Below are 71,661 nucleotides of genomic sequence, written 5' to 3'. Positions count from 1 at the left end.
GGTGGTGACCCCAATGTGATCCCATGGTGATTTGGGTAGAGAGCTGTAGAGACAGCAGTAAGGAGATCATCCTGTGGTGGTTTGGGAAAAAGGGCTTAAATATTAAGTGATGTGATCCCAAGGTGATTCAGGAAGATGACTGCAAACCTAAGAGAAATAAGATGGTGGAGTCAGGCAAACCAAGAGCCTCAGAGCCTAAAAATCCAGATGAGTTATAGCCAAGCAGACCTGAAAAGGAAGAAGAGAATTATTAAAGCAGCAGTTGGAGCTGAGGACAGAGTAGCTCTATCATTCAGTATGGTGTATTTGTTTGCTTTTTGCAATAGGATGACAACAAGACTCACCTAAGAGTCAGAAGTGGAATGAGAACTGATCAATTTATTCTGTACCTTTGACTGATTTTTAAACAGGTATGGAAAAAATTCTTCATTTTAAAACTGGCAGGAGCCATAACTTCCATCACAAATAAACTTTTCCAGTTAATCCCATCAAAGCCAAATACTGCTTAGCTTGTTTGCCACACAGAGATCTCCTGATTCCAAACCACCATTTCCCTCTCCAATCCATCACCTTCAGGAAGGAAATGCTCTTCTGGAAGGCACATGTATTATTATCCCCACGCAAATTTATTTAAAAGGCATAAAAGTGCCCCCAACCCTGCCCTTGAGTCACATATGGCAGTGACTAAAACCTCTTTTAATGCAACAGCAGCATTAAATATTTGCAATAAGAATCTGACAGTAACCAGCAGAAGCTCCAATCAAGATAAGAGGCTGTGGTGTGATTTATTGGCTGTCAGAAAGCTCTTGGTAGCTGGACTGAGCTGGAAAACCTCTCTGCATCATGTGGAGGAGGCACAAGTTACCAGGCAAAGGTCAGAGGAGCTTTCTTGCCTCCCCCGCAGTCTCATAACTGCTCATACAAAGAGGGAGGGAGGGAGAAAATCCAGTGGAGCTGCTGGGGACAGTTCAGAGCTATTCCAAAAGTTTTATCCTCCCTAGGTCCTTCCTAAAAGCCAGGAGGCAGAGGAGGCAACATTAGGTTTGTAGGATTACGAATGAAATGTTAAATTTGTAGAGTTACAAATGAAAAAAATGGATTAAGGCATATGAGGTCTAAAATATGATGGGAATGGGGCAGTGTAACCTCTCTTGGGGGACTTGTGCCAAAACCAGATGTGGACATTGTGTAGAGGCTTGTCACTGTCACACACACTGTGGGGAGCAAGAATGATGAGAAAATGCGATGGTCATGGTTAGAAAATCACAAAATAAGGAGGAGCTCACAGAATTCATAACTGGAAAATGCCACACCAGAGCTTTGTTTCTTTGGCCTTAGGAGTGTGTTGTACATTTTCTAAGTGACTGGGGAGCCAAAACAAAGGCAGGGATTTCCTGAGACCTCCCAGGTGAGAACCTGCCCAGAGGTCATCACCCAGACCCCTTCCCTCCAAGCAGTTTTCCAGCTTCTCCAAGCAGCCCAAATTCCTGCTTTTGGGAAAAAAAGGTGAATAACAGGAGTTTTTCCTGCTGTGTGCTGTGGCAAAAAGTATAAAAGCTTTGTTAGGGACATAATTATTGTGTCTTTGAGAGTTCTCTCTGTCAGAACAAAACCAGCTCCATCTTTTATTTATCCTGACACAAGAAATTTCAGGATGAGAACAAAACCAGCTCCATCTTTTATTTATCCTGCAAGGTTTTGTGGTGTTAATTACCAACATGAGATCTCATCCTGAAATTTCTTGGAAATCTGCTCCAGACTTTCTGCTGGGCCCCAGCCTGACCAGAAAATAGAAGAGTTTTTGTGGAATGGGCTGAAGTGCTGAGTTTCTGTCTCTCACAACTTCAAATGGGGAAAGGCTGAGGGAATTTGGATTGTTCACCTGGAGAAGGCTCTGGGGTTGTCTCATTGTGGTCTGAAAGAGCCCCAGGAAACCTGGAGAGGGACAACTTCCAGGGGATGCAGGGACAGCACACAGGGAATTGTTTCAAACTACCACAGGGCAGGGCTGGGTGGGATCTTGGCAATGAGGAATTGTTCCCTGGCATGGGCTGGGATGGAATTCCACCCCTGGATCCCTGGCAGTGCCCAAGGCCAGGTTGGACACTGGGGCTGGAGCAGCCTGGGACAGTGGGAGGTGTCCCTGCCATGGAGCAGGAGCTGCTCCATCTGCCCTGCTCCAGCCCTGCAGGAGGAGGAGCTGAATCACCTCCTCCAGGTGTCTGAACCTCCCCACTGGCTGCAGGTGGAGCCTGGGTGAGTAACTCTGACACAGATATCAAGGACACAGCTTTTGGTGGCACTAATCCCTTCCCACTCCTGTCCATCCCACCTGTGTGTGCCCAAGCACCCGTGGGCCTCAGCACAGGAGGTGTGGTGGTGCTTAATTCCTTCTGAGAGCACAAATCCCTCTGGCTGCTTCTGGCCCAGGAGTTCAATCCACAGACCCAGCTGGAAGGGCTTTGGGGGCTCTAAATCATGGAAGTTTAGAAGCACAGAATGGTTGGGGTTGGAAGGGACCTTAAAAATCATCCCATCCCACCCCTGCCATGGCAGGGACACCTCTCACTGTCCCAGGCTGCTCCAAGCCCCAGTGTCCAACCTGGCCTTGGGCACTGCCAGGGATCCAGGGGCAGCCACAGCTGCTCTGGAAATTCTATTCCGGGGGTCTCCCCATCCTCCCAGGGAAGGATTTGTCCCTAATATCCCATCCAACCCTACTTTCTGCCAGTTTGACCACATTGCCCTCTCGTCCTGTCACTAGAGGCTCATGTAAATCAAGGCTTTCATTTGTCTTCACCTCCCAGAAATTATTGCTGTCTGGCCATGCCATGTGACAAGGGACATGTCACCCTCCCAGCCCCAGACCCAGCCAAGCTCTCTCTCATGTGAAACTCACCAAGGCAGAGGAGGAAGAGCAGGAAGCTGCTCCTTCTAGGTGAGGTGTCAAAAGGGACAAGTTCAGTTAAAATAAATTTTAAAAAATAGTAATAAAAAAAAAAACCACAAAAAAGAAAGAAAAAAGAAAAGGAAATGAAAGGAAACTTAAGGAAAGTGAATGGAAAGGAAATGGAATGGAAATGGAATGGGAATGGGAATGGGAAGGGAAGGGAAGGGAAGGGAAGGGAAGGGAAGGGAAGGGAATTTCAAGGAAAGGAGATTTCAAGGAAAGGAAAGGGTCTTGTAGCTTAGAAATTCAAACTTTTCTAAATCATCAGCCTCAGGTTCAGTGGAGCAGAGAAGTACAGGCTTGGTTTTGGACAGAGAACTTCAGGCTTGGTTTGAAGCAGACATTGGCCAAGGAGGGACTTAAAGAGGCAATTTTGCTGACAAAAAAGAGACCTGCACAGAGCATCAGAGCCTCTGCACAGCCTCCAGCTATAAACACCTGCCCCTCCTCAGTCTGCAGCAAAGCTGCCACTTCTTCCACTGCCACCAGAACTTCACCCTGGTCATCATCTCTTTGTTTGTTTATGGGCAAATATTACAGCTTGAAGACAGAAACTTTATTATCCTGTAAACAACTTTGTGATAAGCCATCCCCTTGCCCTTCCCTGTTCTGAGTTGAAAGACTAACTTTCTTTTACTGCCCAAACAACCCCTCCCATATCAGGTTCAGTTTCTTTCCTACCACTTCATCAGAATGTTTGTTCTTCTTTATCACCCGGATCAATATTTATCCTTGTGGGTGGAAACTGCGCTCTCTGCTCTTATCACGTTAAAGTTTAACATCACTAAAGAGGTAATAAATGACAAGTAAGCCTACATAACCAGAAAAGCTTTATTTATTTCATTACAGAATGCATTTTACTGACAAAGCCAACCATATCATTCCCAGACAGGATCCTAAACACATTTTTCACAGGAATGAGCCTCCACTGACTGCCTGTGCTTTGATAATGGAACTCCACCTTCAGAAGTGGCCGGCACAGTCTGATCCCATTCTGGCTTCACTCCCACAGGTAACTCCATAGTTATGCTGTTGGCTTACAAAAGACTGGAATCAGATTTGTCACCTCTATGTTTATCAAATCCTCGTTTTTGGTTGCATTTTTTTTTTAAATGCAGTCTCCCAACAGTTTTTAAAGCAGAGGAGAATTTGTAATACTTTGGTTTTTTCAAAGATTTTCCTTGACTGTCAGCTGAGAGAATTCTCAAACTCCTGTGCCAGCACACTTTAAATGAGGGGTTTGTTTATGTCCTTTTGTGAATTAGTTCATTATTGAGATTACTTTCCAATTTTAACAAGCTTTCTAGTAATTACTGGCCACTGCTAGGCAAACTCTGAAGTGGCTCTGAGTTCGAGCTCAGTTCAGATAAACACACAAAAGTTCAGATGCTTATCCAGCTGCTTCTTCAGTCTGCAGAACACGTCTGGAAGCCTATCAAGCTCCCCATCTCTCTGCTCCCACATGCCAAGTCATGCCAAGAATGCTCCAGTTGCATTTTTTTCATGGTGCTTTTGCCTGCCTGGCTGTGGTGCTGTGCAGAACCAAAGGATCTGAAAGGGGAGATGAGGGTGAGGCTTTGAGGAAGTTCCTCCCTCAGAGCACAAGTTCAAGAACTTGCCACAAGCTGTGGAGTGACCCAGTCCTTGCCAAAGGGCAGCAACAACAAAGCATTTAAACCCACCTAAACCTCATGACCTGGCATCACAAAAAATTTAAACCCACCTAAACCTCATGGGCTGGCATCACAAATAATTTAAACCCACCCAAACCTCATGGGCTGGCATCACAAATAATTTGAACCCACCTAAACTTCATGCATTGGCACCACAAATAATTTAAACTCACCTAAATATCATGGACTGGCACCACAAAAAATTTGAACCCACCTAAATATCATGGACTGGCACCACAAAAAATTTGAACCCACCTAAACCTCATGGGCTGGCACCACAAAGAATTTGAACCCATCTAAATCTCATGGGCTGGCACCACAAAGAATTTAAACCCACCTAAACCTCATGGGCTGGCACCACAACGAATTTGAATCCACCTAAACCTCATGGATTGGCATTACAAAGAATTTGAACCCATCTAAACTTCATGGGCTGGCACCACAAAGAATTTGAACCCATCTAAACTTCATGGGCTGGCACCACAAAGAATTTAAATGCATCTAAACCTTCCTCCACACTGCTACACCTTCCCTCCTTCAGATAGGATTCAGTGCCCCAAATTGACTTATAATTTCTTGGTGCTCCCTGCTCCAAGCCCTGCGTCTATCTTTGCCTTTAGCTCCCTCTTAGACACCAGACATTGAGCTGAAATCCCCTGGATTCAGAAGATCCTCTGGATTCAGGAGGATTCACAAGGATGCTTGCAGCACACCTCAAGCAGGTCCAGGTTCCTCACCAAAGCTACTCAGAAGGATTTAATTTTAAATAATGCCCCAGCACATCCATACCTGCTGAGGAAATGAAAGGGCTGGAAACAGCACCCTGCAGCCTGTGGAGAGTCCAAAAAACCACTGTGATATCCAGAGATTAATAAGGAAAAAATATTCAACCTGCAGTAGTGATGGAGCATTTTCCAAAATGTTCTAATTTAGGCTGTCTTTATGTGTTTTTTTCATAGAATCCAAGAGTTATGGAATGGTTTGTGTTGGAAGGGAGCTTAAAAATCATCTTTTTCCACTCCTTGCCATGAGCAGGGACACTTCCCACTGTCCCAGGCTGCTCCAAGCCCCAATGTCCAACCTGGCCTTGGACATTCCAGGGATCCAGGGGCAGCCACAGCTGCTCTGGGAATTCCGTCCCAGCCCCTGCCCACCCTGCCAGGGAACAATTCCTTCCTAATTTCACATTTAAATCTTCCTTCCTTCATCCTAAAGTCCTGCCTCTCCAGGCCCTTGTAAATATTCCCTCTGCAGGTTCTTGTAGAGTCCCTTCAGGTCCTGGAAGCCTCAATTAGAGCTCTCCTGGTTTCAAGGAAGAGCTTGAAAAGATAAAGCAAATTCACCTCACACATTTTGAAAACAAACAGAAGAACTCTTAGCTTACATAAGCCAAGAAAATATAGAAAAAAAGAAATCACCATTTTAAGGCCACCTGTACTTCTGTGCATCCCTGCAGTGTTTTCTCTCCCTCTAACATAACACATGGCCATTTTGTACTAAGGAATTATCACACTCACCTCTGCAAAATATGTTGAAATATTTCCTGAGAGCTGCTAAGCGAAACCTGTTCTTTTGTTACAGCTCTTTGCTAGCCACAACTCCATATGGAAACTGAAGGTTTGAAAGTTTCGTTTGTTAAAAATTATTTAGGTAAGATGGTCCCTCCTTCACCCATGAGATGGAGAGAACAGACTGTACATGTTTTGCACCAGGGAAGGGTGGACAGCAGCAGGAATTTCCCCATGGAAAGGGTGGTCAGGGCTTGGCAGGGGCTGCCCAGGGAGTTTTAGGGTCCCCATCTCTGGAGGTGGCACTCAGAGCTCTGGGCAGGGTGACAAGGGCACCAGGCACAGCTTGGACTCAATCAAAGTCTTTTCCAATTCTGGGATTCTGTCTGTGAGGAACAAAACAATTAAACCAGGGAAAAAAAAAAAAAAGGAGGTGAGGGAATATGGGAGGATTAATCCCATTGCATTACAACTTTTCTTATTTAGTGAAAAGGAAATACAATTAGGAGGAGTGTATTAAACACACCTACACAGATATCTAAATATCTCCCTGGTGCACTCATACCCTGCCTGTGGAGCAAACAGGCAGGCGCCGCTTCCTTAATCAAATTAGAAAACTAAACTTAAAATTATCCCCCTCCAGAGAGATATTTACACCTCCAAACACATTCAGCAAAGTAGAATATGAAGCTGAAAGGAAATCACTGAATTATTTATTATAGTTTTCTAATGTTCCAGGCTTACAATTTCAGACAGTAAAACGTACAGAGGAAAATGACTGATTGCAGTGTACACCGGAAATTTTGGGGAATTAAAAGAGAGCTGCTTTGCATAATAATTGCACACTTCCATTTCGGGGGGAAAATTAAAAAGCCATTGCTCCTCACTAAAAAAGACTGTAATTGCAAATCGGGGAGTTTGGGGATGGGGGAGGGAAAGAGAAAGGAGATGGGGAGAGAAAGAATGATGACAAAGATTCATGGGGAGGGAAACAGAGAATTAGGTGATGCTGCATTGAAAGAGCTTAGTGGCTTCCAAATTTCAACCAGTAAGGAAATGAGGTTTGCACCTTTTTGTTAGGTGAATGCACTGAACACACAGTCATGGCATTGGTGTGCTGGGATGTCCAATAGCACAGTGGAAAACTTGGAACTGAAGGCTTTTTCTAATGCAAATTTTCCCAGGGAATTGGTAAATTTACAGTCTGGAAATAGTCCCACACAAGGCTCTGAATGAATCCACTGAAATTGTTCTCTCAGCTTCTGCCATAATGATTGTCAAAACTTATGCAGTTGTGACATAAATTTTCACTTGCACAAACCAAGAGCTTTCAGTGTGTTTGTACAAATATCACAGTGCCAGACCTTGGTGGCATTCTGAGGGAGCTCACTGAGGTGCTGCAGACGGCAGCTCATGAGCAAGGAGGAGAAAAAAAATCATTTCAGAAATGGAGAAAAGCTGGGAAATCCTTGCTGGGTGTCCTGTAGGATGCAGCTAACCCTGCCCATCCCACATAATCGCTCTGGCTGACCTGGGATTGCATCTGGACCTGGCCAGAAGCTCAGGAAGAAGCTGGCTGTTCCAGACTGCAAGGCAAGATGTATTCTATTACCATCTATATGGCAGTTGTCTTCTGTCAAGTGGGCAGTTTGCCTTATCTCTCTCTGAGTGATCACAATCACTCCTCCCTCAGGAGGGGACATTGCTGATAACAGCCATTGAATGTCACTGCATGGCTGATAAGAACCACAGCATCCCATTAGGAGATGTGAGCCCAGAGGAAGAAGCCAAGCATTCCTACCTGGATAGAATCTGGAGATTCTGGAACACCAGCACAGCTTCTCCACTGGATTCCCAGAGGAACAGCAGCTGCCTCCTCCACTGGATCTTCAGAGGAAGAGACTGCACCTTTCTACAGGATCCCTGCTCCAGCAGAGCCACCCCTGACACTGCAGGAGGGCTGAGCCACAATTCCAATGGGACTGCTGCCAACACCCTGACCCACAGGGTGTCAGGTTGGGTTCTGACTCTGTCAGTGCTGTTTTAGTTTACTGCATTGTTTATTTTATCCTTTTATTTTCTTCCCCAATAAAGAACTGTTATTTCCTGTTCCCATATTTTTGCCTGAGAGCCCCTTAATTTAAAATTTCTAGCAATTTGGAGGGGTGGGGAGGGTTTACATTCTCCATTTCAGGGGAGGCTCCTGCCTTCCTTAGCAGACTCCTGGCTTTCCAAACCAAGACACTGGCACATCACAAGGTACACAGAAGACCAAGATTATGACTTAGAACATGTATCCAGAAAAGTTCCTCAAGACTGTTAGGCATGAACTAAAAATAAAAATAAATAAATGAATAAATAAATGCCCAGTAGCTGACATCCAGTAAAGCCAAGCAAAGCTCCTCTAGAACAGAGGCAGAGCCAAACTGGGGTGTCAGAGGGAAGGAAGCAGAACAAGTCTGGAGAGCTGGGAAAAGGCATTTGGGGATGACATTCCTCTGGTGAGATCTCACCTGGAACATGGCATAAAGTTCTGGTGTTCCTGGCACTAGAAGGACGTGGAACTGATGGAGAAATTCCAAAGTTGATGAGGGAACTGGAACAGCTGCCCAGTGGAGACAGGATGGAAGAGCTGGAGATGTTCAGCCTGGAAAAGAAAAGGTTTTGTGGAGACTTCCAGGGCGTGAAGGGGCTACAGGGAAGCTGGAGAGGGACAATTCATGAGGAACTGCAGTGACAGGACAAGGGGGAACAGCTTCAAACCGAAAGAGGGGAAATTTTGGTTAGAGATATGAAGGAATTGTTCCCTGGCAGGGTATGGAGGGACTGGGATAGAATTCCCAGAGCAGCTGTGGCTGCCCCTGGATCCCTGGCAGTGCCCAAGGCCAGGTTGGACACTGGGGCTGGGAGCAGCCTGGGACAGTGGGAGGTGTCCCTGCCATGGCAGGGGTGGCACTGGATGACTTTTAAAGTCCCTTCCAACCCAAAAATACCTATTTCCAGAAGTGAAAGCTGTGACACTGATGCATATCCCACAAGAAAACTCATCTGCAAATGCCTGACAGTTACACAAAGACAATCTCAGTGTGAGCAGTCAGTAAAAAACCAAATTACACAGCAGATGTGCAGTAAGTGCCAACCTAATGGCAGGTTTTTGTTTTAGGGTCAGCTGGGAAATTTCAATATTTTTCTCTTTGTTCAACTTCCAGTCACCCAAAAACATGCCAGCTCAGCTTTCTGACCATAGATTATGTAAGTGGCTTCACTCATAACTCAACCAAAGCTCTTTCTTAACTGTGGGAAAGGGATGGAAGAGACTTCTTCCCCTCTGAACAAAACACTTCTCTCCCAGAGCTTTGTCTTGGCTGGAGAGGAGCAAACTCAGCACATAAAAGAGAGACTCCCTTCAAGCCTGCCTTGCATTTGCAGAGCTGTTATTGCGAGGTGGTTCTTAAAAAAGCAGAGAGAATTTACATTATCAGGAGGAAAAAATGGCATAGACCAAAAAAAAAGCACAGCTCAATTGAAAAGCAGCATGACTACTGTGGTAACACAAAACAGACTGTGTTAATGTAAATAATTAACATCAGAAATGTTAATTGATATATTATTGTATTATATATTTTTATATGTGTTATAGATGTTGTGGTCTATTTTATGAATTAATATACATTATAGATTTTTATATATGTTATAGATATTGCAATATATTTTGTGTTTTATTATGTATTATATATTTTATCTATGTTATAGATATTGCGGTATATTTTGTGTATTAATATATTATATATTGTTATATATGTTAAAAATGTTCTCGTATATTTTAGGTATTAATATATATTATATATTTTTATGTATGTTATAGATATTGTGGTATATTTTATGTATAATATATTATGTATGTCAATTAATATTATACATGTTATGTATAATAACATGTATAATATTAATATTATACATGTTTATGTTAATATAAATAATATCAACATAAACACACCCACAACTTTGGTTTTGCAACAGGAGAACTGCAGAAGTTCAGCTTTTATGCAAATAAAAGGGTAAAAATAGCTCTCAGGAGATGGCAAGCCCTTGGTTTGCACAAGACACAGCACAAGGAATTGGAGTGTGACAGTGTGACCTGAGTGATTGGGAAGGGGCAAAACCAGGATGTTTCTCCTTTGTTTCTCACTCTGCAAGATGTGGAGAGAAGAGGAAATAGGTTAAAACACTCACACACACTTTTCACAAAGCACAGAGCCACACTGGGGGATCCTTCACCATCGGATGTCACAGGAGCCAGAAATACAACTGGAAACTCAGCCCAGTTCCTGCAAGAAAAGTCCACAGTGAGCTATAAAATACAGAAACACAAATCCTGCCTCTGGGCCAGGAAGTCCCTGTGCAGGGACTGCCAGGAGTGGGGAGGATGAGCTGCAGGAAACGTGAGGATGTGCCTGTCCCTCCTGGCAGTCTGCCCTGGCTGTCCCTGCCCACTTTTGGGACAGGCAAGTGGCTCCTTCTTGTCCCCTTGTAGTGGGGACAATATTATAATATACATTATTATATAATATATTATTATATTATATATAAATAATATTATAATATTATTATATTATATAATATATAAATTTTATATATTATATATTAGCTGTAATTATATAATATATAATATATATTATATATTACATAATATATATTATATGTTATAATATATATTATATATTATATATAATAATATATTATATATTATATATTGTATATTATATATTATATATTATAATATATATTATAATATTCTCTTCCCCAAGGCACCAAATGCTTTGATTAAAATATTCAGCATTCAGGAATTCAAGTGATAAACATCCTTTGGTCACCTCAGTGAAAAATTTCTGTGAGCTTTCAAGCAATTTCTTTCCAATTCTATAATTTTCAGCACTCAAGAAAATCCTTTGGTCACCTCAGTGAAGAATTTCGTGAGCATTCAGGTAATTTCTTTCCAGTTTTCTAATTTTTACCAAGAATCTTGGGTTTGCTGCATCTGAGGGTAAAGAAATAAGTGGCAAAAACTTCCCAAAGTAAGAACAGTGCCCTGGGGATCATGGTCAGGATGGAAGAGTAGCACCCATCCATCTCCACCCACCCATCCTGTGATCAGGTCTGATCATCTGGCCAGCCCAAAATGCTGAAATATCCACAATCATCCAGAAATACAGGATTTTTGCACAGTCAGGAGTGTTTGGGGGGACTTCAGTAGGATTGCTCCCAAAAGTTACCATACAGATCTGTCTCAGCCCGGAAAAAAAGAGTAATTTTTGTCCTTTCACTTTTCCTCCTAACTCAACACTTTCTGTATCCACCTTTTGCAACTAAACATTTAAAGATACTCATTTTGAACTCTCCAGGAATGCAAATATCTGGGATTACCCAGAAGATTAAACAACTGAAGCCAGCATCTCACCATCCCACACACAACCAATTCCATTCCTGAAGAGGCCATGGGAATTGATTTTGTTAGCAGCTTTTATGGAGTGCTTAAATATCATTTGTTAAGTGGAAGCAGCCATTGCTCAAGAAGGAAAGAGATGTATGCCTGTTATGTAACTCCCTGAATCTCTTTTTCTCTTGTTTTTGCCAAGATCCTCTTGATAATGGTGTGAATTGTTTAGGCAAGCTCATGCAGCCTACAGACATATGTACATACAATCTCTGAAAGAACTTTCTGTTCCTTGTTCCCAGGTACACACCACACCATGCTGCATATTTTAAAAACCTGCTATAGCCTGTTAATAGAGTGTGGAAATAACCCTGGAGGATAAGGCACACAGAGTTTATTACATAACTTTAGAAATTTTGGCCAGGAAAAAAACGTCGATCCTATTAAATACGTTTTAATGAAGTCAAGACTTAGGGATTTTTATGGTAATATTTTCATTCCAGTGGCTGCTCCAGCATGCCAAGTCCTGTGTCCCATTAGCCCCTTACCAAAGGACAAACTGTTATTGGTGGACTTTATTTTTAATTTTTATTTGTAAAAGACAGGATGGGAGGTGGTTTATGTTGGTGTTTTCTCACTACTACTGTTATACTATTATTCCTCTTACATTATACTATTATTCCCCTAAAATCTGATTATAAAGGGAATTTCAGTGAAGCAATTAATAAATGAAACAAAAATGAGTAGTTTGGAAAGAAATACTCAGGGATTGTCATTGCTGCAGAACATGGAGCCTGAGTGGTGCCTTTTGGTGGAGACCCACTGAGATATAAAGAAATAAAGATCTTCATTTGCATTTTGTACCTTTTAAACCAATCTTAGACAAAAGAAACACAGGTTAATACAGTCTCAATTGCTCACAGGACAATTTCTTCTTCCTTTTGGTTGCAACTGGTCATGGAGCTGCTGCAGAGAGCCTAGAGGAGGCTCCAGGATGGGCAGAGGGATGGAGCAGCTCTGCTGGCAGGAAAGGCTGGCACAGCTGGCATTGCTCACCTGCACAGGAGAAGCTTTGGGCTGAGCTCAGGGTGGCCTTGCAGGGCCTGGAGGAGCCCCAGGAAAGCTGGAGAGAGACAATGGCCAGGGGATGCAGGGACAGCACACAGGGAATGGCTGCCAGTGCCAGAGGGCAGGGCTGGGTGGGATCTTGGCAATGAGGAATTGTTCCCTGGCAGGGTGGGCAGGGGCTGGGATGGAATTCCACCCCTGGATCCCTGGCAGTGCCCAAGGCCAGGTTGGACACTGGGGCTGGAGCAGCCGGGACAGTGGGAGGTGTCCCTGCCATAGCAGGGGTGGCACTGGATGATGTTTAACATCCCTTCCAACCCAAACCATTCCATGATTGTATAACTCCATGATTATTGACTTCCCCCAGCTCCCCTGTGTGCTGAGATAATACAACTGTAAAAATTCAGAAAATAAATCAAATTCCTGCAGAGATCCCTGGGATGAGCCCCTCAGCATCCTCAGAACAGCCACCTTTGAGCTCAGGACCAGCCTCCACTGAACTGCCCACATTTCATTTCAAGGAGGAGCTGCTTTATCCAAACTATTTGTCCACATTAACATAACTTGGGAGGGGAAAATATGAAACCAAACAAAACTTTAGTTAATTACAGTTAATTAATCAGCAATGAAGACATATCATTTCTTTGACAGCAAACTGGAAAAGTCCTCAAGCCATGTCATCGGTGGTAGGACAAAAAATTTGCATTTTTATCCTGGAGGGATTTTGTTGCTTCATAGGAGAAGCTCTGGATTATTTTGTGTCGTGGTTTGAGGAAGCAAACTGAGCTGCATGTTCTCTGCTGCAATTGACTTTGAGGAAGTGTTAAAATGGAAATGTTAAATGAATTGCTTTGAAAGCCTTGATTTTCCATTGAAAGTAGTGCACTGCATACCATGGCTGAAAACTCAGTGTATTTATGTGTCATCTAAATGTCTTCATCCTTTTCACAGCATTTGATGAGGTAGTACTTCAGTTGTGATGGTTATGCTCTTTACTGAATGTGCTTAACTGTAAGAAAAATGAAACCATATCTCAAATTCCTGGAGAGAAGTGGAGGAAAATCCTCTTTTACTTTATGTGCACCCACCCTAAGCCATGAGCAAAGTGGATTCTATTTTCCTATAGGAAATCTGCTGCACATTCCACCCACCTCCTCAGCTTTTCCATGGGTGCTGGACTTTCAAGGATTGAGATGGGACCCACAGCAGAGCTCATAAAGAAGCACCAAGACACATCTCCCACTGCTTCCACCCCACACAGTCTCTCATCCAAAGAATTTCCATGGGCCACATTATCCATCATTATCCAGCATAATCCATCAAGGGCTTCTGGAAGTAAGAGGCTGAACTACTGGATGCTTGAAGTTTTTGACTTGTAAATCAGCCATCTGGTACCAGCATCACTAGAAAAGAAGAAATACATAAAAAACCTACTCAGTCTGCTAAGTTCACAAAGACAACACAGCCTGTAGTTCTTCCTTAATATTTCCCCCCATTTTTTAAAAATTTTTTCCCCTAGTCTGTTCTGATCCTCACACTTTGTGAGGATCAAAACAACCCCATAACCCCTAGAAAAATAACTAATAATAAATAATAATAAATAACAACTAATAGAAAAATAAGTAATACAAATAAAGAAAGTACATGGAGGTGGATATTGCATAGATGTCCCGAGATGAACATGTTCCAGTGTTGGAAAAGAACCACAATGAATGTCATAATGAGCATGTTCAAGAATGGATAAGATCAATTACACCCTCAGCAGTAAAACTGATGTCACAGAAGGTTGCAAGAGTTCCAGGTAAATGTTGTGGGGCAGCATGCCAAGAGCTGTGACTTCTCTAGCTGAAGAAATTCTAAGCCACATTAGCATCAAGATTAAAAAAAAAATAAAAAGGGCATTAAAGGAGACAGAGCTACAGCACACAGCAGCCATGACATCACTAATCTGCCTGGAATACACTGAAAAAAACACATTTGCTTGCTGTTGCAAGTTCCACTTCTGATTTTACTTATACTGGGAAACAACTCTGCCAAGGTCACTGAAACCACAGATGTGCAAACACCGATCCCTCCGAGCCCGGCCTTGCGTAAGGCTCGGTTTAATGATAATCTCTCAAGGGTGGCTTTTCAAGCCCAGCCTTCCGCGTGACAGTTGAGACGATTTCACACGTGGTGCTTGCCCCCAGGCCTCAAAGGGTTACGTTTTTAGTGTGAGATTAGCTCTGTTCAGAACGAAACTTCTTTCTGAGCAGGTCAGGATATTGCTGCTGCGGCAGCAACAAAGCCTCCTCCTGGGTTTTAATGCATAAAAAGAAACACTTCCCGAGCAAAAAAACCCAGCAGTTGTGTTCCAGGTCTGATTTTTTGAAGTGTGGGGACATGCAAAAGGCACAACTGCTTTCAGTAAAGGGAACAATGGGTAATGACAGGCTCCAGAATGGGCTCTGACAAGCCCTGGGTGCTGTGGGTTCCTTATCACCCCATTGGGCTGGCTCAGCCTGCTGCTGGAGATGGCCACAGCCTGCAGCTCCAAACAGGCTTCTTTGCCAGAAAAGAGGGGTGATGTGAAGGTTGTGGAACACAGCATGATCCCACAGTTTCCCAGGAAAGAGGGTGACATGAAGGTTGTGGAGCAGAGCATGATCCCACATTGTTTCCCAGGAATGAGGAGTGACATGAAGGTTGTGGAGCAGAGCATGATCCCATGTTGTTTCCCAGGAAAGAGGGGAGATGTGAAGGTTGTGGAGCAGAGCATGATCCCACAGTTTCCCAGGAAAGAGGGTGACATGAAGGTTGTGGAGCAGAGCATGATCCCACATTGTTTCCCAGGAATGAGGAGTGACATGAAGGTTGTGGAGCAGAGCATGATCCCATGTTGTTTCCCAGGAAAGAGGGGAGATGTGAAGGTTGTGGAGCAGAGCATGATCCTATATTGTTTCCAAGGAAAGAGGGGTGATGTGAAGGTTGGGGAGCAGAGCAGGTTCCCACATTGTTTCCCAGGAAAGAGGGGTGATGGGAAAGGTGTGGAGCAGAGCATGATCCCACATTGTTTCCCAGAAAAGAGAGGTGACATGAAGGTTGTGGAGCAGAGCATGATCACACATTTTCTTCTGCTGGCACCATTTTAGGAGCAGGAGCCTCTGTCTGAGGGGTGGGAGAGGCAAGGAGCTCCTAAACCACCACAGCTGTTTTCTCAGGGAGCATGGCTTTATTGCAGCCTTTGTGACTTGTCATTACACTTTGGTTTCACCCTGGTCCTGCTGAAAACCAGCAAAACCCTTGGAGCTGGCTCCAGATGGAGCTGGACTGTGGTCTGTGCTGTGAACCACAGGAGAAAGGACACTAAAACCATGGACTTGGTGCTGTTTTCCCTGCCTGCTTTTCCCACAGCTAAACAGAAGCCCCCTTCATGCTTGCCAGTGATCCTGAAATGAGTAGCAGTGACCAGAGTGAGCTTAGAAAGGCTTTATGGCCAGCTTTGGAATGTCTGGTGAGCACTCACTTCAGCATGAACAGCAGCCAGATGGTTCTGGGCTCCCCTAATCTGGTATTTGCAGCCTTCCCTCGCTGCCAGATGACATTTTAGGCCTTGGATGGTTTCACTCCTTTTGCTGGGTTTGGTTTCAAGTTTACACATAAACAGCCACTACACGAGACGCCAACAAACCTCGACTCAATTCCTCATCAGAAAACAATTTTGTACTCCCACACCAATACCACAAATGCCTCTGACTCTCTAATAAAGCAGCATTTAAAATGTGCTTCCTGACGTGACTTAGGGCTGAGATATGATCAGGGCTGGAGGATCCCTCTGAAAGGAGAGGGTGAAAAAGGACCCTGAACCAAGGGCCTGCTGTTGCTGCTCTCTTCTCTTGGGACATCACCTTTGAGGAGCTTTGTGGGGCAGGTGGAACCTCAGTGTCAGCTCCAGTGCAACACCTGCCATTCCACCTTTTCCAACCCCACAAATTAAGCCTTACACTACAGGACTACTCAGACACCCATGAGCGTTGCTACACGCTTGATTGGTACAAATGTAATTACGGCTGAGGTGGTGGTGATGAGCTAAAAATAAAGTCATGACTTCAAACTGCAGGAGATTTCAGACCAGGAAATAACTGGTCCTGAGCATTGGGGACCAGTTCAGGGATTTGAGCATTTTCAGACTTGGGGTAGCAATGATGGAGGGCTTCTGTGGGGTACTGGAAGGAGGTCCAGGCTTGTTGCTCACCCTCTTAGCCTCAGTTTTTCATGTAGACACAACACAAGCCATGACCTTTCTCTGGCTTGATTATTTACAGCTCTGCTGGGCAGGGTCTATTTGTCCCCATGTGTTTATGTGGTACACAGGACACGGGGACAAAAATTTCCACTGGGACTGTCTGGGTGACAATACCCCACAAAAACAACGTGTGCCCAAACTGGCCCAGCAGGATGGCCCTGTAGGGAGGCATTGGGAGGTGAGGATGTGAATCCACCCAGCACAGCCAGCAAGGGGGTGGCCACAGCACCCATCATGGAATCATGGAATATCCTGAACTGGGAAGGACACACAGGGATCATCCACTGCTGGCCCTGCCCAGACCTCCCAAAATCCCACCCTGGGCATCCCTGGCAGCGTTGTCCAAAGGCTCCAGGCTCTCCTCCTCTGGGGGAGAACCTTTTCCTGATCTCCAGCCTAAACCTCCCCAGAAACGGCTTCAATCTGCCTTTCAGAGCTCATCTGCAAGGAAAGTTACGGCATAAAAGCGTCAGGTCACCAAACTTGATGTGAAACTTGTTGAAGCTCTTGGAGGGCAAGGTAGACCTTCCTTGAGGACCTCATGACTCCACTTAGCAAAGACCTCCTGTGTGTTGTGCAAGCTGACCTGCTCATTTTGACTAAAACTGGTTTTAGCCCTCCGATCCCCACCCCTGGCCAAGGAACAGGTCCTCCAGGAGATGCAGGGAGGGATAATTTTGGATGGGGAAAGCATTATGAGCTCCTCTTGGCAGAGCTGCAGCTGGGACAAGGAGTGCATCCACAGCCCAGGCTTCAGCCAGGGGTTTCGGATTCCTATTTTCCCCACAGAAATGAAAACCCCTCACATCACCCCGAACCAATCTCATTCGGATGAGTTTGTTTTGCTCAGGCTTTGTCTGAGCAGCTCCAGCTCCAGCAAACCAGGCTCTCCTCCCACCCCTTTCAATTTTCCTGCTGCAAAGAACCAGCCCAGGCAAAACCAGCAGCTGAACTGGGAAAGGAGGAGTGGGGACTGGAACTGGCCCCTCCCAAGATCCACAGAAACCACCAGAATGATTTTTGTGGCCTGGCTGCTCTACCCAGGGGGAGGTGTAACACTGGTATTTCCAAAACCCAATGCTCATTCCAGCAGCACAGATTGCTGGTTGGGAAGTGATTCCCAGAAATACCAGGAATATCTTGCAAGCCCTTTCCCTCCTCCAGCTCCCAATTCCCTGTTAGCTCAGAGCAATGTCCTGGATGCTCTCTCTGCTCCTGGAGGGGCAAGCACTGACACAGAACCTGTGGGGCAGGAGATCAGCTCCTCAATCTCCTCTGCTCCTCCAGGATGAGCAGGGGGATGGAGGCATGCAGGGAATGCCACCAACAACAAACACCGGGAGCTTTCCAGGCTGCCTTTACACATTTGGAAAACAAACAAACAAGAAAGGCATTCAGACATCCCCTCTGTGTTTGACAGAGCACTTTAACGCCAACACTAATAACTCCCAGGGGCTGTCAGAGGACAGAAAAAGCACGAGTTCTGTCTGTGATCCAAACATCAAACTGCAGCTCACACTACATCTGTGCACCTCAAGAGCTGAAGCCTTTCCAGCTCAGGAAGCTGAAGAGCTGACCCCGTCCAGATGTTTCCACAGGACATTATCAGTTGTTCACAGAGAGAGCCCTTTGAGAAGCTGAACAAACACCTGATAAAGCTGAGAGGCAGCAGAGCTGCACTCACCCTGTGCCAGGCAGCATTCCCAGAGCTGGCCTGGGAAGCAATCATCCCAAACAGTTTAACACCTTGGCTTAGGGAACAAAGGAGAGTAGCAGTCTAAATTGAAATGGAAGGAAACTAGGCAGAAAACAATTATCAAAATTGGAATTTGGCCAGGATGGAGAGTCTGACATAAAACCCACCACAGGATAGTGATGGAGGCTGAGCAGAGAAAATCCCAGTTTTCCAAAAGGCTGCAGAGTCCCACCACGGTTTGGATGGGACAGAGTTTCATGAATGGTTGAGAGCAAGAGCAATGTCAACTCCTTAATCACCAAACTGCTTCCGGCAGCACCCACGGGCTCCTGATGAAACCTCACCAATTATTGATTGGACTCAGCCCTCCTGAGCATGCAAGATCAGATAAGGTCACAGCCTGAAGTGATTCATGGCTAACCTGGAAAAAAAGGCTTCATTACAAATACAACACTCATTTGCCACACTGCTTAATGGAAAATATGCATTTTAAAGGGGAATAAAAGCCATTGCCAGGATTACTGTTCCTAATCCAGTTACACATAGCTAAATCTGAGTGTTTACACGTGGCTTTAAAATTGTTTCCATTTTGGAAAAAGAAAAAAAAAAGAAAAAAAAAACCAAGAAAAACCAAACCAAACCAAAAAAAAAAACCCAAAAAACAAAACCCAACCAACCATACCAAAATCTGTACCTGGAAGATCTAAAATATGTATTCCTCTACAACTTTGGCACTGAAAAAGTTGTTCCAAAGATTTCTTAGGCCTTTAATTAGCATTTTAAAAATTCATTTATCATGAATACATGTAGAAAATTTCATCAGATCACTCAGGTGTTTATATAAGGAGTTTTTCTTTCAGAGCATCAGACACCACTTACACTGACTCACCCATCTGCATTGTCTTCATCCAGATTGCAAACAACAAAGAACAGTGAGTTTGATTGGAAAATTTCCACTTCAAACTTTTATTTTTCCCCCAACACAATATTCACCAGCCATCACAGCAACAAAAAATTGCCTCGCTGAAGGTTCTCGGGTGACAATCAAAACAAGTGAAATGCAGAAAAAAGTGTGATGGATGCATCAGGCAGCAGGAACAGAACAGCATTTGAGTGAAGTGCAGCTTGGATGGATCCCAAAGAAGAGATGTGCTGACATTGTTTACAAACACAGAGATGTGAGAGCTCAGGCTGGAGTTGGTTGGAATCAGGAGGAATTCTCCAGGGGTTACAGCTTCCCTTCACTGCATCACTGGGAAAAGCTGCAAGAAATGTGGAAGTTTCTCCCAAAACAGGCAACCTCCTCCCAACCTTTATTCCCAGTCTCTGTTTCCCTGTCATCCCAGGGATTCACTGTTGATCATGAAGGAGAACTGAGGCAGCCACGTTGCTCTGCTGAGATGCTTCTCCTAGTTTTGGGATGATTCCTTAATTTAAGTCAGAGTCCATCTTCTGCCACTGCTGCAGCCCCTTTGCACTTCTTGAAGAACACATAGAGTCCAAAAAAGTGACTACTCCAGTCCTTGGAAATTCTTCTGCCACACTTGGGATCTTTGTAGGGTGGCATCTCTGCCCCATTGGGTTTGTAAGCCCAGAACATCTCTGTTTCTCCAGGATGGATGTGTGGATAAGGGAAGCTGCATCCAGGTAAATTCTCTGAGCCATCCTGCGGGCCACCATTCCTCAGCTTTCTTCCAGCAGCTGAATTCCCTCTCTGAGCCAGCTGCTTACACTCACATAAGGAATATAATCCTTTTATCCTTTCTGCTGAGGCTCCACAGAGCTCTGGAAGTGAATATCCCTGACTGAGCATTTCACATGGAGTCAGAACCTCAGAGCATCCCTTCTGGGGTCAACAAGAGGGGAAAACAAACTTCTGGATTTATCCAAGCTCTTTCAGACACTGGAAAACCTCACATTCTAAAGGGAATCTGCTGAGTATCATAATCCCTCCATGGTGACCTTGAAGCTGCCATACTGAGCAGGGAAAATTATATTTTGCTGGTTTTCTCAGCTCGTTTAATTTATGAAGAAGCAAAAGTTTCAGCTGAAAGAATTTTAATTATTTCTTTTCTTTGTAAATGATGTCAAAAAAATCTGAGCTAGCACTGACCTTTTTCTGAAGGGCTGAGTGAGTCTTGTCCTGGGCCATCAGGACTATTAAAATGAAATTAAAAACTGAAAAAGAGCAATAAATATAGGCTTCATTCACAGGGCCAGAACTTACACTGGTGTGGACTGGCAAAATTCAGTGAAGACAGCAATTCAGAATAGGCAGACTCAGCTGGTTTGAGTATTCAATGTAGAAGATGATGAAATCTTGCTTTAATTTTACACCTGTGCCTTCCTATAGATTTCAGCAGCCCAACACCCCAAGATCCTATTCCCATTTGCACTGATTTATTTCCGCAAAATTGGACTTCTGTTTTGCCTTGAGAAAGGTGTTCCTTTAGGAGCAGGGGGTTTAGGAGCAGGTCCCTCCCCAGCTCAGCATACAAGTATTTATGTGTCAATACCATAAATGGGAATATTTCAGTCCCAGAAAGATAAAATTTCAGTGGATTCCATGAGGAGAACACAGGTTTCCAGTCTTTCCTTGGATGCCTTCAGGGGTGGGCACTCCAAAACTCCCTGGGCAGCCCCTTTTTAGGCTTGACCACCTTTTCCATGAAGAAATTCCTTCTGTTATCCAACCTGAGCCTCCCCTGGCACAGCCTGAGGCCCTTTCCCTGGCAGACAGCACTGCCAGGGCAGCTGTGTGGCCCAAAACAGCATCCCCAAGGCTGGCCACAGCTGTAAATGGTAACTCAGGAGCAAAAGCTGTGCCTCTGAGCCATAAAATGACCACATTAAATAGGAAGGAAGTGAAACAATTATTCCCGTTGCTTAAGGTATGGGCTGACAACATCAAAAGGGCTGATAATTAAAAATACAGTAATGTTTTCCCAAAGTCTCTCCACTCTTATTTCCTCTTTTGAGCTGCCTGGTTGGTGTTTTATGAAGTGTCATTTTATCAAGTTCTAAAAATACCTCCAGACTTGTTTGGGGCTGTCCCTGTCACCTACAGGACATTGAATCACTCTCTTTGCTTTAAAGGCACAAACCCTGCCTGGGCAAAGCCCTGGGGCAGGGAGATGGTTTGATGCATGTGCCCAGTGTTAACCATGCAAAAATTCCCCACAAGCCACAGTCTTGGAGTGCCTCATTCAAATGGGATTTGAGAAAAAAACAAAAACAAACAAACAAACAAAACCCCAGACACTGGAAAAACTTAGAGGGCAATTATCCAAGTTCTGTAAAATGCATGTGTTTTCCTGAGAGGAAAATTTGGCAATCTTCTCTTAACTTTCTTGGGGTATAAACACCAAAGCTAAAAAAAAATTTTAAAAGCTATAAATTAATTAACAGAGCTTTCAATGAAACGGTTGAAACAACTTGTCTCATAGCACAAGCTGAACAGGTCCTTAAAGAGACAACAAAAAGTGTGTAAAATTCAGATTGTTCGACAGCGAGCTCACCTCTGGGATGTCACACACACCCAGACACAAATCCACTAATCCAAGTCATGCCTTGGGCACAGAGAGAGGAGAAATTGGAAGCACTAAAAGCAGCAGGACAAAAAAAAAAAACAAAAAAAACCCCAAAAAACAAAATAGGAGGAGGGCTTGGTGTCCCCAAAGCCCTCCCAAGTGCCCAGCCCTTTTATCAAGGCACCTGCCCTGGGTTGACCATATGATGCTTTTATCCCCAGTTGTCTGTTCTGTTTATGCTGAATAATAACTTTTGCACCTTTAGGACTTGTTCCAGAGAGTGAAGGGGGGAGAGAAGAAGCCACAGTTTGTTTTCAGACACTGCACTCACTCCTCCACATTCCTGCTCCTGACTGTGTTGTCTGTGGATGGACAGACGGCAGGACAGAGCTCTCCTTTGCTTTTAGTTAGTTCAGCTAGCTGAGGCAAAGAAGTTCCCTGGACTGTGGGTTTTTTTCCTTATCTTTGGATCTGTTTAAACCTGCCCTGGCCTGAACACCCAGCAGAACACCGGCAGCTGCATCTGTGGCCACTGGGCCGGGCCTGGGCCATGACATTTCTATCACTGATAAGAGACTGAGTGAGCTGAGCTACAGCCCATGGAGGGACTTTCTGAGTTTGTCATCTCTTTTAGAGCAGCAAGGGGTTTTATTGTTTAATATTGTTTAGGTTTTATTGTTTAATAAACAGGTTTTTTCCACTTTTCTCCAAGGAGGTATTTTCTCCCAGACCGGTTGTGAGGAGGGGCCAATTGAATCTGCTTTCCTAGAGGAGCCCCTTTGGGGATTCTCTCCCAAATTTACCCTGAACCAAGACAGCACCCCACTGATACTGATGGGTACCATGACACATTTTCTCAGCTCCTGGATTGGGAAAGACGCTGATAGCATCATCCATGATGGCATCATGATGGCACTGAGGGCGCCGGGCCAGCTCCGCTCTGCCAGGCCGCCTTGGCCACCTTCCCACCCAGCAGCCGTGCCCTGAGTCAGCCGCCCGCCTTTCCCCAGCTGCAGGCACATCTGATGGCAGCCAGCCCTCTCCAGGCCATCTCCCTGCCCGTGGAATGCCACCAGGCAGGACTGGGGAGGCTGGCTCTGGTTTCTCCATGCTCAGGGTGATTTCTCCCACACGTGGCATGCCTGCTCTGGCGGTGACGGAGGGCTGAGCTTGCCCAGCGTGGGCGTCCCATCCCCTCACTCCTTGAGGGGTGAGTGATGTCCCATCCCCTCACTCCTTCCTGGAGTAAATAATGAACAGGGAGTGGCTCAGGGAAGCCTGGAGCTGAGACAAAGCCTGGAGATCCATAGGGACAAGCACCGGTGGCACAGCAGGGTGAGGAAGCAGGACTGTTACTCTCCCAAATTAAGGATTATAAATAAAAATTATGAAAGCCAAGAGAAGCAAATTTTTTAATAGCTTGAGGATTCATGTGGACACCCTGATTTTACTGTGCCCTGAAATAATCTGTTGGGTTGTGTGTCCCCAGTGTGGGTGTCCCATCCCCTCACTCTTTGAGAGGTGAGTGATGTCCCATCCCCTCACTCCTTCCTGGGGTAAATAATCAATAGGGAGTAACTCAGGGAAGCCTGGAGATCCAACAAATCCATAGGGACAAGCACCGGTGGCACAGCGGGGTGAGGAAGCAGAACTGTTACTCTCCCAACCACATAAATTAGGGATTATAAATAAAAATGATGAAAGCAAAGAGAAGGGAATTTTTTAATAGCTTGAGGATTCATCTGGATGCCCTGAATTTACCCTGCCCTGAAATAATCCACTGGGTTGTGTGTCACTCACCCAGTTTATGACCTCTGGAAATTTGGGCAAAAAAAGAAGGAATTCCATACTTGCACCACCTCACCTAATTTGTATTTACAGAATTAAATACCAGGCTGGTGTTCTGTCCATCTCTGCCTAGAAGATTAGCAATTATTCCACATTTTCAAGAAGCCATATTGCAAACAGTCAGTTCTGCTAATTGCCTTAATTATTCACCCCCTGATTTAAATGCAAGTTTTTCAGCATACTGCTGGCGACTTAATTAATTATAATTAGGCACAGGTCACGTTTCAGATATATAATCTTTATAAATGATAGACAGATGAGTAAGGATAGGAATCCAGATCGCCAAACACAAGTTCAGCCCCCAATTAAAGAACCGTGCGCATCCCGAATTTAAATGCTGCATAATAATTATTTCTATAAATAATAGTATCTAGAGAAGGAGCTGATGACAGAGCTGTATGCCAATAATTAGGAGTGACTCCAACTTTGTTTACTATTCCCTAGAGATGCATGCCTCTTGGTTTTGTTTTTAAATGACCAGCTCATCCAAACACCTCTGTGTGGGATATATATTCCCAAATATTCACACTGTCAAATATTCAAATATTCAAATATTCAAACTGTCTCTTCAGCCACCTGCCCTGCAGAATTAACACCACCTCCCAGAAAGGCCGTTCCTGGAGTGGAAATAGTTTGTTGCCCCAGTAAGGAAACCAAAATATCAGCCAACAGCATGATACATTTATTCTCAGTGATTTTTCTCTCCATTTTTGGTCCATCAAAAGTAATTTCTGGAATGTTTTTAGCTCAAAAAAAAAAAAAAAGGAAAAAGAAAAGGTTAAATATGCTATATTTTTAAGTGAAACATACAGTATGTAACTCACTAAAGTGCATTCAACAGATGTTTAAAAGCTGTTGATTCTGATATTTTACTATTTTAATCACATTTTTATAAGGAAATATGTGATCATGCTATATGTCACATGATTGGCTGTTTTCCTATAATAAATTTTGATCCCTTACCCAAATGCAGTCCCATTTGGCAGAAGACAGGAGGTCAGGAATGAATTATGTTCCTACCTCTACTGAAAATGAACAACTGGGTAGAGGAGAGGGACCTTTTTGGAGTCCTCAGGGAAAGAGAAATTTGAATTAACCAGGAATCCAAGGACAGGGAGCAACACAGGGAAACAGGCTGCCAGTAACTATTGCTGGGCTTTAAACCAGTATCCCACAGATGAAGAATAGGAGACACAATTCTCCAAATTTCTCTTCCCTTTGGACTGTTCCAGTCTCTCCCAGGTTCAAGCCTTCCTTCACAGCTGAGCTGAAAACGCTGTCACCGACATCACCTGTGTGGTTTGTCCCTCCAACACCGTTTTCCCCCAAGGTTTTACATCACATCAGCCACAGGATTCCAGGGATGTGACTCAGGAGACTCAGTCCTTCCTCCATCCCAGCTATTGCACCTCCCACAGCCCCAAATACTCCTGCAGGACTTTGCTGCTTCTCCCACCTGAAAAAAGCCAAGCAGCTGGTGGTGCACTGGGTTTATTGTGGAGAGCACAGAAAGTGGGTTTAAATAAAGGTGTCAGACAACAGGCTGATTAGCTAGTTAGTTCTGTACTAATTAATTCTCCTCTCCTGTAAACCTTGGTTCAAAACCTGCCACTTATGTGGTACCAAGTACAAGCTATTCTTGCACTCCCCTGCTTTTTAAACTCCTTGGAAAAGGAAGGGATTGCTTTCCTCGTGTAAAACCTGACCTAAGAGTCCCCAGGCATGAAAACTGAGAGCCAGAGCACAAAGAAAACACAGGGCATAATTGGTAATTTGACCTTTGGAGCTTATGGGGAAGATTAGGGTTAAGAGCTTTACAAAGTTTGCTCTTGAATTCACTGTTTACAAAAGATGGCAGAGAGATAAGCAGGGAAGATTTATTTTTGGAAACTCAGAGACAAAAGATGTGCAGGTCCCAAGTTCAACATTGCTAAGCTCATGCTTGAGGTTATTACCTGCATGATGAGTGTCACAAATATCACAAAACTGAATGGATCTCCTGTGCCATCACTAACAGGCATGGAAAATGCTCTATAAATATGTGATTGACCATCCATACTGAGATATCAGAAACTGGTAGGATTTAGGAGGGTACACTAAAATCCAGCAGGGAGAAAAGTGTCACTTTTCCCATTGGGATGTCAAGCATGAGGTCCTCATATTACTTACACACCTGGAATATATTTTTTTAAAAAGTTAAAGAAGGTGTTGGAAGCCTAGTTGCTGAGAATTTTAGATTTTTTATACTAACAAACACTAACACCCAAGAAAACACTACATTTAACCTAAAACCATAAAAAAACCCTTTAAAAATTAAATTATAAAATGAAAATTAAAAATATATAATTTAAATTAAAATATATATCACATAATAAAAAACTTAAAATTTAAAGTTTTAAAATATAATAATATATAACAAAATTTATATGATTTAAAAATTTAAAAATTTTAAAACAAAAACTAATCCTTCCTCTTTACCTTCTTCTTCACCTTCTTCTTCACTTTCTTCTTCACCATCTTCTTCATAAATTTAAATTATATTGTATAATTAAACAAAAATAACCCACATTACAAACCACAAATAATTAATTATTAAATTAAAAATAAGAATAATTTAAATGTTATTTCTTAATTAAACAATTTATCCTTAAAAAACCTGATAAAAAATACAACTCCGTTTTTTAGTTTATTAATAAAATACTCTAAAACTCATAACTTATAAAACTATAACATAGATGAAAAATAACAAACATCTAAATCCAAACAAAAAAATATCATCTCAAACATTTAATCCCAACCTCAAAAAAAAGAAAAAAACCACAAGAAGGCATTAATGGTATTCCTGAAAAAGGTGTGTGATTCACCCTCTAGGCATGGATGGGTGCCCATTTTCCATGACTGATTGCTCATTCCTGGCAAGATCTGGCAAACCCAAGTATCAAGAGCAGTGGCCATTTGCCAAATGGGCTCCCAAGTGAAACTGCCAGCTCATTAATTAATGGAACTGGAATAGCCTTCAGAGAGCCAGGACTTTCAGTCACTCCTTACCTCCTTTGGGGAAAGGCTTTTCATCAGGGCTCATGGTGACAGGAAAAGGGGGAATGGGCTCAAGATGAAGGAGGGCAGGGTGGATTAGGTATTAGGAAAAACCTCTCTATTGTAAGATTGGGGAGGCTCTGGCACAGGGTACCCAGAGAATTTGGGAACTCCCCACCCCTGGAAGTCTCCAAGGCCAGGTGGGACAAGGCTTGGAGCAGCCTGGGACAGTGGAAGATGTGGGGGAAGGGGGTGGAAATTGATGGCAATTAAAGACCTTCCAACCTAAACCATTCCATAACTCCTCACTTCTGTGATTCTAGGAATGTTCCCTATTTGGCATTTCCACTAAAGACCCTCCCAATCTAAAACATTCCATAATTCCCCACTTTTGTGATTCTAGGAATGTTCCCCTTTGGCATTCGGCATTTCCATTAAAGACCCTTTCAACCAAAACCATTCCATAATTCTCTACTTCTCTGATTCTAGGAATGTTTACATTTTGCATTTCCACTAAAGACCCTCCCAACATAAACCATTCCATAATTCTCTACTTCTGTGTTTGTAGGAATGTTTCCATTTGTCATCTCCTCATGCAGTCACCCAGCCCCACCACTGCTTGGAGCAGATTTCAGGCTGACCCACAGGGTTGTGCTCTTCAGGCCACACTGAGACAGCAGCACAGGTCTCTCACACCCCAGCAAACATCCCCACAGGAGAACTGGCTCAGGCAGAGCCCAAGGAGGGCTGAGCAACCCCTGAATTGAGGTAAATGTTACACTTCACCACAGCAGCACGTCCCTCTGCCAGCAGGAGAACAAATGATGCTGAGTCTTGGAGGGCCTTATCTCATCTCTAATAACACACAAATTCTTATCTCCAGCCTGGTAAGATGTGAGCCCTGATCAAAGGTTCCTGTTAACAGCATTTATTTCTGGTGTGATTTTCTGGAAACAAATACAGTCGAGCCCATGTTTCTTGCCTTTATCTCTGTGGGGGCACAAGCTCTGGTGTCTTTTATCTGCTCTGCTGCCTCTTATTTCTGAGATGTGTAAAAACTTTATTTCCCTCAGAACAGGAGATCCTTCCCAGCTTCAGTTAAAATTGACCAAATGGTTCAAAAGTTGTTTGGGGGAAACAGGAAGCCAGAACAAAAAAAAAAACCTGAGTGACTTCGTGACTCTCATTTCCTTCAGCTCAACCCAAGCTAAAACACATCCTTGCAGAGAAAACAAGAATCCCTGGAATAATCACTTGGTAAACAAACTTTTTCTTTAGGGACGTGCTCCTTTCAAGGGAATACACACAGAGGTGGGAGAAGGGAATATCCTAGAAAAACTAAATTCCTTTAGGTGTTTTCAACGTGCCTGAAAACAGCAAAAGGAGTGGAGTGTGCTCATTTAAAATCCCTGCACCTCTCCCTCAGCAACTAAACTCTCCACTGGAGCATGTAACAACACAGGATACAGAGACCTAAGGAAAGTGAGGGAAGGTTTTAATGTCAGAATATCAGCTGTGGGAAGCCAATGCACTGCTAAGGATTCATGGGACATTTTCTACATAATTTTGGTTTTATAACCCCAAATAATTGGGGTTTTGGTTGGTTGGTTTGGGGGTTTTTGGTTGGTCTTTGTATGTTTTTTTTGTTGCTGTTAGTTGGTTGGTTGTTTTGGTTTTATTTTTGTTGGTTTTGTTGTTGCTTTTGTTAGTTTTGGGTGTGATTTTGGGGGTTTTTTTTGGTTTTTTTACATCAGGATGGTGCTACCACATGAATGCTGGGCTTTATGGGTTAGAGTCAAGCAAGTCTCACTCTGGAAGCATCATCTGTCCCTCTGTGCTGGCTCTGAGAGGCCCCTCCAGGGCTGGGCCCAGTTCTGCTCCTGCGGGAGAGCCCTGGAGGGGCTGGAGCGTGTCCAGGGCAGGGAACGGAGCTGGGCAGGGGCTGGAGCCCCAGGAGGGGCTGAGGGAGCTGGAAGGGGCTGCAGAATCCCTGAGGGAGCTGGGAAGGGGCTGCAGAATCCCCAAGGGAGCTGGGAAGGGGCTACAGAATCCCTGAGGGAGCTGGAAGGGGCTGCAGAATCCCTGAGGAGCTGGAAGGGGCTGCAGAATCCCCAAGGGAGCTGGGAAGGGGCTACAGAATCCCTGAGGAGCTGGGAAGGGGCTGCAGAATCCCCGAGGGAGCTGGAAGGGGCTGAGGCTGGAGCAAAGGAGGCTCAGGGGCCCTTGTGGCTCTGCACAAGGCCCTGCCAGGAGGGCACAGCCGGGGGGGTCGGGCTCTGCTGCCAGGGAACAGGGACAGGAGCAGAGGGAGCGGCCTCAGGCTGGGCCAGGGCAGGCTCAGCTGGGACAGCAGCAGCAATTTGCCCATGGAAAGGGAGCTCAGGCCTTGGCAGGGGCTGCCCAGGGAGCTTTGCAGTGCCCATCCCTGCAGGTGTGCCCTGGAGGTGGCACTGAGTGCTCTGGGCTGGGGACAGGGTGCCCATGGGGCACAGCTGGGACTCCATGGGCTGGCAGGGCTTTGCCAACCTAAATTATTCTACAATTAGGACTAAATTCAAAAAGATCTTACAGCTCATCCAGTCCCACCCCTGCCATGGACAGGGACACCTTCCACTGTCCTAGGCTGCTCCAAGCCCCAACCTGGCCTTGGACACTGTCAGCCACAGCTGCCGATAATTTGGGCAACGGGCACAGCTGGTACTCCATGGGCTGGGAGGGCTTTTCCAGCCTCAGGGATTCTGGGATTCTGTGATTCACAACTCTGCCCCAAATGCGTTTGGTGTTTGGGAGCTGCAGCAAAAGCTCTGTCAGTTTGAGGCAGGGCTGCAAACTGCAAAAATGTTGGGAACAGACAGAGGGTCCAAGTCCAGTGAATGGGTATTTAAGGATAATTGCCACCCATAAACCCTGGCACATGCTGGGTCTAGGTTCCCAGAAATGCCAGGTTATTGGGAAAGCACAGAAGGAATTTAAGGAAGGTGAGATCAATATCCCTATCTCTAAAAATTTGTTCAGTTTCTTTCCTGCCTGGCCAAAGTGTGCGTTCTCCTGAGATAAGAGCTGCACACAACTCCAGTTTCTCCTGGATTTACTCAGGAGCACTAAAACAACACAGCTTCTACTCCAAGAAATCAAATGGGAATCAGCAGAGCTCTCCTGCACAACACCTGAAAGTGTATTGCCTCCAAAGTTCAATTTCCATGCAGAGTGAAAACTGGGATGTGAGGGGCAATAACTTATCACATTGGTAAAAAAGAAACTGAATTATCGCCATAAAAATCATAGAAAAATCTATATTCTCATTTAAAGACTTCTGGGCAACCCTCAGCTTACTTTCTGAATCAGCCACGTTAAGAAAACCAGATTGCACTGAGACAAAGGAGAGAGACTGCACTGCGGGAAAGAAAGGAACAATGTGGACAGTTTATTTCACTCCTAATTAAAAGATTTCCAATGCTGGGAGAAGCAGCAATGAAGTGCTGTGGCTGCTTATCTGCCCCAGGCCAGAGAGCAATCCACTTCACACCTGGGAGTGAGCAGTGACTCCAGAAATCTCAGTGCTGTCAGCAGGACAGCTCAGCCATGGAAACACTCAACTCCTGCGAGGAGAGAAGCACATCTGGCCCACAGAGGGGAATTCATGCCACTGGGGAAGCCTCTGCATGGAGATCTGTGTGGAGAGGAACTGCTCACAGCACTCCCTCCCTCTGCTTGGTGCGTCCAGGGCTCCACCAAAACCCGCTGTTTGTGAAAAAAGACAACTCAAAGTGAAAACATGCTTTTAAACATTTAAAATAAGATTAAAAAGAGCAAAAAGAATACAAGGGTTTTTTCAATCACAGCTTGGGTTTACTTTGTTTCTGGGGTTTCTTTCAAAGTACAATTCACAAAGGGTTTTTTTGAGGCTGACTTTGTTGTTCCTAGGGGAGGAAATAGCCCTATGCCTAAGGTCCAGCAGATTCTCATGGGCTAAGGAAATTATTTCCCCTTGTTTTATGCCAGCCTGGCACAGCCTGTGCTCCTCAGAGTGTTTGCTGGCCAGTGCCACCAGTCCTGTGTGTCACCAAGCCTCTGCTGGGTGTTTGCAGCATCCAGGCTTCACACAGGACCAGGTGGCCACAGTGGACAGGGACATGTGGCCACAGGAGTGGCCCTGTCACACCCTGCAGGAATGTCTGTTCTGCTGGGACATGAGCAAGGCAAGGGGACCACAGTGCTCTGGGGCCTCTGACACTGACAGGGCTGCACACAGGGTGGAACAAGACTCATGGGTTGGCCCCAGCTGGACTCTGGGGTGGGATATCACACCATATTACCCAGGCCACCCTGCAAAAAGTGAATTATTTCACACGCCAAACATAGCATTTGCTTCCCAGGGTTGATCAACACAACTAAGTTCACTTTTTTCTCTGCTAATAATAGCCTGTGAAACCAGGATTGTTCCCAAGATCTTGGTACACAGCATATGTCTTATGTTCTCCACAAATATTAAACATTCCCCCACCCATCCCTTCCATACTTCTCCCTCATTTGCTGCTGTGACAAAGATATTCTTTAATGAATCTCAATGACTCATCCCAAATGTTGTTTTTTTGAATTGTGATAAGCACTAGACAGGGTGACTAATGGCCTGTGTGCAACACCTAGACAACGTGAGCAATTCCTTGTTTGCCCAAACCATATTAGATACTGATAACAGATACAGGCATTGCACCTGCTCCATTGTAAAAAAGGAAAAAGCAAGCAGGACAGATAGAGCAACTGCTGCTTGTATTTGTACAAAGTGAATTTATCTTGTCAGTGTTCCAGGCAACGTATGTTGGGGCTGCTCTAAAGCTCCTTGCTCCTGTAAAAGTGACTAATTTGACATTGTGCCCCTGGGGAAGTAAAAGCAGAAACTCAGCCAGCTTGGCTAGGATGGAACTGAGCTTCCCAGAGATGGCTGTGAATGAAACACAGGCAGTTTTCCAAGTCTGCCAATGCAGGCACTGGTGGACACAAGCATTTTCTCATCCATTTACATCTGAACCTGGCATTGCCTTTGCTTTTCCCACTTCTGTGGGAGTAGGGTTGGATTCCCTCATGGATAGGCTTGGACAGCCTTCCAGCAGGAGAGGAGGTCAATCAAACAGGATGTAGATGTGACATATTGGTTATTTCAGTCAAAGTCAAACAGGATGTAGATGTGACATATGGGTTATTTTAGTCAAAATCACTCAGTAGATGAATTTTTGCTCCAGACACTTCAGGCTGAGATCCTCAACGTGCAGTGGGGTGAATGCTGCTCACTACAGTGCTCTACTCCTGAATTTTTGCTTGGGTCAGGAGAGAAGCCACCAACTTCTTCCTCACTCTTTGAACTTAAAAACACACGTCCCAGCAGAATCCCAGAATCATTCAGATGGAAAAGATCTCCAAGGTCATTGACCCATCCCCACCTTGTCCCCAGCCCAGAGCTCTCAGTGCCACATCCAGGCCTTCCTTGGACACCTCCAGGGATGAGGACTCCAAACCTCCAAAGCTTAACAGCCCTTCAGTGCAGAAATTCCTCCTGATGTCCAACCTGAGCCTCCCCTGGGACAGCCTGAGGCCATTTCCTCTTGTCCTGTCCCTGTTCCCTGGGAGCAGAGCCTAATTCTCCTTGGCTGTCCCCTCCTGGCAGGGACTTGTGCAGAGCCACAAAGGCCCCCTGAGCCTCCTTTGCTCCAGGCTAAACAACCCCAGCTCCCTCAGGTCCCAACACGCATCTGCCCGGAATGAATTTCAAAATATTGTGTAAACAGAGATATTCTTATTCACTGACCACAGAGAGAGTCACTGCTGTGCTTTTAGTGAGGCTGTGTCCATGCACTGAACATGCAGTAAGAGGGATCCATGGGTGAAATGATGGCAAAAGGAATCAAGTGATTAGGAATGACTCTGTTCTCACTTTCAGCGCCACGAGTTCTGCCACTGCACAGCACTTGGCTTGCACAGACAAAAATCAATGGGGGTAAAAAGAGAAGTGGGAGGTGAGGGATTAATCACAGAATATCCTGAGGTGGAAGGGACCCACAAGGAATATTAAAATCCAGCTTTTTGCCCTGCTCAGATCCCCAGTAGTCTCACCCTGGGCATCCCTGTCCAAAGGCTCCTGGAGCTCTGGTAGCCTTAGGGCTGTGACCATTCCCTGCCCAGCACTCTCTGGGGGAGGAACCTTTCCCTAAAATCCAACCTAAATCCCTCCTGGCCCAGCTCCAGCCAGGATTCTATCCCTGTCCCTCTCCCAGAGCTGTCCCTTGGGAGGAGCTGCAGATCCCAGGGAGCTCTGCCCTCAGTGTCCTCTGCTCCAGCTGAAAGAGAATGAAGTCAGCTGAGAAAAATAAAGAAGGCAAAAAGAAAACATAAAAGATGAACAAATTCTATGATGCCAAGGCTCGAGCCCTGACACACAGTGGAATATGTCAGCATGGAAAGTAATAATCTTAAGTCAGTGTTCCAAAAATATTCCCAGGGCTCACAGGGACAGTTCCCACTTAGAGAAGCACAAGAGCAGCAGTGACAGAGCTCTGAGCCACGGGCTCTCACACTCTGTGCTGTGAACATCATTATCTACACACCTAGGGCTAAGGCAAAGTTTTTAAACAGCTGTCACACCTTATCTAAGTGCCAGCACACAACTTTAACAGCTATGGAACAACGATGCCAAACTCCTCTACTTTTTTGTGAGGGGGGAGGAAAAGAGGGGCCCACACCCAGCAAAATGAATTCCTGCCCTCGCTGCACTGAAGGGCACATCACAGTGATTAGTGAGCTGACCAGGAGAATCACAAGCTTGTGCACAAGCAAAGTAATTCTTAAATGAAACCAGCAGGGAATAAAAGAAAAAGCTCTGCTGCTAAAGGAAGCTCAAACATACTTTTTTGAACGCAGTCATCCAAGAGCAATTATTAAGCTCTGTTGTTTCTGAATACACTTGGCCTTAAAATATTAACATGCGCTTTTTGTTTTATGCCTCAGACTGCATGAAATTAATTAAATACACCCAAAATGGTATGAGCAATCTCTCAAGCACTAACTAGTTTAACAACTAATCTGCTGCTTTAGTATGAAAGGTAAAGGTTTAGTTTTTCAATCATATGAAGCATCATCCTACAGTTCATGTGTTAGGCATCTCTCCTGTCCACTGACAACATTATTTGAGGCATGCCTGCAACATTTTCACTTAATTAAAAAAAAAAAAACAAACCAACAAGCAGATGCTTAACCACTTCAAATTTTTATATTTTATGCAGCTGGGAGTTCACCTGACTTTTTTGAGAGTTATGAAGGTGAAACTTTAAGGGCAAAATGTAGCAATATCTGCTGCTGCTCAAACGTTGACACAGTATTTATTTATTTTTTCTGGGCAGTAATTAGCCGTGTTGGTTTGCATGTGCTCAGAGTAATGACACACACACACAAATAACACTGCACTTTGTGACTCACTGCCATGCCTTCGCAGAAATTACCTTGCTCACACTCTGTGCCCCAAACACCGTGGGGAGAACTCTCCAGTGGGGACAGCCAAGCGTTGTTTTGTTTTAGCTGAACAATTTATTTCAGTGAACAATCTATGTCTGACTGAAAAGCCGTCCAGCACCCCCCCTTTCCCCCCCAAACCTGTATAAATATTTTGTTTCAGCCGAGTTTGAATGGCAGAGTAAATGGGTTTCATCCTTTGTTTCAACCATAACAGTGCCTTGTTTGAAGTTGCTATTTCAAGCTGGGAGAGCTGGGCCTTTATTTTTCAAAGATGTTATTTCCTGAGACCCTTCACTCTGTGAACTTACAGCCGGCCGCCACCACTGGAGCTTCATTGTTAATTGTCTTTTTTAGGGGCACAAATATACAGCCTTTCCTTTCAAATTCAGGATGCCTCTGTTTATTTATGCTGCTGAATGCAAACTCTCTTTGGAGGAGGCATCGCTGGAGCACTGGGAGGAGGTGCAGGGCTCTTCTGGATACCATGAGAGCCCACCAGGCATTTTTGGGGCTCCCAGTAAAGGGCTGCTCCAGGAGAAGGGAGGAAGAAGAGGAGGAGGAGGAGGAGAAGGAACACGTGCACCCCAAACCTCCTGAGGGAGAGGAGCTGAGCCAACATGCAGATGAGGGACAGCACAGCACGAGAGGGATTTTCACTGCCCTGTGTGTCCCTGTGTGGCGCAAGAGGAATTCTGGAGGAGTAAGTCACAGCTGCTGTGTCTGAGCTGCAATGCAGCCCTGCCACATACCTGCCTCCTCACACTCCCCCTCCACGCTCCAAACCTCGGCATTTTTAGCATCTTGTTCCCCCTCTTTGTTGTCCCCAGTGAGAAGATGGTGTGCAGGCAGCAGTGAAGCCTTTCCCTGACCATCAGCTGCTGCCCTTCAGCCCTGCAGCTGCTCAGATCAGAAATATGGGGCCAAATAATCCCCTTGGACAGCCATCCATTGCCAGGTACTTCAAAATAATCTAAATGGCTCCTTTACCTAAATTCATTACAAGAAAGTAACTCTTCTCCTTATTTCTGAGGCACTGTTGCAGAGAAAGGCAGCAAAAAAAAACAGAACTCACTTTCAGCATAGGTCCCCATTAAAACAAAAAAATCATGATCAAGAAGGACTGAAAATAGTCTTAACTATGTAGATTACCACAGAAAAGAGAACTTTGCAATGTTTCTTTCTTTATCAGTTTTTTTTCCTTTTCCCTTTCTAGCTACTTCACTCTTAAGCACCACAGCTAGTTTTCCTCCACTCCTACAAAGAACCAAAAAACAAAACAAAACAAAACAACCCTGAAAATATCAGAAAAAAATATCTCAGATGATTGCAGCTAGATGCTGATTCAATTATCCTTAAATTGATACCTAACTCCCCCTTTTGTCTCTAGCTCACCGTGTGCCAAAACACACAGGAATAAAACCACAGAAAATTGTGAGGACGGACAATTCCTAAAATAGTACCAAACACACGGACACAAAACAAAAACCAAGCCAAACCTATTTTTTTTCCCTTTGACTCTCTAAGTTAATGATGTGACATTTTGGAAATGAGCCATGCAGAGGGGACAGAGAATTAAAGAGGAACTTGGGCTGGAGAGGAAAGTTTCAGCTCTCTGCTCTGACCTGCTGGGCTTGCTCTGGGCCTTGGCCACTCCAGATCAGAGACTCCCCCAGGTGAAGCTTTCTATTCATTCCCAAATGTCGAATTGGCATTTTCCCTGCTGCCTCTGTGCACCTCTGGAGGATTTTGCCTCTCCCTTTGCTCCAACCTCCCATTAAGGAGTTGAAATTAGCAATGAGATTCCCCATTAGCTTGCTTTTCTCCAAACTAATGAAACCCAGCTCCCCCAGCCCCTCCTCATACATCATCCAGTCCACTAAGCACAAACCACTTCTAATGAAGTCTATTTCTATGCTAACAATAAGTAAAATTTAATGAACTTAAATACTCTTACATAAGAAGAACTGCTCTAAAAATACAACCTTTCAATAGAGCAAAATATGGCCAGGTTAACAATTTTGCTCTGGGTCCCAGAATGTTAATTTAGCAAGAAATAAATAACTCCCAGCCTTTCATCTTATCTTTCTGACAGATGTTTCCCCTATAAAAAGGGTGTCATAATTGTTTTTGTCAGTGTTATAATTAAAATTGCTATGCAGCTGACATACAGTTTTTAATGGTTTCCCCTAGGATTATAGCAGATGTTGCCTTATTAGATCAGGGCTCTCCTGGAGTAAGAAATGTCATTGGCATAATCAAGACACATCTTTAAGCCTCTCAAAGTAGACTGTCACAATTTTTCCCAGTAACATTTGACCCTAAGGGATGAAATATATCCTGCTTTTCTATGGAGAAAGTTTTCTGAGGAGTTTGAAAGAAACAGTGAAAAAAAAAAATCCAGTTTTTGCTACAGCCAGAAATAGCTGGAAGGTACAGGAGGGAGCCCTGACAACTGCACCAGCAAGGCCAAAGAAACTGTGGCTTTTTAATGGCAAAAATATTCACAGGCAAAGGTAAAGAATCAGCTGAAATCTGGTGAGGAGCTGCAAAATAGCAGTTAGTGGGCTCTTATTATAAGAAAAGTTACAACCCAATGACACAAGTGTTAATTTGAAAGGGACTTTAAATAAAGCAAGGTGTAACAGCAAGCTTGATTCGAAGTGTAATTTGGATCCCTGGTATTCATTGCAAATCCAGGGAAGCCAAGGGGGAAGCAAGAGGAAAGGGTGGCTCCAATGGTCAGCCAGCTGGGAAGGGCACATGGGTCCCTTGTCTGAAGGCACACAAAGTGTTTAATATCATAAAATAAATAAATAATATCATAAATAAATAATATAATAGATAAATCATTTGTAGGTGATTTGGCAGGAGAATCAGGCAAGTTAGGTGGTTCCAAACTAAGAAAAGCCACCCAGTCCTGCTTGTCCACAAAATCAGGGGGAACTCACTTAGACAAAATAAATCCAGCAGAAAGTAACTTTACATTTTGGTGTCACTGAGCTCCTTGCAACTTTCCAAGGGCCACCAAAATTTTTTTTTTTCCCCAAGGTGTGAGGAACGCCAACTCTGTTTCACAGGCTGCAGCGTCAGGATTCGCAGGCTGCGGCTTCGCCGCACCGCATCCCGCTTTATATTAAGAACTCCCCAAAATAATTGTGGAAGGTGCGACATGACATAATCCCTGAAGTTCCACAGCACCCAGTGTCGCAGTTTGCTGAGGAAAATCACAGAATCAGGGTGGAAAAGATGGCTTGAGAGCATCGAGTCCAACTTTTGATAGTGAACCAAACCGTGGCACTGAGTGCTGAGCACCTCCAGGGATGGTGACTCCACCATCTAATGCCTTAATCAGCCTTTCTGTGAAGAAATTAATTCTTCAAGAAATTAATTCTTCAAGAAATAGTACAAATAGACTATTTCCATTTGTAATTTTAGGGGTTAACGCTCCTAATCTCACCCATCTCGACCAGAGGCATTAATTAAAAAACAAGCATGGAAAAAGTCCAGCATGAATTATCTCACGTATAGCCAGGGAGTGGGGAGGAAACAAAATTAAAAAACCAACATCCGTCTGTCGGAATGACATAAACCACCTTTTTTTCCCCCCACTTTTCCTCCCCGAGCCGCTCTCGGCATCCCCGGCGCTGGTGGAGCGCGGCTGTGCCGGTACCAGCGACGACAACAAGCGGAGGGGCCGGGCTTGAGGGAGGCGGGTCCGGCCGCCTCCCCCCGCCCGCTGAAGAGCGCCTGCGAGGGCGGCCGGGCGGCACAGCGCGGAGCGGAGCCGGGAGGCGGCAGAACCAGCGCGGAACCAGCGCGGAACCAGCGCAGCATCACCGCGGGCCGCCCGCACCCGCGGCCCGGCCGGCAGCGCCCACACACCGCGGGCACCCGCCTGCCTTCCCCGCCGCATCCCGCCCCTTGTGTGCCCCCCTGCTTTGGCCAGGACTCTCCGCCGGGATCAGCGTTGCTGCTGCTGCTGCTGCTGTTGTTGTTGTTGGCCGGCGCGGCCGCATCGAGGATATTTTGGCTCGCCCAGAGGCAGCGGCGCCTCGATCCCTTGGACACCGCGCGTGGGGCCGGGGCCACCGCCGGGGAGGGAGCGCAGGAGCGCCGGCATCGGGGGCCAGGTGAGGCGGGGGGAACAGAGGGGAGGGGAAAAGGGAAAAGGGTTCATCGGGGTTCCAGGAGCCCTCCTTGCTGGTGCTCCCCTCCTCGCTGCTGCTTCCGACCCGTGGGTGCCGCGGGTTCTTCCCGGGGATGGCGATCACAGCCCCGGCCTCCCCCGGGTGCCGTGAGGGGTTGAGGGGAGCTGCCCCGGGCTCCATCCCCCGGGGGATGCCGCGGCCCCGGCAGGAAGGGGTTAATGGGCAGCGCGCTCTGGATTTGGTTAGGAGTTTAAAGGGACTTTAGAAAAAAGCCGAAACGCTGGGCTGTGTGATCTGCCCACCGAAGTTTTTTATACGTGGGCGAAGCGTGTGTCATGTGTGTGAGGAGCCGGGCTGGCTCCCGGCGGAGCTCGGGGGTTGTACGGGGCACGCCGCTCTCTCCCACACTCTTCCTAAGGAGGCTGCTTTTTCCGCTGAAAAAAAATTGCCATTTAAAAGAAAAGCAACAACCAGGCATCATATCCCCCTGCCTGCTATCCCCCCTAAAAAATTCCCTCAAAAAAACAAAGAGGAATAATAGTGGAGGGACATCAGATCCCTCAGGGCGCTTCCCTTGCCCATGTGGATGCTGCCCAGCTGTGCCCAGCTGTGGGCAGGCACCTGGCTGCTGCTGCTGAAAAGAAGGCGATCAGAATTCAGGAGTATTAGTTAATAAGTGCCTGATCCTGTTGACCCTGTTCTGGTTCACCCACTCAGCTATGCGGGGGTGTTGAGGAAGGTGTCCTGCCAGTTAAACCAATTATAGCTGGCAAGTCGCAGTCATCAGCATTAGTGGAGGAGTTGGAGGTGAGGCCCAGTCACACCGTGTTGGGCCGTAGTGGCTTTTCTGAATTAAAAAAAAAAAAAAAAAAAAAACCGACAATTTTCTAAGTGCCTCAGAAAGGCAGGTTTAACCCTCTGTGCCAATCCGCGTTGCCTTTCCAGCTCTGTTTGTCTGTAAGGGTTTCGTATCTCAGGGCTGGAAATTTGTGCTGCAGATGGGGAGAGAGCTGATGTGGCATGAGCAGAGGGTCTAGAAATTCCTCTGCTTGAGATATTCCACGGGAGTCTTGCAAAACATGCTGAGGATCTCCATGTGTTTCTCAGCCAGAGCTCGGGGTCTCATTTTTCCGAAGCTTTCCTTTAGAACAAACCCAGCGTGGAGAAAACGGGCTTGGGTTAATGAGCAATGCCGTGTAATCAACACTTGGTATAAACCTTTTGTCTTAGGGCCCTAAACGACTCTAAAGAAACAAACAAAAAAAAAAAAAAGGCAGGAAGGAGAGAATCCTTTTTTAGTGGATGGGGAAGTGCCTGACAGGATTTGTGGAGAGGTCAGAATTGCACACAAGTGCCAGGAGTCTTATTTGTACCCCTAACCAGGGATCAGACCTCAACGTACAGAATATACATAGAATATTTCCTCAAATACTCAAATCCCCCAGCCAGTTATCCCTCGCCACCGGAGCAGAATTCAAAGGCAAAACAAAGGGTGTTGGAAATTGCCATATAGTTTTTAAAAAGCCCAGCCAAATGCAAGGATAAACAGTTGTTTAAACTGTGGCAAATTTAATGAACAGATTAGGATGCTTGCTGGGTGAGACTCACGCTGTGTGAAATTCTTTGCTGCTCAATGAGATGTGTAATTTAGATCAAATATTTGTACGTGCTGTTTGAGGTAAAAAACATCATTCAGTAGATTGCACTTTTTGAGTAACATTAATGAATATTCTTTTCAGTGTCAGTTGATTTATTTTGTTTCAATTAGAAGGCCCAGTCAAGTTGAAATAGGCCTTTCATGTTAAGGACTCTTGCTGATTTTTTTTTTAGTTTTATTTTTAAGTGATCAGCTATTTAAAAGGATGAAAGGGTTCCTTGTCTTTGGCTGTTGGATGTTTTTATTTTCCTCTCTGTTTATATGGACAGCTTTTGAATGTGTTGCCATTTTCAACAAGCTGGGCTTATTTTAAGATCCTAATTTATGATTTTTTCTGAATTTTAAAGTGATTTTTTTTTTCCTTGTGTTAACATGGTGAGTGATAGATTTGGCTTGTAGTAAGTGACCACAGTTTTTGGAAATCTTGATAGTGTCCTCTGTGATTTAAGTACAAGTGCATGTTTTCAGGCAGTTGCTGTGGAGCAAGGGAATTCACCCAATGCTGTGAAAAAAGGGAAGGAAAATTAAGAGTGTAGCTTGATAAGGTATCATTCACTGACACCTGCATTGCTGCGTCATGATAAACCTAAACAATGGCCATAAAAGTGGCTTTATTCCTTATGTTTGATCTTTCCCATTGGGTATGAATCTTATCACTCTTCTCCCTAAGTGATATATAAGGGAAAAGTCACACAGGCCTCACACAACTCTGTTCCTGGTAATAAAGTCAATATGATAAAGGTTTGACTTGAGTGGCATGAACATATTGATAGTGGTCCCATTATCAGCCCTTTAAAAAGGGTATTTCAGTGCATAAACCCCTATTCAATTGAAACTTAAGCCTTCTAAAGCTTTATAAATGCCTTAATCCTGTGTTTAGAAAATGTACAAGATAATGTGGTTTGGAGTAAAGGACTCAAGGCAGGAGGTTGGGGACACTGGGAATTGGCTTCTCTGATTATTCATAAAGGGGTGAAGGTGTATCACAGTGTCACTCTGTCACCACTCTTCCTCTGAAAGCCAAAGTCTGAAGTGAATCATGGCCTGTGAGAGGGCACAAAAATAACACAAAACTGATTTCCTCAGATAATGGGTGAAAAGTTGGAACACAGCCCAAAGAGACAGGTACTTGGTGAGCAAGGGGATTTCTGTGGGCTTTGCAGGCAAACACAAATTCTGTGAAAGCTCTCCCAGCTGAAAAACAAGGTGGGAGCTGCCCTGTGTGGTTGGGAGGCTGGAAAAGCTTTCCCTGTATCTCACTGCCAGAGCTGAGTCTGGTAACATCTGGTAACATCTGGTAACATCTGCTTCCCCCTCCTTTGGCTGTGCATTTAATGGGACCCCTCTCCTTTTTCAGATGAGTGACTTTGGGGTCAGGAACATGGATCAAGTGGCTCCTGTGTCCAGCATGTACAGAGGAATGCTCAAGGTGAGTGCCCTGGAGCTGGCAGCTCCCAAACCCAGCTGGGGCAGCTCCCAGCAGTGCTCCTGTTGTGTTCCTGCAGTGCTGGAACAGGAATTGGACAAGCCAAGTGAGCACAGGTTTCATTGCTCCCCTCTGATCTTCTGCCAGAGCATTCCCCCTGAGTTCCACAGAGATGTGAAAAGCAGGGCTGAGACAGGAAGGTGCAAATCTTGAACCCCTAACCCTCTCCCCCAACAAGGCTCCCTCTCTCCATTCCCTAAATCCTAAGAATTTAAAACAGGTAGACAAGAACTGAGCTTAAATTTGCTGGTGTTGGTGGAACTTCTGCCAAAATAAAGGTTGAAGAATGGGCAGCAGGAGATCTTTAATTTGATGAGGCTGGCAGAGGCCTGTCCTGATAGGACTGATCAGGTTTGGTACCTTCCTGAACCTTGTTTGGATTAAAACTAGGTTGTTCACTTCCAACTGTTATTAATGGAAGCCAAATACATTGTAACAACTCCAAAAATCATTGAATTTATTTGATCTTTACGAAGACTTGTGTCTGTTACCTTGTTTTGAAAGGAATTTACAAACTGAGGTTTGTAAATTTACAGTCTCTTAAGAATGAGCCTTTAGAGCAAACTGTAAAGGCTCAGTCTTAAGGCCCCCTCCCCATTCATGCAAGATTCTTTTTAATCCCAGTATCAATTTTTTGCACAGCATTGATCAATGTAAAGGTCAGGGAGACCCTTTCTGCTCTCAGTAGCTTTGAGGAATGGCCATGCTTTGAAGAATCAGTGAGGCTCTGGGATGCTCACTGCTCTGATGCTTTATGTCCCCTCTTAACCTTTATTTTTCTCCAAAAACAAATCCAAGAGATCCCCAATTTAACATCTGTGTGCCCTTAGCACAGTGGTTGCTCTAAGCTGTTCAGTTGTCACAGAATTAAGTCAGAGATTTGTGTTCTGCGGTGCTGTGGCTGTTCACATTCCATTTTATTTCACTCTGCAATAATTACATGTATTGGAAAGCCAAACAAAGTAGTTGTGAAACTGATAGGACGAGCAGAATTCATCCTGCATTGTGTTTTTCCTCTTTTACTACTATGAAATGAAGAACATGCTTGCACATTAATTTTCTCCCTTTTGAAATCTGAAACCAGCACGGTATGGATTTTACTCATTCACATGCCACAGCATTTTTTCCAGTGACTCAGGAGAGGGGTCATTTACACAAAATGCAGGAGTTTCCAGATTGTGTTGAAAGAACTTGCCCTTTCTTTTAGGTACTAGAGATGAGTCAGAGCTTTTATCTAGTAATGTATAAAGAATCTTTTACCAGCAGATTTGGTAGATTTATTAACTTGTTTTATTCAGACATGAGCCTTTCCAAGGCTGCCTTTGACTTAGGGAGTACCTGAAACAGAGCTCCACAATTTGTCCCTGCTGTCCAGGAGATTTTTATGTGAAAAATTAGGGAATGAGAGGGAAAATTAATCCTAATTTGCTGTTCCAGGAAAATAGTTTAGGTTGCTTTTTGTATTGCACATGAATATTGCCCTGAAAAATCCTTGCCTTGTCCTCAGCTAAATCCACTCCTTTGGCACAAGCTGGCAAATTAGTGTTTGCCCAAACCAACAAACATTTGCAAGTTGCCTTTGTTTCCAGCCATGGGCCAGCTGCAGCTTTCCAGAGCAATGTTCTATCCTCAGGTGCCTTGAAAAAAATCTCAGAGGCAACTTTTATCCATCTTTGCCTCAAGATGTTGCAGATAGGGTTTCCCTGTGACTGACAAGCAAGTTTCATAAGATGTTTTTGAAGTTATTTCCTCCTCTGTTCACATTCCTTCTGCCCCCCAAAGACTGAAATGGTTGAGGGGAATTTAGTAATTTCATACCAATATTTCTGGCATATTCAGTTGGCTCAAGTCAAGTTTGAAAGGAGTTAGGTTTACAAAATATAACAATATTTCTTGAATGTCAGTATATCAGTAGAAACCACTTTTATCTGGAACATTTTTATCAGTCTTGTTTATCCTTTGCTATAAAATGAAAGTAGAAGTGTTTCACTGAGCATCTGAGCACTTGAAAGACTTCAAAATGTGGTTGCTGGCAAACCCAGTGAGGCAGAAGTGTAAAAGTTGCTGTAACATCCTTCCTCAAGTCATGTAAAGCTGGCTGTGTAGCTTCAATTGATGTGGTTCAGATGAGTTTTATCCTTTAGAAGAAATAACCAAATTCATAAATCTACTGTAGGTTTTGTACTGGCAGTTTTCCCATAATTTACTGATCTGCCATCAAATCCCCATCGAGTGGCTAATCAATTTAAAGGGTTAAGGAAATGAGGATTTCTTTAAAATGCACCTGGAAATAAATATGTATTTATACACACATGAGCATTGTCTATTGTTAAAAGCCTCAATTACAGGAAATAAACCCAAGAATATCTTGACTTAGCTTTACTGTAAGCTGCAGCACATCCCCCACCTCGAGGGCCCTTATCGGTGGCTTTTATTCACGTAGCAGAAGCTGTGCCCTCATTGTGGTTACATTTCAGAGCTGCCTCATTCAAGGTAGTGGTTGTGCATGATCTCCAGATCTAGGAAACCAAACCCAGACACTTCCTAGCAGAGGAGTTCACAGCTCTGCTGCAGAATGCTGACGTGGTTCTGTGTTTATTCTGTTCCCCTGCAGCGTCAGCCAGCGTTTGACACCTTTGACAGCTCCAACTCGCTTTTTGCTGGATATTTTTGCTCACTCAGTGAAGACCAAACGCTTCAGGAAGTGCCAACAGGATTTGACTCCACTTCTTATGGTAAATCTTCACTTTGCTCCTTAGTCCACTTGGTAGAGCAGATATTTTTGTGGTTTAACTAACATTTCCTGGGTGGTTTAATACACAAACTTCTGTGTACATGCTTGGTTTTATTCATGTGAGTTTCTTTGTGGATAGCTGTTGTTTTCTGTACTGAAAATAAATAGGAACTGGGATGCAGTAGCCTAATAGTCTGATTTTTCATGGAAGAAGCCTTAGGAGTTTAAGCAGAGCTAAGAGTTTAAAAATCTTTAAAAAGAGGATTTTATGTGTTTGAATTTGCAACATCTCAACCATAATTAAAGTGCAAATATTCTGAAAGCTTTTTGATTCTCTGGTGTTAAATCTCAGTATGTTTTATTCCATACTTTAAAAAACAAGGTAGGGATGCTTTAAGATTTTTTTTCTAATTATTTGTGTGTGTGTAGGTCAGTATCCCACCAAGAGTGCCCTACATATCCTTGCCAAAAACCCCTGACAAAATGGAGATATTTTACCTGATGCTGCTTTTATCTCCCCTTAGGGAAAGGAAAAAAAACCTCAAGCCCTCAAACCCAGAAAACCACAGATCCTTTGTTCTAGTGTGATTCTAATCAGTCACCTGCTCTGGTCAGCAAAGCAAGTGCTTGCAGATATTAGGGAGGGTGTGGTAAAAGCAGAAGTTAAGCACAAGTGCAGCCTGTAGATAGTCTGGGAGAGCAAGAAGAGCTGCACAGCTCTGAACGGGCTTGGAATCTGCCAGGAGCAACTGGGACAGTGGAAGGTGTCCCTGCCCATGGCAGGAGGTGACACTGGATGGGCTTTAAGGTCCCTCCCAGCCCAAACCATTCTGTGACATCATCCTGTGATAAAATGAGGCATCTTCTGGTAAAAATTGACCAGTAAGAAAAGCTGAGTGGGAGCTGAATTTATCCTTAAAATAGAATCTTCTTGTAAATTTGAAAGCCAGTGAAGTAGATCAGTGATTTTTACTGACATATAATGGTGCCAGCTTTGTGGTTGGATGCATTATTCACCCCCAGCTTGTTACCAGTCACACTTGTTGGGTCCAGATGATGGAATAATCCATTGCACCATGTGCCTGGGTGATGAGATGTGATAAGGTCTGAAATGCAGTGTTGAGTAGTGCAAGCTGGCTCTTCACAACCCTGCTGTCAGTTACTTAGCTCTCAAATTAAATAAAGATTGTCTGGAGTTGCAGAGAAGTCTCAGAGCAAATTATAGGTGGTAAAAGAGGAATAAGCAGCCTCATTTCCCTTAAAAAAATAATCAAGTTTTCCCTGCAACAAAGGCACTTTATGTAACTACTGAGAGTAAATAAGGATCTATGCATGGAAAGCTGCAAAGCTCTAATTGGTGATGCAATCTTATCAAACGAGTAGCACAGAGATTTTAGAGCATGGTGATCTCTGTTTTTAAACCACCAACTTTTTAGCATGTTTTTTTTTTAATTCTTCAAATAGTAAAAGCCAATCAGTCCTTTCAGTGCCCTGAAGTTAATGTGTCTTCTTCCTCCCCTCCACCCCTTTTCTTTTCTTGCAGAGTCGAACAACTGTGAATTGCCTCTGTTAACCCCGTGCAGCAAGGCTGTGATGAGTCAGGCCCTGAAAGATACTTTCAGTGGTTTCACAAAGGAACAGTGTCGGCTGGGTATCCCAAATAGTAAGTGTTTGCTATTTATAAGCTCTTTTTTTTTTTTCTTTTAATGCTAAGGAGGAGGCTGAATAGCTGCTCTTTGAAAAGGAAAGAATGATGTCAGTAGGAAATACAAGAATGGATCCTATGTGAATCTGGCACAGCTTGCCTTAGAGAGGCCAGACTTGCTGGTGTTAAAAATGGGTGCATGGAGAGCTCATGCTTTGGCAGCAGGAGAGAGCCAAGCAAGCTGAGGACATCTCTGGTTGACAGTGAATGCGGAAAGAAAAGAGAGAACTGAGTTGTTTGGGTTTTTTTATAAATTCAAGAATGCGTTCATTCTGAATTCATTCAGAACTCAATAACTTGGCTAAACAATTTTAGGTTTTTTTAATTCACTGTTTTCTAAGGAAGATTATTTGACAAGGGCCAGGAGTTATCTCTAAATGTTGGATCCTTCCTGTCTTGCAGATCCCTGGCTGTGGACTGAACAACAAGTTTGCCAGTGGCTTTCATGGGCTACCAATGAGTTCAGCTTGGCAAATGTGAATTTCCATCAGTTTCTTATGAGTGGCCAAGACTTGTGCAACCTGGGCAAGGAGCGTTTCCTGGAACTGGCACCTGACTATGTGGGTGATATTCTGTGGGAACACCTGGAACAGATGATAAAAGGTAGTTAGAGAGCCAGAAGAAGCTTTTGGTTTAGGGCTCTCCTAACAGAAACAGAAATGGGACTCGATTTCAACACTGGTTTCACTATGAGGGGTTTTATTGCATATGAAAACTCTAAATGAACTTTTAAACTTGCTTAATAACAGCATTATCAGCACTGTCAGTACATCTTTGGTATGCCAAGCACAGATGCAGATGGCTGCAGACATTCTGTGTGCAGGCTGAGTAGATCTGTGGGCAGGTTTTATTTGGGAAAATCACTGGAATAAGTGAAATCAGGGCACAACCACTGTAAATACCCCATAAATAAAACAGTTAACCCCATAAATACAAAGTTAACCAACCTTAAAGCACATTGCAATTATTGTTGGTTTTAAGTTTAATGAGAAAATTCAATTGGTGGGATGGTTTTTAAAGCCTGTTGGGTTTTTTTTTTTTGTATGATTTCTGTCATGAGAGAGAATGTAATACAAATAGAGCGTGGTACTAAAATTTTTGTGAATGTACCAAAATACTCCCAAGAGTCAGGAGCTTTCCACGGCATGCAGGTTGGATCTTTAAAACTATAAAGCCAATTTTTTTCTTTTTTTCCTCTCCCCAGACAGCCAAGAGAAAACACAGGATCAGTATGTGGAGAACTCTCACCTCACCTCAGTTCCTCACTGGGTCAATAATAATTCCTTAAGTAAGTGTTTTTAAAAATTCGTATTTTGCATCTCTCAGTCTATTCTAAGCATGTCACAGATTCCAGGGTAGAAACAAAAAGCACCAGAATAGTTACTGTGCTTGAGGAGAACATTTGACTTCAGCTGCTCCAGCCTTTCCTTGTATTGTTCAATTGTCACCTAATTTATATCGGAAATCGTTTGAAGAGCAAAGGCTTTGAGAAAATGAAATTTCCTCTTGCTATGCCAAGCCCTCCATGTGTGGAGCAGAATGACCACTCCCATCTCTAGCAAACAGAGGCAAAAACTGAGAAGCAGCAAGAATTCTGTTTAGGCCTTTTTAAAGGCTCTGGGAGTGTGCTAGAGCTGTTGGGAGTGTGTGGGATGCAGTGCTGGCTCCCTTGGATTGTTTGATTGATGGTGTGTTTTATTCTACCACAGTCAGCCTTCAGCTCAGCCTGATTACACCACTTAATGGGGGAGAGCCTTGCTCAAAACCACTTGAAACTTCCCCAATTTTTTCTGTAGTTTCCTTGAAGAATGAACAATGGGCATTTGTGGCTGGCAAGTTAGAGAGGGGGATTTGCAGAATCTGATTTGGTGTATTTAGTGTATTAGTTTGTTTAAGGGTCTCCAGGGGAAAAATCATCTAATTCTTTGGTTTCTTTTTTCAGCTGTTAACGTAGATCAGAATTCCTATGGAATGCAAATGCCTGGATACCCTAAACCCCTCAGTTATCCCAAACCCAGTCTCCTGACTGACGTCTGTCAGACTTCCACGGCACCGAATCTCCTCAGCCCAGAACAAGACTTCCCATTGTTCCCTAAAACCCAAGCAGATGCTGTTGGTGTGAACTACTGTGCAGTAAACCAAGATTTCCCAAGGAACAATCTCAATTTGCTGATGGATAACTCTGGTGAGTCGTTATCTGCATGATAACCATGGGGACCAAGGCCATGATCTGAATGCCTCTTCCTCCTTTGCATGATTTATATGGACAGGCTGGATTGAGGGAAGGAAACCATCAACACTCTTTTATTTATTGTTATTTTATTTTTCTATATTTTTATTTTTATTGTTATATATTTTTATTTTTCTATATATTTTCGTCCCTGTTTTCGTCCCTGTTTTCTATATATTTTCATCCCTGTTTTCATCCCTATTTTCTATATATTCTTGTATTTGTATTTATATTTATTTTGTTTTATTTGATGCAGGCAAGCTGAGGGAGCACGAATCCAGTGACAGTGGTGCTGAGAGCTATGAGAGCTCCGATTCCATGCTGCAGTCCTGGAACAGCCAGTCCTCCCTGGTGGATTTGCAGCGTGTGCCATCCTATGAGAGCTTTGAGGATGACTGCAGCCAGTCCCTGTGCCTGAGCAAACCTACCATGTCCTTCAAAGACTACATTCAAGAGAGGAGTGATCCTGTGGAGCAAGGGAAACCAGTTATACCAGCAGCCATCCTGGCTGGCTTTACTGGTGAGTGCTGAGGCACAATGGTCACTCCTATTTTTTATGTAACATCAGTGTTCCCTCCAAGCGTGTGCCATGGAGGTAGAGACCACTAGTCACAAATAATTTTAATTTTATCTGTTACTAAACAAAGTCTCAGGGATTATCCACCCAAAACAAGAACAGGCAAGCACATGAGATCAAGTAAAAACCAAATGCACTTTTGATCTGTTTGAAAAAGAGGGGAGCTTGGACAAAATCTCCCAGATTTGGAAATTCCCACAGGTGTTGTTAAGGCCTTGTTGCTGTAGTCCTTGCTGAAATTGGTTTTTTCCTGTAGGATCTTTGCCAAGCCAAAGACTTTAGGACAAGCCCTGGAGCTCAAAATGCAGCTGTTTGGGAGGTGGGAGTGAGGGTTAAAGGATCCATATGAGGGGGAAAGCCAGAACTTTTGTCAAATCCTTTGTTTCCATGAAAAACATGACTTCATTTTCCCATGGGTAATAGCAGGTTTGTGCTATAGAGTAAAACCTTAGGTTTCTTTCTGATCTATAAAAAAGATAAATCAGATTAATTACCAGGTCTGTGATACAAGTCTGGTCACATACATTGCTTGTGGTTAGAGCTGGCAGAGGTATTAATTTGTGGTTTTTCTGTCTCCTCTTTCCCAACAGGCAGTGGACCTATCCAGCTGTGGCAATTCCTTCTGGAGTTACTGACTGACAAGTCCTGTCAGTCATTCATTAGCTGGACAGGAGATGGATGGGAATTCAAACTTGCTGACCCAGATGAGGTATGTGGCTAATTGGGGTGAAAACAAAGATTTTGGAGTCTGATCGGACCTCTGTGGGCCCAGTTTTGGATATAATGTGTGTTTAGCTGCACATCAAATATGGTAGTGCTGCTTTTGAAGTATTCTGGGAACTTCATTTATTAATAGTGATGCATTTTCATTTTCTGATACTGTTGCCAGTAGGAAAATTATTGTATTAAGAGATAAAAAGTCCAGTGAAACTTTTAGATTTAAGAAAAAAGAGGGGAGAGGAATAATGAACTGCAAGGAGCTTCATAGCATTGAACTTCCAGTAAAGAGTTGTCCCCTGCTGCCTGGTAAAACTGGTTTTTTGAGAGAGCAGATTGAGCCAGAGCTCCAGGAGTGTTTGGACAAAACTCTGAGGCACAGGGTGGGATTGTTGGGGTGTCAGTGCAGGGCCAGGAGCTGGGCTTGGATCCCTGGGGTCCCTTCCAGCTCAGGGTGTTCTGTGATTCCTGGGCTTGCCCTGTGCAGGGCCAGGAGCTGCACTGGTGGTGGAGTCACTGTCCCTGGGGGTGTTCAAGGATTAAAGATTGGATGTGGCACTCAGTGCCGTGGTCTGGATGACAAGATGGTGTTCGGTCTTAACTTGGGCTTCATCTCAAAGGCCTTTCCCAGGCTGGTTGATTTTGTGACTCCTTCCAGCTGAGGATATTCTCTGTTTCTTGGGGTGGTCCAGTGCAGGGCCAGGAATTAGACTCTGGTCCCTGTGGGACACTGCCAGCCTGGGATATTCTGTGATTTCTCCCTAAACCTGACCTCCTTAAGCATGTTTTGGCCGATCCCCTACAAACTGGTGTCTGTCACAGTGAGGGTACTGTGACAAACCTCTCTGGTTCCCTGACTTCAGGATAAGGGTGGCAAAAATGAGAAGGAGCAGATTTGATGGGGTTGCCCAAAAGGAACTTTAATAAAGGGTGAAAACAACAAACATGGACAACAGTATGAGGGGACATGATCCCAAGACCTGAGATAAAGGGGAAGCAGCAGTATATACAGTTGGGGTAGAACATTCTAGAACAATAACCATAGAGAGGAAACAAGTAAGGGGAGCAGAAACCTGGACAAAATCCAATAGGGGAGCAGAACATGGACAACTTAGCATAACAACACCAAAGGCTTCTGGGGGAACTCTCAAGCTCACCCTAAGTTAAACAAATGATTCCCAGGGCTTGAAACTCAAACCTGGGTGTTTTGGAGAAAAATCTGTCTGACTCTGGTCCAACTACCACTTTGCTGTCAGCCACCTCCTTGTGGAGCTGCTGTTGAGGTCTCTTGTGGGATCAGTCACCAGCTCTTCTCTTGTGAGGCTGGGCCACCCAAAGCAAATCAAACGCTTTAACTGAGAAAGGGTTTTGTTTAATCAGCCACTAAGAAGAAAATGAATGGAACAAATTCTGAATGAATTTTGCTTTCTGGCAGGTGGCACGGCGCTGGGGGAGGAGGAAGAACAAGCCCAAGATGAACTACGAGAAGCTGAGCCGGGGCCTGCGCTACTACTACGACAAGAACATCATCCACAAGACGTCGGGCAAGCGCTACGTGTACCGCTTCGTGTGCGACCTGCACAACCTGCTGGGCTACACCCCCGAGGAGCTGCACGCCATGCTGGGCGTGCAGCCCGACACCGAGGACTGATCCCAGCCCCTGGGAGTCCATCTGGAGTCACCAGTGGTGGGGACAATGGCCAGGAGCCACGGCAGCCAGGCCCGCCGCGCTCGGGGGAGGCAGAGCGGGAGCTTCATCCGTGTTGGGAGCGGCCGGTGGGGCTCTGGGGAGGGGGCACAGCCCTGGATGCTCCTGGGGGCAGCGTTCCAGCTGCCTGCCCTGCCCCACACAGCGCTTTGACACTGCCCTGGAAGGATGGGTTGGCTGTGGAACCAAAGGTTGGCTGTGAGAAAACCCAGCAGAGCTCTGGCTGGGATGTTTTTGAAACACCGCCGTCCTCATGCAGTTTATTTAAAAGCAAACACAAACTAATTTATTTGAAATGAGCAGTAAGGAGAACTGGTATTACTTTTGTATTAAAGCACGTTTTGTTGTTATTATTATTGTTACTACTCCAGAAATTTGCTGCATAGGTACATAAACACTCTCGTGTCCAAAACCAGATGTAGCAGCTGTTAACATAAAAAAACCCCACCCTTTAAAAGAAGGGAAGGAAAATCATACCATTTCAATATTCAGTTTGTATATATTCTGTGATTCCTTTGGAAACTGATGTTCCTATTTAACAGATACTGTATAGTGTAAATTAAACTAATTGTATGTGTGCTTTGAAATAGGATGAATGTAAACTTATCAAATGTGGGGTGGGAGGGGGTTTCATGTTTGTCTAGGATCTACAACCTTCTGCAAATGCTGAATGGGCCTGAGAGACAGCAGAAGTTGTATGCTCAGTGTGCATGCATTGGGGGGCAGGGAGGGAGGTCGGGCTCAGGATTTTGCCAGGACTGAAGCTGGCAATTCTTTGTGCATTTTGGCATTTTTACAGGAAACTAATGTTGTATTCTGGGACATAAAAGGGCCTGTTTGTGGTTTCTTCTGTAACTGAAAAATAAAAGTATTAATATGGGTAAAATTACCTTTTTTTCTTTATAAATGGCATATGTTTTTCAACTTCTATGCATGTACTTTTAAAAAAAAGTTTATATACAAGCCTTATTTTTTCAGTTCACTTGTCTCTTCCTGCAGTTTATTCTGTATGATTAAAATATGAATTCTATTTTTGGAAATAACTGTGACTCCTTTTCAAAGATCAGGAGGGTTTTATGTAGCAGCTATTTTTACTGCAAAAAAAAAAAAAAAAAAGAAAAAATCACTGGAACAACGTACTTTGTAAGAAAGCTTTATTTTTTATCTGAGCTTGATGTACAGTTAAATGTGTTGTACAGTGTGAGAGGTTTCAAAATATGACTCTTCATTAAAACCTCTTGAAAAGAGAATTTTGTGTGTGCTTTTTGATCTGGAAAGTTTCAGAGTTCCTTCTTTGTTTGTTGGTTCAATTTTTATCCATCCTTCACCACCCTCAACAGCTGCAGGATGAAAAAAAGTAACCCAAAAAAGAAAATACCCAGCCAGGCTTGGGGCTTGTTGGAGAAAATTCTGCAAGAATGTGGAGGCTGGTCTGGAGCTGAGCTGGATGGATGCAACCACTCTCTCTGGATAGAAATTCGAGTTAACACCTTTGTGTTGTGCCTCTGAAAGAAAACTGGCAGCTCTGTGGTGTGAAAGGTGGGGGAAGATATGGAAAAACACAGGTGGGAAGACAACTTTAGCTTGAACTGTTCCCACCCTGTGCAAAGGAACCCTGCTGCCTCCATCACCCTCTTCTTCATCCCTCCACCTTCCAGACAAGCAGAAAATGCAGAAACATTTCCACATTTTTAAAAAGTGAAAAATACAGATATTAAATAATGCTGGCCCTAAGCCTCTTGATCTTTCTTCCAAACTGTGTCTTGCTGTTGTTTTTGATGTAGTCACCCTGCGAAAAACCATGGGCTTGGGGTTTTTGGGGAATGGGCCTTTCTAAATGGGAGGAGTTGAGAGAGTCAGCCCTAAAAAGCTGCAAACTTATTTTTCCTTGTTCTTCAGCCTCAGTTTTCCTTGTCCCTGGAAAAAGGAAATAAAAAAAGAACAAAGGAACTAAAAAGGAATAAAGGAATAAAGAAGGAAAAGAATCATAGAATGGTTTGGGTTGGAAGGGACCTTCAAGATCATCCTCTTCCAGCCCCCTGCTGTGGACAGGGGTAGTGCTACGTGTGCTCCTGATCCTGAAGGAATTATTTATTTTGTGTGAAAATAAAGTATGGGCTGTCAGGATGAATGTGAGATTTTTTTTTCCCTTTCTCACACCATGGCTGCAGAGCACTAATTGTCTTCTCAACCTGGTCAAGTCCCACTTGCAGCCTTTTTTTCCCTGAACACAGAATTATTTCTTTTTTTAGACTGAAACCATGATTGTCTCTTGCGTGGGTGATTGTTGAAAGCTCCAAATTAGAGGCTCAAGGAAAGTTGTTTATTTTCCTCCCCCAGCAGAAAAAAGAATTTCATGGTAGTAGAAGTATCCTGATCCATGCAACCCACACTAGGGTGTTTGCAAGAAGTAGGAATATTCAAGAAAAACATTGGGACTGCCCAGGGGGTTGGTGAAGTCCGCATCCCTGGAGGTGGCACTCAGTGCTCTGGGCTGGGACAAGGTGGGCATGGGGCACAGCTGGGACTCGATGATTTTGGAGATCTTTTCCAACCTCAGTGGTTCTGTGTGATCCATTCCATGAAAACCTGCTCTGCTGCACTGGATTGGGTCCACACAGGGGTTCAAGTGTAGCCCAGGGTGACCCAGAAGACAATCATTAAAGGATATTTTGTCCCAGCACACACAGAAAGCCCTGCTCTGTGTTCTCAGCCACCCAGCATCAAAGAGGCTGTTGAAAGCAGTCTGGCTGAATTCTTCATCTTCTTCAGGACATGCCTCCCTGGGCTCCAAGCTGCCAGCTTTCCTCATGAGACTGCAGTCAAAATAAAGTCTTGCAGTTGGCACCTGCCCATGGCTGGCATATCACCTCTAATAACAGAGTTTGACTTCAAAGCTTTTGCCTTTTTTTAAAATTAAAAACAAAAACAGAAAAAAAAAAAAAAAGAAAAATATAGAATGCCATCCCAAGTAAAACACCACCTGTGGGTTGGGAAATCTCTGAGCTACAGATGCTCAGTGTCCAGGGGACTTTTCTGGGAAACATCTGTCAGCTACTCCTCATTCTCACACTCACCCTAGGTCTGAGTGCCACAGCAGGTTCAGGTGAGGAGTGAGGAGGGGGCAGATGATGGATCACTTATCCCAGTGCTTTATCCTTTATCTGGAGGCAGGAGGACTGAGCAAACCTGGCCACTCCCTGCTGGTGGTTCCCCAAGTGAGCCCCCATCCCCTCACAGTGCTCAGCCTCTTGGAAGGGACACCCTGCCTGTTTCTTTTCCTTCCAACTTTGGGATTTCTCACTTTGGCCAGCCTAAAAGGAAGGAGCCCCTTGGCCACTCTCTGCTGACTTGTCCTCAAGCGCTGGCGGCCAGCACCTCACCCAGGCTCTGAGGTGAGGGCACACCAATGTTGTGCTCAGCAGCAAAACAAAGCTGGTTTAGCTGTACCCTGATGTTTTTTTGGCTTTTTGGCAGTCCCTGCACACTGAGCTGATGATTTCAGAGAGTTGTCAGTGATCCATCTCCTGGTAGCTACCCTTTCTAAGTTCAGCATCACATACACTCAGCATGAGTTATTTTTCCTTGGGTGGATTTCTTTAAACCAACCTACACTGATGCTCACCTGCACCTTTTTGTGTGCTGTGAGGTCCTCCTGGAGTTCCTCAGCAGCACTCTGGCATTTGGCTACTGAAAATACTCAGCATTTTCTGCAAACCTGGAGATTTCTCAGCCCTGAACTTTTGGCCCTGCTGGCTGTTCATATGCCAAGGACCAAAGAGAGGGATGCAGCCCTTCTGTTTTTAGTTCCCATCTCTTCCATGGCTCTTTTGATGCCCTTTCCAAGATTGACCCAAATTTTGATGGGATAAAGAATTGCCAGACCTTGGCCATGTGATGGATGCAGGATTTTGCCCTTTTTCTGTTTCTAGTTCCCATCACTTGGCCATGTGATGGATGCAGGATTTTGCTCTTCTTTTATTTCTAGTTCCCATCTCTTCCATGGCTCTTTTGATGCCCTTTCCAAGGTTGACCTAAATTTTGACAGGGTAAAGAACTGCCAGACCTTGGCCAGGTGATGGATATAGGATTTTGCTCTTCTATTTCTAGTTCCCATCTCTTCCATGGCCCTTTTGATGCCCTTTCCAAGGTTGACCCAAATTTTTACAGGCTAAAGAATTGCAAGACCTTGGCCATGTGAGTTTATCTTGTGTCTTATGTTTCTCTTTGTTTCTCTGTGTGAAGTGGAGCACAAGTTGAGCCCCCTGTGTTCCCAGCACCATGTGACTGCAGCAAAGTTCATATGCCAGACACGTGAATGCTCAAAAGGCTAAAGAGGGAATAAAAGGTGTCCCTGTAAGCCAGAAGAATGAAAAAGTCACCCCGGGGCTCACAGCCCTTGGGAAAGGTAGCCAGGAACTCATGTCCAATGTTTGCCATGTGATGTGCCCTCTGCAGCCACACAATCAGTGAAGTTATTAAAAATAAATAAGATCTACTGGTCAGTAACAGCTTAATTTGCTCTGTGCAAATTGAGATTTTCAAGTGATAAGGTTTTGGGTATGAATAAAGGAGTTATTAAGTAATTCTGTGCTTTGGGGAAGGAGCATCAGAGTTTGACATTTTTCTTCCTTCTGTCTCTACCTCTCTTGGCATTTACAACGAGGTGAATGATGAACCCAACAAAATATGAGTAGCAAGTAAAACAAATGTAATGAAACTTCTGCACATACAAAATGTGGGGGTGTTGGAAGATATTTTTCCCAGCTGCTGTGTAGATAGCAAGAAAAATTGTCCAAAAATCCCATATATAGAATGTTTACCATGGTTTTCTGCATCATGATGTAAAATGAGAGAGCAAATGCAAAATACAATTCCTCTAAAGCCTGCATACCCAAAACCTGTTTGTTCTTTATTGTCTTTCACTATGAGCAGAGCCAGAAGGGAAAACAGGTTTGTCTGTGCATTCCTTGGTCTATGGAGGGAAATTCAGAGCTCAGAGGGAGGTGGGCAAGCTGAGCCAAAATCGTGTGGTTTGGGAATGGAGGGAGATCCCACCATGAGTGTGTGTGGGGCTGGCTCACCCCTGGGCTTCCCTCCCAGGGGCCAAAGGCAGCACAGAGAGGGGTAAAACCTGCAAAAATCTCTGGAAGGCTGGGGCCATGTCCTTCCTTCTGGAAAAGCGTCCTCCTGAGGCCAAGGAGGGAGTGATGGAGTGACACCTCCTGACCCTCTCCGTGTACAACTCACCTGCATGGTCTGGGGTGGGATTGCTCTGCCACAGAAGGGTTTCCAGAGCCCTTCTCCCACCTTTAACCATCTGAGTGAAGTGCAGAAAGGAAGGAAAGTGTTTGCCATGGAATAGTTGCACGTTAAGAGTCTGGTGCTGTGAGCATAATTCTCCTTCTAATTCATTTCAGTGAGCATAATTCCCCTTCTCCTTCATCTGGATGTTCAAGTCTGGGACAGTGGAAGGTGTCCCTGCCCATGCAGGGGTTGGAACCTCTAAGGTCCCTTCGCACCCAAATCATTCTATGATTCTTAAGCTTAATAAATAAATTTAAATAAATAAACAAACCCATTCCTGCTTGGCTGCTTGTCTTTAGCCTGCTGTATCTTGAATCAAACTTCATTTCTTTGTCTAACTTTTTTTCTTTTTTTCCCCTGACAGAAGGCAAAGAACAATCCAGCACATGCAGTTCTCCCATTTAGCTTCCTACCATTCACAGGCAGCTCTCCTTCTCTTGCAGGGTGCTTTTTTTTTAATTTTTTTTTTTTTTTTTTTTTTTTTTTTGCCCTGTGGAAGAAGAGGAGCTCTTCCAAGAGAAATATCATTCCTCCCACATGCCTTTGAACAGACCTGTTTGTTTGTTTTCCCCATCCTGAGTGCCAGCCCTGGGAGATGCCAGGAACACACATCTTGCTGAAGCCAGGAGTGGGTCCCACACTGCCCAGTCCTCCCTGGAGCCACTGCTGAGCCAGCAGGGACATCTCTGCCTAGGGATGGACTGGTTTGGAACAGTTTCCCCCGTGTCCAGTGCACAACACTCCTTTTCTTCCTCATCAGGGCTCTATGCCTGCTGGCATCCCCTTTTTTATTTTTTTTTCCTTTTTTTAAACACATACAACCATTGTTGTTTATGTAGGGAAAATTCCACTTTCTCCTCAAGGGGCTTTGCCAGGTTCCAAAGGCTTGGGGTGTATCTTTCCCACAGGCAGTGCCTTCCAGAATTCACAGATCTCTCCTCTTTTTTCATGCACATGAACATTTTTCATTCCCTGTTTTTAAGCAATCTCCCAGCTAAGGCCAGTGCTGAGATTGAGTCCTCATCCCACAGCTGTGACAGGAAAGGAGATTCCTGCTGGTGAGGAGAGGACAGTGAGGGTGATCACTGTTTCCCTTCCCTCTCTTGAGTATCTCCAGCCTGCAGCAGCTCACAAATGGGGAATTTTCCATCCCCCCTGCAGGATCCCTGTGCAGGCCTCACCCAGGTACTCATTTAGTGCTGCTTTGTCTCATGGTGGCTTCCATGAGGTCACTTCTCCACGGGTCAGCACAGCCAGGTCTCACTGCTGGCCATGCCCTCACCTGGGTGTTTTCCAAACCTTGAGGACTCCCAGTGCCAAACTGCAGTTGAGGGAGCAGATTTTCCTCCTCCACTCTGCTCTTGTGAGGCCCCACAGCACTTCTGCATCCTGGTCTAGGTCTAGGCCTGGTCCAGGCCTGGTCTAGGAATGTTGGAATGAGGGTGAAGGAGGACACTAAGATGATCCCAGGACTGGATCCTTTGCTCTGGAGCCAGGCTGGGAGAGCTGGGGGTGCTCACCTGGAGAGGAAAAGGCTCCAGGGAGAGCTCAGAGCCCTTCCAGGGCCTGAAGGAGCTCCAGGGAGAGCTCAGAGCCCTTCCAGGGCCTGAAGGGGCTCCAGAAGAGCTCAGAGGGACTGAGAACGAGGCCTAGAGGGACAGGACTCGGGAGAATGGCCTTAAGCTGAAGGAGGACAAGGTTAGATGGAGTAGTAGGACAAATATTCTTCCCTAGGAGGGTGGGCAGGGGCTGGTACAGGGTGCCCAGAGCAGCTGTGACTGCCCCTGGATCCCTGGCAGTGCCCAAGGCCAGGTTGGACACTGGGGCTTGGAGCAGCCCCCAGGACAGTGGAAGGTGTCCCTGCCATGGCAGGGGTGGCACTGGATGATTTTAAGGTGCCTTCCACCCCAAACCATTCCATGATTCTATTCAATAACCCTGCCAGGGGTAACTCCAGCACTTTGACCATCATTGTTTGACCTTACCCAGCTCAGCCATGTGCAGTGACTCATTCAAAAAAACCAAAACCCCATCAGTGGAGACCACAGAGGTCCATCTCTGCTCTATCCTCCCATCCTAAGTGAGCAAAGCCTTCCACTAGCAGCAGAGAGATGTTTATGGGAAGCAGGATGGTGCTTCCAGCTCTCTGCAGAGCACAGCAACCGGAAAAGCCAGCACGGAACAGCCTCTCAGGGAAGAGCTTTCCACTGCACTGAGATTGGGCCCGAGATGTTCATGTTTTATTACATCCATTTTTCTCCAAGAAATATTAAAATGCTCTCACTCTTTGAAGGGAGGGGGAAAATAAAGCACAGGAGGTGCCGAGCTGTCCCTAAGCAACGTATCAAATAAAACAATAAACTGCTCACAGGCAGAATGGCTGTAAAAGGACCCACAGCACTTGCAGGCTGTCAGGGGAAGAATAGGAATGGAAATGATTCTGAAAATTATTAGTAATACCTTAACAACAGCCCCTTAATAACTCCCACAGAATCTTCTGTCACCAGCACAGCCGAGCTGCTGCTCCATGCCAATTACTGTCCCTGCATTTCCCTCCACTCCAGAGGGGTTTGCAGAGGATCCAGCTGAGATCTGAGTGGGATTCTGCTGCTCTTGCAAATCCCCACTGCAGCAGCAGAGGTGGTGTTGGGTGGAAGCTCCCCCAGCTCCCCAGAAATAAGAATTTAAACGTGGATCAGAAAAGGAACTCGGACCTGCAGCTTTAATCCTGCAGTTCCTTTACTGCATGGACTTCCCTTGCAGGAGCATGGAGTGACAGGACAGGGGGCATGGCTTCAAACTGAAAGAAAGTAGGGTTAGATTGAATATTAGCAAACAAATCTTTCCTGTGAGGGTGGGCAGGCCCTGGCACAGCTGTGGCTGCCCCTGGATCCCTGGCAGTGCCCAAGGCCAGCTTAGACACTGAGGCTTGGAGCAGCCTGGGACAGTGGAAGGTGTCCCTGCATGGCAAGGGTGGCACTGGATGATTTTTAAGGTCCCTCCCAACCCAAACCATCATGATTCTATGATTCTGTGACTCTCACATTGCTCATAGAAGCTCTTTTTGATTAGGTTTTACTCCCCAGACTCTTCCAGTCGCGGATCTGCAAACACTAAAGGCAGGGAGCAGGGAGAACAGAATGTGGAAGCTTTTGAGTGGCTTCTGCCTTGTCACTGCAGCCTGGCAAAGCCTTTCCCTGCCCTGTGGCCACCACTTGACTCCTCATTTCCTACAAGGCTTTTTTCTCCCATTTCTGGACAGCCTGGGAGGGGCTGGGAATGCGAGTGGAAAGAGGGTCATGATCTTCATTGTTCCTTGTTCCTGTGTGTGGGAGGCAGGAGAAATAAAGAGATCTGGTCCTTAGCTGTAAATCAGAGCAGCTTCATCCAGGAAATACCCAGGGCACCTTATCAGTCCCTGACAGCCAACCCAGCTCCCTCCTGCCCTTCCTGGCCTGCACAGGGGGACAAGAGGGGACAGGGACGGCCTTGGCTGCTCCAGCTCCAGAGTTCTTGGAGAACTGTGCAGAGCCTTTGTCTGCAGGGAGGGAAACAATCACATCCTAAACAGGGCTCAGGCATTGAGTGGGACCTGCATGCTGGAGTAACTCTGCTCCCAGCACGGGATAAAGGAGCCAGGGGATGCCACAGGGAATATTGCACTGTCACATTCACATTCTCTGAAAAATTCCTTCACCCAGGATTTTTCTCCTGGGAAGCTGAGAAGCCTCAGAGAAAAAGGAAAACAATAATCTCATTTGATTCTCCTGTGTTTTGCTTATCTGGAATGTGTTTGGAGATTGTTTACCCACAGGTGATTGTTTCATTGGATTCTGCTGTGAGCTGTTTTCACTCATTGGTCAACTGGGGCCAAGCTGTGTCGGGATTCTGGAAAGAGTCACGAGTTTTCATTATTATCTTTTTAGCATTCTGTAAGTATCTTTCTATATTCTTTAGTATAGTTTAGTATAGCATTCTTTAATATAATATAGCATAATAAAATAATAAATTAGTCTTCTGAGAACATGGAGTTAGATTCATCATTCCTTCCTGCCATGGGGATCCCCACAAATACAACATTGCACTACTGCTTTTCTGATTCATTCTCCCACCTAGAAAAGCCCAAAGTAAAAATAGTTCCAGCTTTCCTTTTGGGCCTGGAATAGGAGGGAAGAGGGAGCATGAACTGGCACAGAAAGTGTTCTTGTGAATACTTTTCCCTGCTCTATCTGTGGATGGGACAACCCTTCATCCCCTTGGATTCCAGGGCTGGCTACCAAGACACCATCCCTGCAAATGGAGAAGAGCAGGGCTGCTTACCCTGTCCCCAGAAATAAATAGAGGAACAGAACGTGATGCCTGGGTGAAGTCATGGCTGTGAACACAGAGTTCTCCACCAGGTTATGAAATCCCAGCTGAGCTGCTAGGAAAGGGGCTCAGCGTTGCAGCACGGCCCCTCCACACTCCACACTGCTGCTTTACTATTAAAAACCAAGGAAGTTTGCAACAGAAAACCACATTTGCAAAATGTGGGACAAGATTACATCACTGTATTGTGAATGTCCTCACTATTCTGGCTTTGGCAGGCCTGCATGTCAGGAACAAGTGCTCAGCTCTTGAGCAACCATGTGTGTCAGCACACAGAAAACCTGGCTAGGCATTCAACAGTCACAAGGAAAAGCTGGTTATAACATTTTAAGGTTTTTTAGAATTGTTTTAAGGCTGCTTTTTTCTTACCTGTAGTGTCAGGCTCTTAAGTTTAGGTATTTTTAAATGCAGCACCCCCAGGGAAGATGCTTTGTGAGCAGGAGATCTGTCTTGGTTGAATATTTATCTGTCAAAAAATGCATGTGAAACCAGTTTAGATTATTCAGATTTGTGCCAGACTTGTCTGTTGCTATAGGACACAAAATAAAACACTGTCATTTCCAAGGTAAAAAGAAGGAAGTTTAATTTCTGACTTCAACATTTATAGACTTTCAAAAGTGACAGTGGATTAGAGGATGACAGTGCCACCTCTCCAATGACACTGGACAAACCAACAGCCCATCAAATTTCTCCTCCTCCAGTAAAGAATGCAAAACAATAAGTATTTACAGAAAAATGCCTGAAAATTTTCATTACAAGAATGTAAACATCAAAAAACTTTTAAAAACTTAAAAAAACCAAAACAACACTTGTCCCTGGTTCAGCTGGAGAAAAAAAAAAAAAAAACAAAACAAAAAAAAACCCAAAAAAACAAACCATAGAGGATGTATTTGTAGACTTATATTTCAAAATGTTCTACTGAAAAATCTGCTTTTTCATCCCAACATTTCTGTCCCTCCCTGATTTTGCCCAAAATGAGAACTGAAACCAGAACATCCCATCCTTTACTTTATGAATGAAAGGTTTAACTGGTCAAAAGGAAACTGTGTGTCTGGGGGTGGGGGAAAAAGCCATCAAAACAAAAAAAAAAAAAAAAAGAAAAAAGAAAAAGAAAAGAAAAAAGAAAAAAAGTTTTAATTCTTGTGTTTTAAACTAAGAATGTTTGATGTTTATCAGCCTCTCATTTGAATGACTTAGTAGTGCAGTGAAAACCAAGATAAGGTGGTTTACATATTTCCCTTGCTGGGGATGGGCTGTTTGTGCTTGCAATGTACAAAGCACTTTAAGCTTTACATTTTAATGTGACATATTTATGGGAAATAAAGAAACAAACTACTTGCATTATCATGTCTTCGATTCTAATGCAAATTTCCTTTCCTACTGATGGAAAAGACAAATAAAACCAAGGCTCAGCCCATGGAAGTCCTAACAGCATTTCCCTTCCTTGCCTGTGTTCATCTTTCTGCTCTCTCAGGATATAAAATCAGTCCTTGTTACAAGCCCCAAGTCTGGCCAAGGCCTGAATTTCTATGGAGAAAGACAAACAAACACTGAAAAATTTCATTTAGGGAAGTAGTCTGTTCCTTGGTTGTTTGCTTATTCAAAAGGAAATAAACAACTGAGTAGCAATTCACGAGAAAATCTCAACAGATAGCCGGAGGATTTTAATTGGGCTTTCCCCTTAGATCTGCAGAGTGCTAAATCTGCTTTTTAGCTTGGTGAGTCAGGTTTGTGATTATTTTATTATTGGTGCCTTCCTATTTGAAGCTTCAGGTGGAAAAATAAAAAAATCCTATTATTATCCACGAATTCAATCCCACTACACAAATCATTGCCAACAGGAAAACTGTCTGGATTTGGATTCAAAGGGAAGGGTAAACTCACAATTACAAACATTTTTAGTGTTTTCCTGGCTTGGAAAGTTTATCAGCTTGGAAAACATCCCATTCCTGAAACGAAACACAGCGTGACCAAACAGGAGCAATTCTCAGAAATATTTGTGACATTTGTGTTCTAAGCCTGGAACTCGAAATTCTGGATGTGGCAGGAGAGGGCACCTCAGGGAGTGCCCAAAGCTCCCAAGAGACATCCAAGGTACTCCCTGGGGAACTTCTGAACACCTCCAGGGATGGGGACTCCCTGGGCAGCCCCTTCCAGTGCTGGACCAGCTCTTTCAGTAAAGAAATTCTTCCTGAAATTTCTCTCTTGGGAGGGAAATGAGTCTGGTGCAGAAAACTCAGCCTGGTGGATCATTTCTGAGAGCTGCTGATCATCAGGGAGGGGGACAGAGGGGACAGATTTCTGATACAGGGACAGATTCCTGATACAGGGACGGATTCCTGATATGGGACAGCTGGAAGCTGAACTCCACAAAATCAAGACAATTGAGTGTAAAATCACAAAGCTTGGGAAGAAAATTGGGCAAGGGAAGAAGAAACTTTGACCATGATGATGTTTCTTTCTAGAATACATGTGCATAATTCTAGAATCATGGAATAGTTTGGGTTGGAAAAGACTTCAAAGATCATCCAGTTCCAACAGCCCAGGCTGCTCTGGGTCATCCATCCTGGCTTTGAACACTCCCAAGGGCAGCCACCGCTTCTTGAGACAACCAGTGCCAGGGCCTCACCACCCTCAGAGGGAAAAGCTCCTTCCTAAAATCCAATTTAACCCTGCTCTCTGTCAGCTTGAAGCCATTCCCCCTCATCCTGTCACTCCAGGTTCTTGGAAATAGCCTCTGCTCACAGGATGAACTCCCCATAAACACTCCTGAGCCATATGGCAGAGAGCATCACTAGAAAATGCAAATCTGATGATGGAGTAGCTGATAAAGATTCAACAAAACTCAGTGTCTGAAAATTAAAGCCAGATATGAGTGTTCTGGGGAAAAATAAGCACATTTGTCATAACCAATGGAAACAAAACTTCATGTTGTGTGCTGGATTCTTCACCTCTAGAAATGCCATCATCATGGCAGGAAGGGGTTTTTTCAGCTGATGTGCTCAGGATCAGATGAGAATCAGTTCAAGGAAAATTCAGTTCAAGGAAATCCAAGAGATGACGTGGTGGGTCTGACATCAGATTGTGAGATCAGGCTGGGCCCTGCTTCTCTTTGAGCAGGAAAGGCAGCCCTGGGACTGTCTCAGAGGGGTGACAGTGACAGAACCTACAACCCCACAACAAGAACCTGAATTTATGGAGGGTTATTATTACACCAAAAACTGAGGCAGAAACCCCCCCTCACCCTTTCTTTTGCCATCCTCTCCCCACACCCAGCACATCTTCTCTGATTCCCCTAAATTCCCCCTGCTTTTCTCACCAAATAGAGGCCTCAGCTTGGAATGCAATTTGATGGAGCTTTGTTTGTGCAAATGCCTGGACAGAACCTTCCACAAACTGTTCCTCCCAAACATCCCCAGCAATGCCCAAACACGCAGCAGCTCCCGCTCTTGCTCAAGACCTTCTGACGTCTCATTAAAGAGACACCGCTGCTTAATCCTCATTTGTTCCATGCCTTGAAAAGCAGTGACATTTCAAGAAAAAAGGGGGGCAGGTTTTGTTTCTGGAAGTGTCTGTACTCTTTCAGTTTCCTGTTGTGTTTCACGGTAATCTCACCCTTAATAGGTGCAATTTTTGAGGCTGCGCAACTCCGCCTGCAGCGCTGGATTTTTGTGTTTGGGGCGTGTTTCACACACTTGGAGCTCCAGCACAGCCACCACTGGCCAGGGGAGTGCTCCTGACACCCTGCCAGGCTGAGACCATACGTGTAGTAGCTCTTCTTTCAATATCCAGCTGCCTGATCAGCTCAGGACAAGCTGCAGGGCTCACAGTTTTGTGGACAAAATTGTAAGTGGGATAATGCAAACCCCTGGCTCTAAACCAAAATCAGAGCTCCTGCAGCCAAGCTCAGCTCTTGGGGCTGGATGGGAATAAGCAGCGGGTTTTGGTGCTCCAGCATGGCAGGAGGAACCCCTGTGAGCTCAGGGATGGATGGAGATTTTTGGGGAGCAGTGGAGTTGTCAAGGGACTCAAAGATGCCACAGAGGATGATCAGGGGCAGTAACCAACCATGTGAAATTCAGCAAGGGAACATGCCAGATTCTGCACAAAATGGGATATTAGAGTCCTGGATGCTGAAAATTTCAGACTTTCTGTGCTGCCAGGCACTGACCCCCAAGAGAACACTGCACTGACCTGGGGCTATGGAGAAGCTTCCAAAATTCAGTAATAAAACTGAGATTTATAGGTGTGGAGTTTGAATAGAAGTGTGTGATATCACAGGGTGGTGTGGTGGTGATGTTCACAGGGGGCCCAGGATGAGAATCTTGACTCCATGTTTCAGAAGGCTGATTTCTTATTTTATGATATAAATTATATTAAAATTATACTAAAAGAATAGAAGAAAGGATTTCCTCAGAAGGCTTGAAAGGAAAAGAATTAATAATAAAATGTTGTGACTGACCAGACAGTCTGAGCCAGCTGGGCTGTGATTGGCCATTAATTAGAAACAACCACATGAGACTAATCACAGATCCAGCTGTTGCATTCCACAGCAGCAGATAATCAATGTTTACATTTTGTTCCTGAGGCCTCTCAGCTTCTCAGGAGAAAAGATCCTAACAAAATGATTTTTCATAAAATATCATGGCTACAGGGTGCGAGACTCAGACTTTAAGAGTTTAGAATACAGTAGTATATATAAAACAAGATGGAGGTTTTAAAGTGGTAGCTAGTCCTTCTTCTTCACCTTTTCCATGGGTTTGGGTGGTATTTTTTAATTAGACAGAAAAGTCAGCATCACATGACACAAAAAATTAATTATTATTTTAAAAGTGAAAATAATTTAAGTGTCATTTCTTAATTGGATAGTTTAGCCTTAAAAGACCTTGTAAAGAAAGATAGTTAACCATTTTGTACCTTGTTAGTGAAATACTACAGAACTCACACCTTGTATGTGATATAGATAAGAAATAATAAACACCTGAGTCTGAACATGAAATATCATATTTGATATTGAATATTGAATATTGAATGCTTCAATCCCAGCCTTGACAGAGGCAGAAAAGAAGCCAAAACCCAGCACTGGGGAATGACATGCTGAAGAGCAGTGCCATGGAAAGGAAGGTCCTGGTTGATGGCAAGTTGGATCTGAGTGATCCCTGGAAGGCAGGAGGGACATCCCTGTCCCCAGGCCCAGCCTCACTGCCTGGGACAGGGAAGGATTGTCCCACTCTGCTCTGGGCTGGGGTGGCCTCACCTTGGCATTGTGAGCAGTTTTGGCCACCAAAACACAAGGAAGACATTAAATTATTCCAGAGTGTCCAAAGAAGGGCAGTGAAGGTGGTGGAAAGCTTTGGGGGAAGCTGTGTGAAGAGTACTGGGTGTGTTCAGCCTGGAGAAGAGGAGACTGAAGAGAGACCCCACTGCAGTCTGCAACTTCCTTGTGAGGGGAAAAGGAGGGGTCTGGGGGTCTCTGTGGTCAGGATGATCCCAAGATGTGTCAGAGTCTCTTTTCCCAGCCCAGGAAGGAGTCAGGATTCTTCTGTTGTGGTTCTCAAGGTTGTTTATTTGCTGTTATCTATCACATTCTTTCCCTGACCTGCTGAGGTCAGTCTGGCAGGTCAGTCCATGGCACACTGCCCACCTTCAGAGCAGTGTTGTCTTTTTATACTAAAAAACTACATGTACTTTATTTACAATAATTTTCCAGTACCTATCACCTATGTTAGACAGTCTGTCTCTACCTTAAACCAATCCAAAAGTGCCAACATCACCCAGAAGATGGAGGCTAGGAAGAAGGAGAAAGAAGGACAGGGCACACCCAGATTCCTCCATCTTAGGACCCTGAGCCCCCATTCTAAAAACCCCAAAATTCCACTTTTCACCCTGTGACAAATGAACTAGCTTTCTACTTAAGCTTTCGTGGCTTGTAAATCCTCATATAAGGTTGGTAATTTTTTCCATGGGTCAGAATCCCAGGCACAGGGGTCTTGGGCTCTGTGGCAGGGTCTCTGAGCCCCCTGGCAGGGGCTGGAGCCATCCAGGACGGACAGAGGGATGTCCTGGATTCCAACAGAGGGGCAGGCACTGATCTCTGCTCTGTGGTGACAGGGGTGACTGGTGACTCTGAAGCTGAGTCAGGGCAGGTTTAGGTTGGATGTCAGGAAAAAGTTCCTCACCCAGAGGGTGGCTGGGCTCTGGAACAGGGTCCCCAGGGCAGTGATGACACCAGCAAGGCTGACAGAGCTCAGGTCAGGTACAGTGACAGAGCTGAGGTTTGAGCTCTCAGGCTCAGTGACAGAGCTCAGGGTTGAGCTCTCAGGCACAGGCTGTGACTGCTGGGGATGGAGCAGGATCTGGACTCGATGACCCCTGTGGGTCCCTTCCAACCCAGCCTATTCTATGATTCTGGAAGGGGTGGAAACCCCCATCTCCATCCACCCTGGGAATTACTCACCCTGCAGACACTCAGGGAATTTGCAGGTGCTGCAAGGAGCAGGCAGCTTGCCAGACACTTGGCCATGGCACCATTGCCCAACTGGAGAGCAGCCTCACCTGAACAGGCAATATGGAGACAATTAAGATATCTAATCACAGATCAAGCCCTCTGCTTCACTGATAGTGGGGACAAGAGGAGAAATACCAGCAGAGGTGGCACTCCCAGGTGAGCACAGTTTGCACAGTCCTTGTGCTGGGGCCCACCTGGACAGGGCAGAGCAGCCAGCAGGAGCCCCAACACACAGGGCAGAAATGCTCTTTGCTTCCATTCTTGCATTAGTTTCCAACCTGGGGCAGCAAAACAAACAGCAGGAGCATCAGTGCTGCACTTTGAATCCCAACCCTGTGCCAGTAGGGTCCTGCATCATTTCTGCCTCAAAATTGAAGGGTGCAGCAAGATAACAGGATCCCACGTCCCATAAAAATCTGCTTTTCTCAGAAATGAGCCGTGTGTGTCAACATCTTTCTCTGAATCAGGCCTAGACAGCCACTGTGATCCATCATCCACAGACCCTGTCAGCCAGGGATTCCAGAGGCTGACAAATCCCTCCTGATAAGGGGATAAATGGTAATCAGCTGTGGTGGTGAAGGTTGGGCACACATTTATTGCAGATGCATCTGCTGGGGCAGCTCACGACACGCCACGAGCTCTCGGAGTGCTGCAGCCCTGTTCCCTCAAAGGAAAATGGAGAGGACAAGGAAACAAAAAATAAAAAGCAGCTTGTGGTTTGCATGGTCTGTTTCATTCCAGTTAAGGATCACAAATCAAATGGATTCTTGAGTCACAAACATTTCCTACAAAGCAAAAAGCAAAGGGAGATTTGCATTGAATCTCATTTCAGAGCTTTGTCACTGTTGGAGGGGGACACTCCTGTGCTCTTCTCTTGCTGCCCAGCTGAGGGGTTCAGCACAAGGAACTTGGCTGAAACGCTGCTGAAGACAAGTACCAGGTCATTTCAAGCCCTGGGTGTTTAAACATTGTGAAACAGGAGTACTTCAGTAGGAAATAGCAGGCAAAGAAACTGCCCAGGGCTGGGCCATAAATGTGATGTCTCAAGGAAAGTTACACAAATGGTTTGAACTTCAAAAAGGAAAAAAAGACCCAACCACACACAAACTCTTTAGGAAATTCACCTTTTTCCTGTCTCTGTGTCCCTCATGAAGAGTACTAATCCTCTTTTACACCCACAAGCCACACTCTTTAACCTGTGGGGGATTAGGGTGGCTTTCTTTGTCTAACTCATTTCTCACTGTGATACCCAAGAGCAACAAAAACCCTCCAGACAAGGGACTTTTCTTTGAAACCTGCCCTCAGGTGAAACCAGGCTGTGACTCACCCCTCAGGTAGCCAGCTTAGGTGGAAGTCAAGAACATCTGAGGTGTCAACCAGAGGTGACCAGAAACCCAAGGCCATAAAAATACCAGAAACGATTTTTTGTCATGGAAATAAAACTAAAAAGATCTCCTGAGCTTTTCAAAAGCTACCTAGGAGTCTGCTTCCCAAAAGGATTCCTGGCACAAACAAATCCAGCTGGATCAGCCTCTCTGACCCTGGAAAACTCCTTCCACTTTCTTCCAAGCACCTCCCTCTGAGAGTCCTTGCATGGGCATAGAGGAGGACAAAGCTGAAACTCTTCCCAGACTGCCTGAGAGAAGAAATACTCACTCAAGAAAAGCCATTTAAAAATGTCAAGCAGTGGGGAGTGCAGGCAAGGGGCAGAGCAACAATAAGAGCCAATGCTTTTATAGCTTTTTTCCTGCATGTAATTTGTGAGAATTGATCTTACTAGGAGCTGCTTCCATGTAGTGTGATGTGACCTTACAGAAATGAATGATTTTAGGAGGCAAATGCTGTTTTGCTCTGTTGTTTCTTCTTTTTTCTTTTTTTTTTTTTTATCAAAAGGTTACTCCAGAAGTAAAGGAATCTTACATAACTCAAAAAAAATCTGTGAAAATAATGAAATCTAAAGCAAAAGAGGCAGACTTCTTTCTACTGCAGACCTCAGCTCATGGTACTTTCACAGACCCAAGCAGAAGTGAGGAAAAATGTTCCTACATTTTTAGTGCTCAGTGGATTCTGTTGACACAGAGTTAGGGGTAAAATGTGCTGTGCAGTTCAGCTGCAGATGTGATACCAAACTGTCATGGGGCAGGGTTGAAATCCCGGTCAGGACATCCTATTTTGCTTCTGATTAACTTCTGGTTTTCCTTTTCATGTGATGCCCATTAAACTGTTTGGTTTGCTGACTGAAGCAGGGTTTTCAGCTGCTGAGTCCTTCCAGCAGCTATTCAGTAAAACCCTTGACATTCCCAGTTGGATTATCCTGATGCCAAGAAATCCAGAAAACAGTTCAGGAGAGATTTCCAAACCTTTCATCTCTGGGTTGCCAGCAGGAATGTATGACTTGAGATCTGCTTGGTATATGCTCCCTTACTAGAATTTCAAATAATATCCCTTAGAAACAATAATAAACTCAAACTCAGAAACCATCCAGGGCTGGAAAGAAGTTGTCCCAGTACTCCTGCTGAAAACTGCCTTTGGATCTCACAGTTTTGATGGAGCAGAAGTGCATTGTTTCCTGGCTAAATTAAATAAAAGCAAGTTTGTGTGCATTCATTCCTGTGCCCACGCTCACTTCCCTTCAATCCCTCACTCCCTGAGGGGATCAGGAGAACAGGAGGACTTGCTGCTCTCTCCTCCAGATTATTTATTTTCTACTGTAGAGAATAATTTGGAGCATGCAAAGCCCATGTAGAGCCCAGTGGGTCCTTCTGGTGACCCCTGGGTTTATTATGGTGCTGCAGGGTGATGGAGGAGCAAATCAGAATCAAACTACTTGAGAGTCTCTTTTGCACTCATTCCACAAAAATATCAGTGAGATAAAACTTCTGGAGATAAACTTCTGCCTCTGAGGAAGTGGCTAACACAGAACAGCAATTTCTTTAGCAGGGGCCAGGGGAAATGTTGTTTCATCAGGGAATTCTAGTAATGCCAATTTTTCCCACTGCAGCTCACCCTGAGTGCTGCTCCTGGAGATACAACAGCTTCTCTTTCACACAGACTTTGTGAACTCCAAGTGTTTCAGCTTTCCAGATGGAGGAGATTTTGTGATGTGATGTTGTGCCCATGCTGGCAGCACTCCAGGCAGCACCAGCTCCTGCACAATGCACTGACAGAAGTCTGGGTAAATGGGTGTGGAAAATTGGGTTAAATTCCCCACATGCCGCCCTTAAATCAGCTGAAGATTTAAGCCCTGTACTGGTCAGGAGATGCAAAATTAAGACAGGGCTCTTAAGCATTATCAGGCCCTGCAATGAGATCTCTTATGTTGGTAAAGAGAAGCTTCCTGACCTAAATTTGGTGCTGCTGCCAGCACTAACCCTAAATATCTTTGGGGCATGATTTGGCAGTGAGAGCATGTCTAGATTTGGAAAGCCAGGTGTCTGCTAAGGAATGCAAACCCCTTCCTGAATTGCTATAAATTTTAAATTAAGGGGCTATCAGGTAAAAAAAAATATGGGAGAAGGAATAATAGTTCTTTATTAGGAAAGATAATAAAAGGATAAAATAAACAATGCAGTAAACTAAAACAACACTGACGGAGTCAGAACACAGCCTGACACCCTGTGGGTCAGGGTGTTGGCAGCAGTCCCATTGGAATTGTGACTGTAGCCCTCCTGCAGTGTCAGGGGTGGCTCTGCTGGAGCAGGGATCCTGTAGAAAGGTGCAGTCTCTTCCTCTGAAGATCCAGTGGGAGAAGAGGCAGCTGCTGTTCCTCTGGGAATCCAGTGGAGAAGCCGTGCTGGTATTCCAGAATCTCCAGATCATGTCCAGGCAGGAATGCTTGGCTCCTCCCCCTGGGCTCACATCTCCCAATGGGATGCTGTAGTTCTGATCAGCCATGCAGTGACATTCAATCAGCAGATGTCCCCCCAGAGGGAGGGTTGGGTGTGGAAGAGATGAGGAAAACTGCCCACTTGATAAAAGACAACTG

The 71,661-nt window shown here is 44.8% G+C and overlaps 1 protein-coding gene across 1 annotated transcript; it reads left to right on the top strand.

Moving 5' to 3' along the window:
- Window positions 1–38,407: 38,407 nt before the first annotated feature.
- Window positions 38,408–51,884, top strand: ETS2 (ETS proto-oncogene 2, transcription factor). Its single transcript, XM_054290057.1, has 10 exons — window positions 38,408–38,661; window positions 41,694–41,765; window positions 44,437–44,557; window positions 46,100–46,219; window positions 46,664–46,864; window positions 47,466–47,549; window positions 48,204–48,446; window positions 48,748–49,011; window positions 49,659–49,777; window positions 51,221–51,884. The coding sequence occupies exons 2-10, from the start codon at window positions 41,694–41,696 to the stop codon at window positions 51,434–51,436; spliced, it is 1,440 nt and encodes a 479-aa protein (XP_054146032.1). The 5' UTR covers window positions 38,408–38,661; the 3' UTR covers window positions 51,437–51,884.
- The last annotated feature ends 19,777 nt before the right edge of the window (window positions 51,885–71,661 follow it).

Source organism: Melozone crissalis, unplaced genomic scaffold (genome assembly GCF_028551555.1).
Source record: "Melozone crissalis strain CALT ecotype California unplaced genomic scaffold, PUWL_Pcris_2 ptg000075l_1, whole genome shotgun sequence".
NCBI classification, from domain to species: Eukaryota; Metazoa; Chordata; class Aves; order Passeriformes; family Passerellidae; genus Melozone; species Melozone crissalis.
The sequence above is the reverse complement of the archived record's forward strand: the minus strand, read 5'-3'. Positions and strand labels throughout refer to the sequence as shown.

Excerpts from the sequence above, each read along its gene's own strand:
- ETS2 (XM_054290057.1), top strand. The coding sequence starts at position 41,694 with ATGAGTGACTTTGGGGTCAGGAACATGGATCAAGTGGCTCCTGTGTCC. Across the intron at positions 41,766-44,436 it reads TGTACAGAGGAATGCTCAAG|CGTCAGCCAGCGTTTGACAC; the intron begins GTGAGTGCCCTG and ends GTTCCCCTGCAG. Across the intron at positions 48,447-48,747 it reads TTTGCTGATGGATAACTCTG|GCAAGCTGAGGGAGCACGAA; the intron begins GTGAGTCGTTAT and ends TATTTGATGCAG.